At 52.4% G+C, this 58,398-nt stretch overlaps 2 protein-coding genes across 2 annotated transcripts; one reads left to right on the top strand and one right to left on the bottom strand.

Annotated features, from left to right (window-relative positions):
* Positions 1 to 19,339: 19,339 nt before the first annotated feature.
* TMEM38A (transmembrane protein 38A) lies at positions 19,340 to 47,306 on the bottom strand. The gene is made up of 6 exons (XM_075555688.1): positions 47,183 to 47,306; positions 26,714 to 26,870; positions 24,823 to 25,007; positions 21,345 to 21,432; positions 20,194 to 20,311; positions 19,340 to 19,573 (listed from the first exon to the last, which is right to left on the bottom strand). The coding sequence occupies exons 1-6, from the start codon at positions 47,304 to 47,306 to the stop codon at positions 19,340 to 19,342; spliced, it is 906 nt and encodes a 301-aa protein (XP_075411803.1).
* A 1,095-nt stretch (positions 47,307 to 48,401) lies between these two features.
* On the top strand, positions 48,402 to 56,955 carry SMIM7 (small integral membrane protein 7). The gene is made up of 5 exons (XM_075548645.1): positions 48,402 to 48,464; positions 48,547 to 48,588; positions 49,005 to 49,060; positions 53,146 to 53,236; positions 55,717 to 56,955. Exons 1-5 carry the CDS (start codon positions 48,439 to 48,441, stop codon positions 55,730 to 55,732), a joined length of 231 nt encoding a protein of 76 aa, XP_075404760.1. The 5' UTR covers positions 48,402 to 48,438; the 3' UTR covers positions 55,733 to 56,955.
* Positions 56,956 to 58,398: the final 1,443 nt, after the last annotated feature.

The following is a 58,398-nucleotide window of genomic DNA, read 5'->3' as shown; positions in this document are numbered from 1 at the left end:
GATAGATAGATAGATAGATAGATAGATAGATAGATAGATAGATGGATAGATGGATGGATGGATGGATGGATGGATGGATGGATGGATGGATGGATAGATAGATAGATAGATAGATAGATAGATAGATAGATAGATAGACAGATAGTAGAGAGATAGAGATAGAGATAGATAGATGATAGGTAGATAGATAAATAAATAGGTAGATAGATAGATGATAGATAAGTAGATAAATGGTAGAGAGATAAAGATAGATAGATGATAGATGAGAGAAATAGATGATAGATAAATAAATAGATAGATAATAGAGAGATAGATGATAGGTAGGTAGATAGATATTTAGTAGAGAGATAGAGATAGATAGATAGGTAGGTAGGTAGATAGATAGATAAATTATAGATAGATAGATAAATGATAGATAGGTCGATAGATAGATTGATAGATGACAGAGATAAAAAAATAAACAAGCCTGTCATTGAGTCAGTTCCTGCTCATGGCAACCATCTTCAAAGGAACAGATTGTCTCCTCTCTCTCCCTTAGAGCAGCTGGTGGGCTTGAACCACCAACCTTGCAGTGGGCAAGGTTGTCCTACAATGTTTGTCCTACAGCGTCACCAGGGCTCCTTGGTGGTAGGCAGAGAGACAGAGAGATGAAAAAGACGGGTGAGAGCCAGCAGAGAGAGAGGGTCCCTCATGCTGAGGTCCATGGCTCCGCTGGGCATTGTTGCATTTAGAGCCAGGCAGCTCTCTAGGGCGAGGCCGTCCTATGCGCGGTCCTGGATGAGTAGCCTCCTAGGCCTTTATGTGTCCCCTAGGGGTCAAGCTGACCTCCCTCCCGCGTGCCCAGGTGATGGCCCGTGGTGCACACTGTGCCAAGCTCTCCACCCTGCAGTTGCTCACAGCACCCGCCTCTCAGCTTCCATGCCACCGCTCCCTGACCACCCCACCCCCCCCGCACACTGCTCCCTACGTGAACACACGCACCCCAGCTGTCACTGTCCGGCTCTGCCGGAAGATGGTGAATGCCGTGAGCCCGAGGACCTGGTCCCCAGGGCCGGCGAGCCTGGCTCATAGTAGGTGCTGGTGAGTTCTGACTCCTGGCAAACCGAGGTGAATGGCTCCACAGGATTTTAACAGAGGAAGATCGCCAGGCCTTTCTTCCAAGGTACACCCCCCATCTCCCACCAGGAACTAAGTGCTCTGTAAACAGTCGTTCAGTGGCAAGCCCCTCTTCCTCCACTTCTGCACCTCACTTACCACAGGCACCTCCACGAGAAGGCATTGCTCTGAGAACCCCCCGCGGCCACCTTGCAGCAGCTTGCTGGTGAGCCTCTCTCTCTCCCCGCTCCCTGGTGGCAGCTGGGCCAGCTCTCTGGGGAAGTAGGTCAGAGAAGAAAGTTTTCCAGAACTGAGGGTGCCCGGAAGACAAGCCCCCACGATCAGAGTCACTTTTGTCTTCGGGACTCTGTCCGTCTCTCCCTGCCCCATTCTCCAGGCAACGGGGATAATGGAAGAAATTGTTTAGCTCTCTGGTGCAAGCTTAGCCGGGCTCCCGGCCAGACGCCCCGGTGGACTGCTGAGCCTTGGGTAACACGGCTCCTGGCAGGACTGGCCACTCGGGGGCCTGTGAGGTGCCTGCGGGTCAGCTGGCATCACCAGTCATCCACAGGACGACCCTCAGAGGGGATGTAGAGAGGGGGCGCAGAGAGAGGAACCCCTCCCCCAGGAGTCATGTGTTCCTGAGCCTGCGCTTCCACAGAGTCCTGGGTCTGGCTTCTCTGCCCTCCATAAACCAAGCAGAGCTAGATGACGGGAAGATGACAGAGAGCTAGAGGCTCGGTCGAGAGGTAAATGCACAAACAGACATAAGCTGCCATTGGGCGGCTCTGGCTCACAGCGACCCCATACTCAACAGAGGGGAATGTGGCCTGGTCCTGCCTGACCCTCCGGATCTCTAGCAGGTTTGGCCCGTCGTCACAGCCCACGAGGGTCTCCCCAGCCTTGTCAGCACGCTGCATCCTCAGACATGATGTCCTGCTCCACCGACAGCTCCGTGCTGACACACGTGTCCAAAGCAGATGAGCCGGGCGGCTTCTCCTGTGATCTACAGGGCTTGGGTGGGCTGATTTTCCAAAGCCAGTCACCAGACCTTTCTTCCTAGTGTGTTAGCCCGGACATGCCGAGGAAACCCGAGTGACCCTACTGCTCCTTGCAACACCTGAGGCCTAGCTTCCAACATCACGGCAACACCCAAGCCAGGACAACAGAGCACGCTGACGGGAGGGTGTGGGGAGCCAAGGCCTCCCTCAGCCTAACTCACTGCCACGGAGTCCATTCGGACTCACAGAGGAACTGCTCTGGCAGGTGTACAAGACAGTTTAACTCTTTAATGGGAGTAGAAGCCTTGTCCTCAAAACCAAACTCACCTCCATCGAGTCAATGCCAACCCGTAGTGACCCCATAGGACAGGGTGGAGCAGCCCCTGTGGGTGTCCGAGATGGTTCAGGAGCAGCAAGCCCCGTCTTTCTCCTGCAGAGGGGGTGGTGGTTCTGAATTGCCGCCCTTGAGGATTGCAGCCCCCACAATAGCTCCCCCTACCTACCTCTGCGGGAAACAGAAGGATTTCTCCCAAGTTGTCTCCCCCAAATATGTGCCAACTTAGCTGCTTGCGAATGACTATACACTTGGAGGTCATCAGGAGTAGATCAGGGGTCATTCTCCCTAAGGGTTATCAGCCATCCAGAGCAAGCAGACACCACTGTTTATCCCACAAGTAGGGCCTGTGTAGTTGTCTGTTTCCTTGTAGGAGACCCCAGAGAGGTCAAGCCCGCCCAAGGATGACCAAGGTTAGGCCGCCATCATGAATCTAGGGTCGGCCCATCTTGTCACATGTATACCTCTAGTCCCTCCCATTCCTATATGCACACCCCTAGCTCATTCCCTTCCTGTCACGCTTATGCCCATTGTATATCCCCTTCCTATGATGTGCATGCTTATTATACTGCCCCTTCCTGTGACATGTGGGTACCTGTAATCACGTCCCCCTAAGTAGATATAACCTTGGTTAGCAATAAACGGGGTCCTCAAGCATCCTGCCGGGTCCCTGCCCTACCTTGCCTTGGCCCGTGCTGTGTGCGGACCTGGCTGGTAAGATCATGGCCATTCAGGAGGTGAGCATGCGACCACGAAATGTATCTGACTCCATTATTTCAATCTCTCTTCTATCTCTCATAATCTCTATGACTTTAATGTAGTCTTTACATATCTCAAGCGTACAATTGTGCTTACTGAACCCATGATTAGTGGTGGGGGCTGGTCCTTCCCCTGCCTCTCCCCCCGCCTCCCACATACCTCCTTTGGAATTCCGCTCCTTCACCCAACTTCACACCTGTCCACCCTCCAGCATAACGTCAACTTTCCTCCTTTGTCCCCCTTCCCCTCTCTTGGTGACCATCAAGGTCTGTTTCCTTTAGTGGGAAGATGTTCGTCAGGTTTGGGGTTTTTTAATCATTTTACTGGGGGCTCAGACAACTCTTATCACAATCCATCCACCCATCCCTCCATTGTGTCATGCACATTTGTACATTTGTTGCCATCATCATTCTAAAAAATTTTCTTTCTACTTGAGCCCTTGGTATCAGTTCATTTTCCCCCTCCCTCACGAACTCTTGATAATTTATAGATTATTATTTTTTCATGTCTTACATTGTCCAACACCTCCCTTCACCCACTTTTATGTTGTCCGTCCACCAGGGAGGGGGTTATATGTAGATCCTTGTGATCGGTTCCTTCTTTCTACCCCACCTTGCCTCCACCCTCCCAGTATCGCCACTCTCAACACTGGTCCTGGAGGGATCATCTGTCCTGAATTCCCTGTGTTTCCAGTTCCTATCTGTACCAGTGTACATCCTCTCGTCTAGCCAGGTTTGTAGGGTAGAATTGGGATCATGATAGTGGCGGCGGGGTGGGGGGTGGTGCATTAAATAACTAGAGGAAAGTTGTATGTTTTATCGTTGCTACACTGCACCCTGACTGGCTCATCTCCTCCTGGAGACCCTTCTGGAAGGAGACGTCCAGTTGCCTACAGATGGGCTTTGGGTCTCCACTCCACACTCCCCCTCATTCACAATGATATGATTTTTTGCTCTGGGTCTTTGATGCCTGATACCTGATCCTATCGAAACCTCATGATCTCACAGGCTGGTGTGCTACTTCCATGTGGACTTTGTTGCTTCTGAGCTAGATGGCCGCTTGTTTACCTTCAAGCCTTTAAGACCCCAGACGCTATATCTTTTGATAACCGGGCACCATCAGCGTTCTTCACCACATTTGCTTATGCACCCACTTTGTGTTCAGCGATCTTGTTTTAAAGGTGAGCATCATGGAATGCCAGGTTCTTGCATTGAGGGAGTACTTGAGTGGAGGCCCAATGTCCATCTGCTACCTTAAAACTAACCTATAAATATGTGCACATAGATTTCCCCAGGGTTTTTACCTCTACTTTTAACAGTTTTATTGGCACTTCGTCCACATATCATACAATTCAGTAGTTCAATAATGTCACGAAGAATTGTGCAATCATAGCCACAATGTTAGAACCTGTTCTTCCTTGTGCTCATTGCTATTCGTGTAACTACTTTGGTAATTGTGGCAAAAATTCACCCGACAAAACGTTCTCCAATTCAACAACTTCTACATATCTAATTCAGTGTCATTGAGCACACTCTTTGTTGTACCACCACCATGAACATCCGCCCAGTGCTTCCTAAGTAGACACTCTTTCCTCCTTCACCATGGTGACTATGGGTCAAGTTTGGTTTCTTTTTTACGTGGTTTTATAGATGTAATAGTCACATATTTCATGTACCATATACTTCCAGAGTTAACTCGCTTTTAAAAAGAGCTGATCATACATCGTCACCATTCCTTCTAGGACTCCCTCCCCACTGCCTTTTGTAACTGGCTGCTTCCACACAATTTAATGTTCTCCAGGTCTACCCAGGCCATGAGGTGCCTTGCGGCTTCATCGCTGTCTTTTGGTGACGGCGCCTAGTCCATCGTGTGAACATGCCAACATTTCTTTATCCCTCCTTCAGCTGGTGGGCTGGTTTCCATGGTCTTGCTGTGGTGAACGCGGGGGTGCTGAAGTCTGTTCATTCGTGCTATGGCTCTTACGTCTTCCGGGGTGTGCCCAGCAGAGGCATCGCTGGGTCCTATGGAACGGGACCCAAGGATTGCAGCCTTCAGTAGGGATTACAACTAGGTGCCAAGAAAGCAAAAATCCTCACACCTGGACCCATAGGTAACACATCAGGATAACTGGATATGAGGTTGCAGTTTGTCCAGGATTTCATTTTGCCTGGATCCAGCCAATGCTCACAGAAGCAGCAGTCAAGAGATCAAGTGACACATTATATCAGGTGTGTCTGCTGCACAAGCCCTCTTGACAATATTGAAAAGCCCATGCCAGAGGCTTAAGTGGAGAGCAAATGTTTTGAGAATGATGAGGGCAATGAATGTACAGATGTGCTTCACACAATTGATGTATGTATGGATTGTGATAAGAGTTGTATGAGCCCCTAATAAAATGATATTTTTTTAAAAAGAAAATATTGAAAAGCAATGGCTGTTACTTTGAGGGCTGGGGTGCACCTGAACCGAGCCACGGTCATCTCCATCATCTCCTAGACATGTGAACGTTGGACATTGAATAAGGATGACCAATGAAGAATCTGGTGCATTTGAATTATGATACTGGCGAAGAAGATCACAAGTACTGCGCTTCCCATATCCTCTGCCAGCACCGTGAGTGAAAGGAGTCCATTCCTCTGCGGGCTCCCTTATTCAACCTTCAACCTTCACATGCATCAGACGTGATTGAAAATACCATGTCCCCCTTCCCAGGGACGGACAACAGAAAAGTGGGTGAGGGGAGATATCAGTCAGTGTAAGACATGAAAAAGTAATAATAATTTATAAATTATCAAGGGTTCTGAGGGAGGGAGAATGGGGGAGAGAGGAGGGGCAAGGAGGCGCTGATAACAAAGGCTCAAGCAGAAAGAAAAAGTTTTGAAAACACTTGTCAAATTGAAAACAAATATGAGACCTGAAAGTATGCCCCAGTACTTCTACTTGTCCCGCGGAGCAGAGACCCCCTCAGTTGAGAACCGCACCCCTAGACCTAGCAGCAACAATGTGATGATGCGTGAGGAACTGGTATGTTTTGGAGGTTTCCGTGGTGTCTCCAGGGTTCCCAACTGCCTGGGGGTTCCCCTTGCCACACTGGTTTACTGACCATGACAGCAGCCCTCAGAGACGTCGAACCTTTTCCTCGGGGCCATCGGAAGTGAGGCCACCGGAGAGGTGACGGTCATGACCACGATTGCCAGACCCAACCACGATCGACGACATTGGGACCTGTAGCTATTAAAGAATTGTTGGCTGAGTTTTCTCAGTATGGTAATATGATTGTGACTAATTTTGTCAAAGAATTTTTCTCTTTTACAAACACATAGGAAAGTATTTATAGGACGAGAGGATTAGGTTTTCCTTCAGACTAATACTACAATTAGTCATTAAAACTCACTGCCATCGAATCTAGTCTGACTCATCGTGACCCTGTGGGACAGAGTATAACTGTCTGGGGGGGGGGTTTCTGAGACTGTAACTATTTGTGGGAGTAGAAGGCCTTGTCTTTCTCACTGAGTAGTCGTAGTTGTTGTTGTTGTTAGGTGCCATTGAGTCAGCTCCGACCCACAGGGACCCAGTGCACAACAGAATGAAACGGTGCCTGGTCCTGTGGCCTCCCCACAACTGCTCCTGTGCCTGAGCCCATCGATGCCGCCACTGGGTCCGTCCATCTCCCCAAGGGCCTTCCTCTTCCTCGCTGAGCTTCCACTTTACCAAACCCCATGGCCTTCTCCAGGGGTGGGTCTCTCCTAACAGTATGAGTCATTAGGGAATGACAACTCAAAATCACAATGAGATCGCACCGCACACCACTTGAATGGCTCTCAGATAGATGGATGACATTATGATAAACAAGAGGAGCCCAGGTGGTGTAGTGAGTTACAAGTTGGATTGCTAACTGCTAGTTTAAACCCACAGCTACTTTCACAAGAGAAAGATGAGTCTTTCTATTTAGTAAAGATTTTTGTGTGGTTTTTAAATGTTTTTTTAAATCATTTTATTGGGAGTTTGTACAACTCTTATAACAGTCCATACATCCATCCATTGTGTCAAGCACATTTGTACATTTGTTGCCCTCATCATTCTCAAAACATTTTATTTCTTCTTGAGCCCTTGGTATCAGCTCATTTTTCCTCGAGATCCTTGTAGATCCTGTGATCGGTTCCCCCTTTCTACCCCACCTTCCCCTTCCCCTCCTGGTATGGCTACACTCATTATTGGTCCTGAGGAGTTTTTCTGTCCTGGATTCCCTGTGCTTCCAGTTCTTATCTGTATCAGTGTACATCCTCTGGTCTAGCCAGATTTGTAAGGTAGAATTGGGATCATGATAGGGGTGGGGTGGGGTGGTGGTGGGTAGAAGCATTAAAGAACCAGAGGAACGTTGTATGTTTCATCATTGCTACACTGCACCCTGACTGGCTCGTCACCTCCCCAAGACCCTTCTGCAAGAGGATGTCCAGTTGCCTACACATGGGCTTTGAGTCTCCACTCCGCACTCCCCCTCATTCACAATGATATTATTTTTTGTTCTTTGATGCCTGATACCTCATCCCTTCGACACCTTGTGATCACACAGGCTGGTGTGCTTCTTCCATGTGGACTCTTGCTTCTCAGCTAGATGGCCGTTTGTTTATCTTTATGTAGTAAAGGTTTACAGCCTCAGAAACCCATGGGGGGCAGTGTCGACTCCATGGCGGCGAGTTGAGTTTATTACAAGCAAGGATATGGGGAAATCAGAACCCTCATCCATTCCTGGCGGGAACGCAAAATGCTAGTCCCACCACAGCTTCAGGAAAACAGCCTAGCATTTCCTCGAGAAACGAAGCATAGTGACCACATGACCTAGCACTCCCCCCGCCCAGGTAGATGCCCAGAAGGACGGAAAGCAAGGGCCCAGATTAAATCCCGTACAATATGTGCATTGACGCATCTTTCACAAGAGCCCAAAGATGGAAAACATTGGCGTGTCTGTCCGCAAATGGATGATGGGTGCCACGGAACAAAACTCCCCTCTGCATACGCAGAAAGGGAGTATGGACAGACGCTCCCCCATGCATGAACCTTGAGGTGAGTGAGATCAGTCAGATGTAAAGGCATACACACTGACTTCAGAGAACCAGCCCAGGAAAGCCCAGTGGAGTGCAGTCCCACTTGGACGCACATGGTGGGGTCACCAGGAGTCAAGGCCGGCTTGAGGACTTTCTTGCTTTGTTCTTGGTTTAAGATGAAGGGTCAAGCAACCGTTAAGTTAAACATAATAATGTCATAATACCAGATGGACAAAACGATGAGACAACAGTGGTCCTGCCAGGGCTGAGGCCAATCGGTCCCCGTCAGTCCCGGAAATCTGGTCTCTATTGCAGGTGTTTGGGATTCTTGCCACCTGGAACGCGGCTCTTTCCTCTGGCCCATTGGCTCACTCCAAGTTAGAGCAGGAAATAGAACTTTGACTATTAGGTCTACCCAAGCAAAGAGACCGACAGTCAAACCGGCCGCCTTTGTGGGGTCCGGTTTGACATCACATGACATGGGCAGTATCTGCCCTTTACTATGGGGAGTCATTAATTCCAATTAACCTGGGTTTGAGGAAAACAGCATTGACCATGAGCAAGCAAACGGAGCAAGGAAGCTCTGTAAGCCTGAGACCAGCCTCAGGGCATCCTTGCTGCTTTTAATCACGAGTAGTCAGGAGAAGACTCCGGCCCTTCTCCGTGACATCCCCATCCAATCTGCTTGTCTCTGGACAATTCATGTAAATCCCAGAGAGACCGCACTAAGCCAAGTACCTTAGGCTAACTGCATTTAGCCAAGAGGGTGTTTTCTTACTTCGTTAAGTAAATAACTTGGTCCCAGTTTGCCATAGAGCAATGGTTCTCAACCTGTAGGTCGCGACCCCCTTGGGGTTTGAACAACCCTTTCACAGGGGTCACCTGATTCAAAACAGTGGCAAAATGACAGTTATGAAGTAGGAATTTAAATAATTTTAAAATAATCTGAACAACTATTAGTCACTCGCGGGCATTGGGGAGGTTGAGAACCACTGCCCTAGAGAAGAGCCCTGAAGATCACTATTTGTTGAGGAGGTGACTAGCTCAGGGTCAAAGGTTTGCCAAGCCTCTTCTGCCAATCCCTGCAAGGCTAAATCATTCCCACCCGGCAGAAGAGGCATTCAGGCTGAGAGATGTTAAAACGCAAGGAAGTCTCAGCTGGGAAGGCGGTGTCCGCTCTCAGCATTATTGTGTAAACAGCGCCACTGTGAGGCCAGTTCAGGAACTGCTGCGTCAACAGGCATGGACTTCTAACAGGGGTCAAGTCTCCAGGAATCCCATCCATCAAGACAAATATCATTTCGGTTCCCAAAAAGGAGGCTGCAGGGCCACCGGGCTTTTTGCTAAACTCCAAACTCCAGTTCCAACTCTAAGAATGCTTTCCATGCCATGATCGCCCTGCAAAATGTCAGCCTCGGTAGGGAATGTGGGTCCACTCAGTCATGGAGCCATCACATTGCCGGGTTTGGCGAGGCGTAAGAATATTCCACCCCTCTTTCTGAACAATGAGTATCTGTTGTTTTTCTCCATCTGGGAAACATCGTGATGAAACGACTGCATCCCTTGGGCAGTTAACAGTCCGGTTTCTGATTTTCTGCAGGGGAAAATAAAAACCAAAAAAAATGGGCCCATGGAATCCATCTGCCTGCACTCAAGTGGGCAGCATAAATGGAGCCGTGGTAGCCCCACCCGAGGCAGACAGAAAAGAACACTTTCCCTGGAGAGTGTTGCCCCAAGGTTTCACGGAAGCCCCAAAGCTGTTTGGCCAGGTCTTAGAAAGACTCAGAGGAATTTCAACCACCAAGAGACCCAAATGCTGCCATGCATGGATGATTTATTCATCTCGGGGCACAATGAGAGCCAGGTGCTAGAAACTACTGCCGGTTTACGCAATGTCCTGCCTGGAAAAGGGCTCCGCGTCTCCACAACTGCAGCTGCTAGAAAAGAAGGGGAGATTCCCAGGACACCTGATCGGGGAATGGAAACAGAAAATAAACCCAGAGTGAATTGCAATGATTGTGAGCTTCTGCTACCTGAGACCAAGGGAGGTCTCATGAAACTTAGGGCTACTTGGCTACTGTCGATTATGGATTGACTCCGTTGCCCTAAGTTGTTGGGCCTCAAACTCTTAGAAGGGCCTGATCCCCAGTCTGGTCTCCCCCAGAAATCCAGGCAGTAGAAGATTTAAATCCTGCCTGGATGTCAGCTCTGGGTCTGGATGTCCGAGTCCTTCGTGAGACCTTTCCACCTATTTGCTACAGCCAATCAGGGAGTAGCTCTCAGAGTCCTCACCCGCTCCAGGAGAGGAAGAAGAAACCCCGCCACCTTTATGTCCAAACTGTTAGATCCTGTCAAGAGGGTGACCACAACATGGTCCCAGCAGTAGCTGCCACAGCCCTGCTCGTGGGAGAAAGCCGGAAGCTGGCTTTTGGAGGCGCTCTGATTGTGAGAACCCTAACTGCGATGTCAGGTCAGGAGCATCTAAAATCAAAGGGCTGGAAGGTGGGTGATGGACTCTCAAATCCTACTGTGAGAAAACGATGACTTTGTCTTGACCACTGAGGCTTGCTTGAACCCTGCTGGTTTCCTGTGGAATGGTGTGTGTGTGTGTGTGTGTGTGTGTGTGTGTGTGTGTGTGTGTGTTGGGGGGTGGGGTGGGGGTAGGTGTTGCTCAGAAGCTCCAGAGCACAGTTGCTTAGACATTACAGAATACCAGACTAAAGTTAGCTAAGACCTAAGGGAGATTGCTCTGCATGAGGGGTGGGGGTGGGGGAGATGGGACAGGTTGTTTGTAAATGGAGGAAAATGGAGAAAAAAGACCTAATAGGTGTGCAACAGTAGATGGGGTCCGTCATTCCCTCTGGGAGAAGGTGCACTTCCTACTCATTGGTCAGCACAAACCTGTGAGCTCTCTGCTCTCAGGCGGGCTCTAAAGTTTTGTGCCGGACAAGAAGGGACCATTGACACAGATTCAAGATATTCTTGGGGGTGGGGGTAGTGCACACATTTGGGGAAATATGAAAAGAACAAAGGCTCATGAAGAGCAAAGGGAAAAAAATTCATTCGTGGAACTCTGGTTAAGCCTCTTACTTCCTATGGAAACAGCGGTGGCTTTCATGAGAGGACACCAGAAGGGAATTAGAATTAGTATGGAGCTGTCAGTAACTGTGTCAGGCAGGGTTCTCTAGAGAAACAAAACCAGGACACTTATGAATATCTATATATATATGCAGATTTATACAGCGGGAGGGAATTATAACAGCTAATTAGTCCACACAACAGTACAGAGGACTCAGTTTAACTCACTTCCGTGAACAGTTAATCGACTGGAAGTCCTTCAACTCACATGGGCTGCCAGATCCAAGGTCAAGGGAGCAGACAGTAGAGTTCTCTCTCGGACAAGGCAAGCAGAGTCTACCCACAGGGAGCAAACAGCAGGGTGGGTCAGCAACAGTCATTAGCCTGGGAGTTTAGGGAAGCAGGCCTGGATGGGATATCAAACAAAAGCAATGCAAGACGACAGAATCCACCAGCCTCAAGCTCAAGTGATTTACACACCAGCAGCATGGTGTCTCGAAGGAGCCTCAAGCTCTAGCTACTCTATCCACGGGTTGGCTTGCCCCACAGGTAGTGTAGCACGCAGCTGGAGGCAGAGGACGAGCTAAAGCAGCAGCATGTTCCAGCACGCTCCAATCACCAGAGAGCAAGACAGGGGGCGGGTCTTGCAGAGCCATTTATCTCTTTACCCTCCGATCAAAATGTGACCTGATCCCACATGTTCCCGTTGGCCAGGTTGGCACAATAAACCTAACTATCACAGTGACCAGCCTGAAGATGCGGGGATCAGGTGGGCCTCTCTAGAGGAGTAGATCCAATTCCTCAGTCCAATGCCCAGTGTCCCAGAGGTAACAGTAAGGCCCCGAATCACCGCAGAGGAACAGGAAGAGTTCACTAAGACCGGTGCTACCTGCACTGAGGATGTGCAGTGGGTCCTCCCAGATGGGAGGGAAATGTTAAGTCAACCTAGAATGAGAGAACTCTTATCCATACAGCACAGGGGAGGTCCCTGGAGCCTACAAACTACCTGTGAGGCAGTGTTGAGAACATATGGTGGTGTTAGTCTCTACACCATCACCCAGAAGCCATGTGGAGGCCACATAATCTTCCCAGAAAACTAACAGGCAAATCCTCGGGAGACACCCTGCAAGAGGAAGGCCCCCAGGCCTGAGACCACTTCAGACCCACAGATGGATTTCACCGAGTTGCCCAGAGTAGGGAGGAGGAGTGTCCCTCTAGCCTCTGCTACCACTGGGAGTGTTGTCAGCATGCTCCTAGAGCAGATGACACCCACGTTTGGTTTGGTAGAGAATACGGACTCAGACCGTGGGAGTCGCTTCCCTTCCAGCATGTTGAAAGGGGTCATGGAAAACTTAGATCCTGTGTTAGTCCGGGTCGACAAGAGAAACAAATTCAGACACTCATATATGCGTAAGAGAGAGCTTTACATAAAAGACCAATTATATATTGAGAAAACATCCCAGCCCAATCCAGATCCAATCTATAAGTCTATATGTCTGATACCAGTCTCTTCAGGCTCACGCAACATGTGCAATGACTCCAAATTCAGGAAGATCACAGGCCAGTGGGTGGAAAGTCTTGTGGATCCAGTGGTGATGGAAGCATCTTCTCAGCACTGTCTTGGCTCTCCAAGTGGTTCCTCCAACTCCAGGGTTCTGGCTTCATCAGCTTGGATCCATGTGGCTTGTCAACAGGAATGTCTTGCAGAGAGTGTGTCCTGCCTCCAGGGAGGAAGACAGAATTTCCCAGAATCCTCAGGAGATGGCCATGCCCACACAGAGACCTCATTGGCTATGACCTGATTGACAGGCTAGACTCCACCGCTTTGCAAGTTGACAGGAGATGATGTAGCTGCCACAGATCCTAATTGGAATCATCATATGCCCTGGCTCCCTGCCCCCATGTTCCTCCTTACAAAAGGTAGAGAGATTGAACCAGACTCTCAAACAACGGATCACAAAACTAGTCTTGGAAACCATGTTCCCATGGACCAAGTGCCTCCGCACAGCCTTTCTCCATGTCAGAACAGCTCCAGGAGAAGATTCAGGATGATCCCCTTATGGACTATTGTATGGGCTCCCCTATCTGGGTAGGCTACAGACTTGCCCACTCTGAGACCAAGGACCTGTTTCTGAGAGTTCTGTGCTGGCTCTTTATTCCAAGTTATCGACTCTTGGGTCAAAGGACCTAAGACAGGGTTAGACAGGGTTCTCTAGAAAAATAAAACCAGAATGATAATTTATATATATTTATACAGATAGATATATAACACAAGAAATAAACAGTTAATTAAATTATAAAGCAGTACAAATGGCTCAGTGCAACTCACTCCCATGAGACAGTTGTGAGACACTGGCAGTCCTTCAAGTCTTGAAGGTCACCATGTAGTCCTCTGTAGAACAATTCAGGTTATCCGGGCACAGGCAGCAAACAGCAAGGCAGGTCACCAACAGTCAGCCAGATGACAGGGCCTGGCAGTCCCCAGCTCAAGAGATGTAAATTCCAATGGTGTGGTGAAGCAGTTCTTGAAGGAATCTCAAATTACAGCAACAGAGTCCACGGGTTAGGTGTCCCACAGGTAGTGTAGCTTGCAAATTGAGGCAGAGAACCAGTTAAGGCAGCCACACACTGGTCCGATGATCAAAGAGCAAGAGACAAGAAAGGCGAGGCTCACCGAGCCACTTATCTCTCCACCCTTCAATTAATCCCACGCCACCCTCCCATACCGCAGGCCTCACCCAGGAACCCTGGGCCGCCCCCGACACGAGATATTGGTAGACCAGCAACCGCTGAGAAGAGTTTGTCATCCTCCTTATTGCTGTTAGGGGGAACCACCGGGAGTCCCGTTGGGCGACCCTTAGGCCACAAGCGCATGCGCGCTATGGCACGCACCGTGGACCGACCACCGCTCCCTCCTACTCTCAGTCACCCCGATCCTTTTCTCTGAGAATCTAGAGAAGGCCCTCCTGCGTGAAGTTTCTCTCTCTCTATGTCTATCTCTCTCCTTCCATCCATCCATCCATCCATCTATCCATCCATTCATCCATCTAAATAAACTTTAACTGTGTCAGGTGGACATGGAGTCCTGCCAGTTCTTTAAAGGACAGGAATCGTTTTTCTAAAGGAGCTTCTCCTGAGACGTGTCAGACCTTCCAACGTAGGCCCGTCCTTATCTCAATGAATGAATGGCCCAAGAGCTCAAGGCTAGGGGGTGGGTGCTGACATCTCAGGACAGGACCCTGTTAACAAGCTCATCACCCTCCCAATTTCAGAGCCAACTGCAGGCCCTGTCCCCATTGCTTCACCCAAGGAATCCCTTAATAATGGCCTTAAAAAGAGTGGAAGTCATGGAGGCACAGGAGCTACGGTGAAAGTTACACACAGAAATGGGCTATGGACCTGTGAATGCCTGGGCAGAACAGGTTACATTCACGGCTCTGGCTCCCAACAGGTGACTGCTGTGCTTGTGCAGCCGGGAGACCCCAGGCACAGGCCGCTCCCTTTCCCTGTGGTCAGCACTGGAATCCAGTGGGATCGCTCTGCCCGATGACTCTGTCCCAGGATAAGGATGCTTGGGGAAGGGGCACTTGTCCGAGCTTGCAGTTGCTCTTCCCTGCACCGCAGAGGCGGGACCTGATAGGGGTCCCTTCCTTCTCCGTAGGGTGATGAGCCAATCTTCTTGCTTCTCCGGGCAGGGAGAAGCATTCACAATAACCGTAGAAAAATGGACAACCTGCACCCACATCCTAAATGTCACCCAGAAGCCTGGCAGTAGCAACTGTTCAACCCTCAGAATATCCCCGGGCAGATGGCTGGTGGTGTTGTGGCAACGAGAGCTTCTGAGGTTTGCTTCCAACCAATTGGACTGAGAAGTGAGCTGTGGCCCAGGTGACAGTCCCCTTCACCCCAGGGTTCTGTGAAAAACCTGAGCACAGTGAGGGATTACCACAAGGTTGAACACCTTTTCTGTTTTTGCCATTTTAAATTCATCTTCTCAGAGTTGCCTGTTCACGCAACTCACCCATTTTGCTGTTGGCTGTTCTTTGGCTAATTTATCACTTAACTGCAGAGAGTATTTCTACAACTCGTGGATGCCCTATATGCTTCTTAGGGATGACCACCCCCGTCTTTTTGAATAAGCACCTCGCTCTGTTCAACTTTGAGTCCCTCTTCTTTTAATCACTTAAAGCGTAGTGCCTGCCGATTTTGTTTGTGTTCGATAATACTCAGGGACTTTTAAAAAATCATTTTATTAGGGGCTCATACAACTCTTATCACAATCCATATATACATCAATTGTGTAAAGCACATCTGTACATTCATTGCCCTCATCATTCTCAAAACATTTTCTCTTCACTTAAGCCCCTGACATTAGCTCCTCATACCCCTCCCTCCCTCCACGCTCCACCTTCCCTCATGAACCATTGAAAACTTATAAATTATTATTTTGTCATATCTTACACTGTCCGACATCTCCCTTCACCCACTTTTATGTTGTCCATCCCCTAGAGAGGAGGTTATATGTAGATCCTTGTAATTGGTTCCCCCTACTACTCCACCCTCCCTTAACCCTCCTATCCCCAATCTCACCATGGTCCTCAAGGGATCATCCATCCTGGATTCCCTGTGTTTCCAGTTCCTATCTGTACCAATGTACATCCTCTGGTCTAGCCGGATTTGTAAGGTAGTATTGGGATCATGATAGGATGAGTTGGGGTGGGGGGACGACCAGAGGAAGCATTTAGGAACTAGAGGAAAGTTGTATGTTTCATCATTGCTACACTGCACCCTGACTGGCTCGTCTCCTCCCTGCGACGCTTCCGTAAGGGGATGTCCAATTGCCTACTGATGTGTGCGGGAAATGCCAGCCCCCACCACTAATCATGGGTTCAGTGAGTGCAATTGTATGCTTGAGATACATAAAGATTATAATAAAGTCATAGAAGGCATAAGACATAGGAGAGGGTCAAATAATGGAGTCAGACACATTTCATGGTAGTATGCTCACCTTCTGGATAGCCATGATCTTACCAGCCAGGTTCACCCACAGCGTGGGCTGAGGTGAAGTGGGGCGGAGACCCGGCACCTGGCTAGCAACCTGGCAGGAGGCTCGAGGACTCCATTTATTGCTAACCAAGGGTTATATCTACTTAGGGGGATGTGATAACAGGTAGCCACATGTCACAGGAAGGGGCAGTATAATAAGCATGCACATCATAGGAAGGGGATATACAATGGGCATAAGTGTGACAGGAAGGGGATGAGCTAGGGGTGTGCATATAGGAATTGGAGGGACTAGGGGTATACATGTGACAAGATGGGTGGACCCTAGATTCATGATGGTGGCCTAACCTTGGTCACCCTTGGGTGGGCTTTACCTCTCTGGGGTCTCCTACAAGGAAACAGTCAAATACTATCCTTATCAGAAGGGAGTGAGTACTATTTGTTGTGGGATAAACAGTGGTGACTGCTTGCTCTGGATGGCTGATAACCCTTAGGGAGAATAATCCCTGACCTACTTCTGTTGACCTCCAAGTGTATAGTCATTCGCCATGTGCAGCAAGCAGTTAAGTTTGGCATACATTTGGGGGAAACAACTTGGGAAAAATTCTTGTTTCCCACACAGATGGGCTTTGGGTCTTCACTCCGCACTCCCCATTATTCACAATATGATTTTTTTGTTCTTTGATGCCTGATAACTGATCCCTTCAATACCTTGTGATTGCACAAGCTAGTGTGCTTCTTCCATGTGCCAGTCAGGGTGCAGTTACTTCTGAGATAGATGGACACTTGTTTACTTTCAAGCCTTTAAGACCCCAGACACTATATCTTTTGATAGCTGGGCACCATCAGCTTTCTTGACCACATTTGCGTATGCACCCATTTATCTTCAGTGATCGTATGGGGAGGTGAGCACACAATGGCATGATTTTTTGTTCTTTGATGCCTGCTAACTAATCCCTTCAGCACCTCATGATCACTCAGGCTGGTGTGCTTCTTCCATGTGGGCTTTGTTGCTTCTGAGACTAAATGGCCACTTGTTTACCTTCAAGCCTTTAAGACCCCAGACACTATATCTTTTGATAGCCGGGCACCATCAGCTTTCTTCCCCATTTTTGCGTATGCACCTGCTTTGTCTTCAGCGATTGTGTGGAGAAGGTAAGCATCATGGAGTGCCAGCTTAATAGAACAAAGTTGTTTTTTTTAAGAAAAAAGTATTCTTGCATTGAGGAAGTACTCGAGTGGAGGCCCAATGTCCATCTGCTACCTTAATATTAAACCCATACATATATGCACATAGATATATTTCCACATCCTCATCTATAAATATATTTGCATATACATGCCTTTACTTAGACCTCTATAAATGCTCTACTTTTCCTCCTAGCTCTTTCCTCTATTTCCTTTTACTTTTCTCTTGTAGGGGACCTTCTTAAAGAGTTGACCTTACTCTGTCATCCTGGGATTCAAACCCAGGTCCATCCCAACCCTCCCCGCCCTGCCACCATCACTCCAGTGGACGCTGCGAGCCCCAGGGGTCACTGCTCAGTGCACGAGGCCAAGGACACCAGAAGAAATCAGACCAGCAACAGCATTCATTCACATCGGGTTTATTGGCTGACCCCTCATGGCTATGCAGGGGGATGGGTTTAGGGGTGGTGACAGCCTCAAAGCCCACCCAGTTTCTGGGCATCTTTGGGAAAAAGGCACTTTCCCAGCAGCTGGGCCACCCCTGGGACTGCCATCGAGCTTTAGGCAACCACATGCTGCCCCCAGCAGCTGGTAGATGCCCTGAGCACCCATTTATAGTCCTGAGACCACACCTGCCTGAGACAGACTGGGGATGCCCAGCCTGCCCCTCCACCCCCCAGCCTGGACAACTCACGTTCTCAGGCCTCTCCTGGCAGCCTAGGCTCACCCCTCACTCACCCTGAAGCAAGTCCCCCACCCGCCCCGGCCTGCCCAGCAGTTACAGGAGGCTTGGCACAGAGCTGCCATCAGAATGGGTGTTGAATGACTGACTGCAGGTGCCAGGAGGTAGGTGCAGCGGCCTGGGCCCCTGCCAGAGTAGAATCTTAGACCACAAGCCCAGCCTGTAGACTAGGGTGAAAATGAGCCTTCCCCACGCCCTCAGCGCTCAAGGCCAGGCCAAACGCATGCTCTAGAGACCTCTTCTGGCCGAGTTACTGGTGGGCTCCCCGTCCCAAGCAGACAGATCTACTGTGTGAAGCTGCTGTCAATCCCATTGGAGATCCCCTGAGGACGAGGACGATGGCGGGGGTGCCTCCAAGCTGAGGAAGCTTTTCCATGACTGCAGGGGGCCCCAGTTACAGCGGAGAAGCAGTGGAGAAGATGGACAGACCCGGTGGCTGCAGCCATGGCCTCCGTCCTGAGAACAGTGGTGAGGGCGGCTCCGGACCGGGTGGTGTTCCGTTCTTTTGAGTGTGGGTCGCTGTGAGTCGGTACTGGTCCGGTGGCAACTCACATGTACCAGCAGCAGCCCCTCTGTGGCCAGATGGCCCCTCTGCACAGAGGCGAGTGGGAGGCCCCTGCCCACTGGGGGGAGGGGCGGGAGTTCCGAGATGGCAAGTCAGTCCCCCGCGGGCACCCAGTCAGCGCTGGAACTTTCTGGACACATACCCTGGGAAGCCTGGGCGTGAGGAGACTGCCATTGTGCCAGGGCCTCTGTGCTGGGAACAGGGCGTTAGGAACGGGATGGGGAAGGCTCAGAGTCCCTTGAAACTATTTGTAAAGAGGAGAAACAAGAAAACGACGGTGGGGTTTTTGGTGGGACTGCTGCTGCTGGGATTCTTCTGAGTGAGGAACCAACACCCCCCCCCTTAAAAAAAGGGCTAGCACTTTGCAGGGATCCTGCCAGAGAGAGACACCCCCCTATTCCTACATCCTCACATCCTACTGAACCCCATTAGTCCCAGGGGTGGGCACTGGCCCCAGTTTGCAGAGAGGGAGGGGGAAGAGCAGAGCCCAGGCCACCCCTCCCCCACTCGTGGACACCTCCCCACCCCCTAATCCGCCTTCTTCGCCTTCTTCTTTCTGGACCCCTCGCTCAGCTCCTCCTTTAACTTGGAGGGCAGGGGTGAGTGTGCGGCGCCCGGGCTGCCACCGTGGGCCCCGCCGTGGCCTCCATGGTTGTCATGGTGATGGTCAGCCCCCAAGGTGGCCCCAAACAGCACGGGGCAGATGTAGCTCTCCAGGACGTCGAAGGGGGAGCCATGGGAGTGGGTGGCCGTCAGGAACACCTGGGGTGGGGGTGGGGGGAAGAGCAGGTGGGGAACAGGAGGCAGAGGTCAGCAGGGTCAGAGGTGGAGGCAGGCAGCTCTCTGCCCGCAGTATCCACCCTCAGAAGGGGAGCCAACCATCCTGGAGAAGTTGGGTTTGGGCGCTCAAACCAAGACTGGCATCCACTAGGATGAGAAAGTGCGGGCACGACCTGGTGTCGCATAGCTCACACGGGGGCGCAAGGAGACTTGGGGTGCTGTTCCCCATCTCCTCCCCTGAAACCAGGGCTCACACCCGGGGGTCCACAGCCCTGTGCAGGGGACATCTAGCTCAACCTGCAGCACGCAGGGAGGAGGGCGTGGCCCTGAGGCCCCTCCTCCTAGATCCCCAGTCCAAATAGGACCAGCAGGACCTCCGACCTCCAGTCTATTGGGAGGGGGGGGCCTTCCCGCCTGCACTCCCAGGGCCTTTGCTCTCGACAACCCCAAACTCTAATCGCCCCCTCCCACCAACCTACAGGACTCCGCTGTACTCAGATCCCACCCCGCCTAAACCCAGAGACCCTTGCCTCGAAGCCCCTCCCCTTCCTGTGCCCTGTGACCCGCCGGAGGCCCTCCCCCGCCCCGCCCCCTAGGCCCACCTTGCAGGACACCATGAACATGGTGAAGCTGAAGACGAGGCTGGCTTTGGAGACGGGCAGCCAGCGAGTCTGCTGGAGGGTGAAGAGCACGGCTCCGTACAGGCTGGCTTTGGTGGGGCTGGACGGGAGGGGCGCGGCTGAGCGGGGCGCCCAGAGGGCTGGGCACTCTGCTCCCGAGCACCCCACATCCCGCCCACCCCACCCCAGCTCCTCCGCAGTGGGATGGCTTGAGACAGGTGGTGCCGTCCTTTGCAGGAAAGGGTTAAAACCTGTCCCAAATGAGGTCTGACCTTTGCTCTTGAGTTCTGGGAGGTGAAGTCTAAGTCTTTGGAATGTCCTGCCCTATAGGAGTGTCTTTGTGTACCTGGGGCTTGGGCCACCCCAGATGGTTTGTGCCAACAATGGGATTCATGGGGGGGGGGCTGTCCCCAATCTCTGTACTCACAATGGGTTCCACAGTGGGCCTTAGGCCACCCTGATAGTCTATACCAGTGGTTCTCAACCTTCCTAATGCCGCGACCCTTTCAGACAGCTCCTCATGTTGTGCTGACTCCCCAACCATAACATTATTTTCATTGCTACTTCATCACTGTCATTTTGCTACCGTTATGAATCATCATGTAAATATCTGATAGGCAGGATGTATTAGCCGACCCCTGTGAAAAGGGTCATTCGACCCCCAGAGGGGTTGTGACCCACAGGTGGAGAACCACTGGTCTATACCAACAACTGGATTCTGCAGCGGGGCGCTGGAAAGCCGATCCCAGCCATGCCCACATGACTGATCCAGGAAAAACTTGGGCGTTCACAGCCCCACCCCACGGGCACTCACTCTCTCCTGCACACTTCCCTGCTGGTCCTCGCCCCCAACAACCATATGCTCCCCTCCCCAGACCCCAGACATGGCTCCACAGCCTGGCTTCTTGTTCCTGCCTCACAGAGCTGGGAGTCCAGGGCTCCCTCCCTACTGAAAATCCTGCTGACTTCACTCTGCAGCTCCGCCTGTACCCACCCTGGAGAGGGGGGCTGTGGTGCCCCCTCTGAGATCTTTTTAGCATTGCCCTGCCCCTCTGGAAGCTCCTGGAGGAGCTCCTGGAGGTGGGGGGGGCCAGCTTCGGCTGCCAGGGGACGAGAGGGTGGGCGGTACTCACAAGGACATGTGCAGGAGCTCGTTGGTCTCCGGTTTCCAGACGCCTCGGAGCAGCTGCTCCACGTTGGACATGAGGGCGACTCCCGAGCCTGCGGGCAGGGGCGTCTGAAGGAGCCACCCTGCTCGGCTCCCGAGGGACTTCCCCCAAGGGACACGCAGTGGGGTATGCGAGGGGGAACAGGGGAAGGCAGGGAGATGGAGGCTCAGAGGGGCACAGGGCACACTCAGAGCAGAGCCGGCGTGAAGTGCTGCTGTGGGCAGAATTGTGTCCCCATCCCCCACCTAGGTTCCAAGGGGGCTTCCAAAGGTTTGTGGGAAAATAGCATTAAACGATAACGGGGTAGGGGCTGGGGAGAGGGAGGGAGAGAATGACATTTTCCCAAGCTTTCTGAAGCCCTCTCCTATGTGTAGAAGGCCTGGTGGTGCAGTGCTTAAGCACTCCGCTGCTAACCGGAAGTTGAGCTGTTCAAACTCACCAGCCGCTCCACAGGAGAAAGATGAGGCTGCCTGTTTCCAAGATGTGGGAAGTGCTAACCCCTAAAGCTGTGGACAAGAGTCGCTGGGTGCTGCAGGTACGTAAGGGCTCAACTACTAAACAAAAGTTTGGTGATTTAAACCCACCCAGAAGTGCCTGGCAGGAGCCCTGGGGGCCTGGACACTAGGCTGCTGACCACAAGTCGGCCACGCTGAGGCAGAGCTTCCTACGCCTATAAAGAGTCACTGTCAGTCCTACCCTGTCCTCTAGGATCACTGTAGTCAGCCTTCTGAAAGTGAGGGGTTGTTTGTTTGTGTTTGCTGGGTGCCGTGGAAGAAAGGCCTGACGATCCGTTTCTGAAGGGAATTCCAAACCTGTTGCTTCGCCACGAGTCCAGATTGGCTGGACGGCAGCTAACACCCACGATCCGTGTGGGAGCAGTTTCCCTCTGTGAGGGTCCCAAGGCCCTATCTGCATAGGGTGAGACATAAGGAGCAGCTCAGACACAGAGCCAGGCCAGCAAGGCCCACGGAAGACAGATGCCTGGGGAGGACGCGGAGAAGAAGCTGCAGCGGCCGAGAGTGGACAGAGAGCACCTTCCCCTGGAGTGGGCACCCTGTCCCCGTCTACCTGGCCCTCCGAGCTGGGAGAGGGCAGCAGTCTCCCCTTGTGGCATTTCTGTCCCAGCAGCACTCAGTCTCCTCACCGTCTTCGGGGACCCCTGCAAGGCAGGTCTCTGGTGCAGAGGGGTCTGCCTAGGTGCCCCCTGACCAGACTTCCAGAATCCTCCCAGCTTCTCTCCTCCTCCGACAGACCGTAAGCGGTCAATCCTTCCCAAGCTGCCTGCCCTGGGGGGATGCTGTAGGCCTGGGGAAGTGGTCCGGGCTTCCTGCAGAGAGAGACTAGAGAGTCCGGTGGAGAGAGAACTGTTCAATTTCTGGAAGATTCTTCCCACATATCCCAAAGGAACCAGCGAATGGAAAGGCTTAGGGACCCCCAGTTGGAAGAAAATAGGTGAGCCAACAGAGGGGCCTGATCTCTACCGGCAGGGGGCTGAAATGCAGCCTCACAGGATGGTTCTCAGTGGGGACGGGACAATGGCACTGCACAGAGACAGTTGGTTGTCACAGTTGGAGGGAGGGTTACTGCTGGCATCTAGCAGGTGGGGGCTAGGAAAGCTGCTCAGCACCCTGCCATGTACAAGAGGCCCCTCTCCCCACAGAGAAGGACCCAGCCTGCCATGGCTCAAGCTGTGTCCCCCAGAAAAGAAAAGAAAAATGTGGATGTCCTAATCTTTGTACCCCCAGTGTGGCCCTGCTTGGAAACAGGGTCTTTCTCTGTTTTGTGATTGAGGTCACGTGGGGATGTGGGGTGAGCGCGGGGGCTGCACCTAATCCTTTCTGAGCGGGTGTCCCATAACAGACAGACAGACAGGTGTCCCATAAAAGGAACAAAGTAAAGACAGACAGAACGACAGGTGTCCCATAGAAGGAACAAAGTAAAGACTCACCCACACACACACACACACACACACACACACGACTCAGTAAGACAGATGCCAAGGAAAGCAAAGGGGCCCCAGGGGCCAATGACAAGAAAGCACGCTCCCCTAGAGCTGATCCCGAATTTGAATTTCCAGTCTCCAAAATGCCCTGAAAGCCACTGCTGGTGATACAAATACACGATATCGTGTCCTTTGGGTGACAGCTGTCCCAGGAACCTAACCAGCCATGTGAGGTCAACCGGGACTCATGGTGAGCCCCGTGTGTGCTCCCCAGCATCTGCCAACAATTTCTTCCGGGGCCCTGGGTAGTTCTGTTAAGCAGCAAGTGCTACATTAGGACTGACCCAGTTGCCGACAAGGAGGTTCTGACCCAGTGAGACCCCTGGGTGTCAGAATAGAACTGGAAACTAACTGCCAGGTCCTTTCTTCTGCATGCTGTGATGAGGGGGTTCCATCAGGCCCCAAATTGCGGGGGCTGAGAAACCCTGCCCTAGAAACATCTATTATTCTTGTCTGGTCACCGTCTTCCCCAGGGACCTTTCATGGTTACGTTTCTGGAATAATCTTCGCATGTATCCCAGCCCCCCAAACCACAGTGGTCGAGGTGACTACAACTCAGAGAGGCCTTCTGTGGGAAACTAACAGGGGGGAAGATAGGACCAGGACTCTATTCCCTAACTTCTAACAGAGGAAATCTGGAAAGCCAGAGGTGAAGTCCAAGTACATTATCCTGCTTTAAATGTCATTCCCACAGACTCCCCCCTAACAGCTTTGCTGCCTTAAAGTGAATACATGGTTGATTCTGTCTCCCTGTAGAAGTGGACATTCTTGTTATCTCCTCCCTCCTCCCCCTCTCCCCCTGTGGCACCCATCCCCCCTCATGCCTTCCCCCAATGCAGGCATTAGGTTTCCTCACCTGTGAGCTCAAGGACCTTACTGTGGTTACCACCCACCTTATGATGTATGTAACTACTGAATATGCATGTCTTATGGCTACCTATAAATATCCCAAGACAGTAAAGATTCTCTCTCTCTCTCTCTCTCTCTCTCTCTCTCTCTCTCTGTCTGCAGACCTGGCTGCTGAGATCATGGCCGTCCCAGAGGTGAGTATGCTACCATGAAATGTGTTTGACTCCTTTATTTTACCCTCTCTCCTACCTCTCCTATCTCATATGACATTACTATGATCTTTATATGTTATTTGTACCTACGGACCCCACAGTTGTCAGAGGCTGGTTTACTCTAACAGCCTTATACGGGGTTTCTGTACATCTGTACATCTTTATGAGGGCAGACGGCCTCGTCTTTGGCCTGCAGAGCAGCTGGTGGTTTTGAACCGCAGACTCTGTGGTTAGCAGTCCAACGATTACCCGACAGCGCCACCAGGGCTCACGCACCTCAGAGGTGTTGCCTGATGAGATCTGGACAGCAGCTGTGCTAATGGGGGTCTGATCAGTACCACTCAGGTGGGGCCATGGTCACTCTTTCTTCCCTGCTTACCTTTGACCCAGCCGGTGGCAATCATGACGAACCAGCCATGGTGATAGTGGTGGTGGGCGTGGTGGATGCCCACGGCGATCTTGCGGACCCTCACCACCTCCTTCATGGCCACGAAGATGAGCTTGATGGGCAGGAAGCAGACGCACTTGTAGAAGAGGTCCAGGGGGCAGAAGAAGATCAGGTACCTTTGGGGAGACGATGCCAGGTGTCAGGCGGGACTGGCCAGGGCCCCAGGAAGGGCGGCAGGGGCCGCAGGGTCGCTCTCTCTCTCAGAGCTGTGCTGCAGGGACACCCTGGCCAGAGGTGGGCCTGCTCCCTTTCAGCTTTTTGTTTCTTCAGGAACACAGAACTTGTCATAGAGACAGAAAGGTAGAACCTCTCCATAGGCATTGCCTGGCTGTAGCCTGGGCAGGCGCCTAAGCCACCAACCAAAAGGTTGAGGGTTTGAACCCACTCAGAGGCACCCTGGAAAACAGGCATGGCGATCCACTTCCCAAGGGTGGCAGCCTTGAAAACCTGGCAGAGCCGATCTGTTCTGCACACCTGAGGTCACCAGGAGTCGGTGTCAACTTGAATGCAATAAACAAGTCAACTGCCAGGTCTTTCTTCAGCAGGTTAGCTCTTGGTTAATAGCCAAGAGTGATCCCTTGGCACCACCTGGGGACTCTTGCTTCCCTTCCAGAGCAGCTGAGAAGCCTTCCCCTTAGCAGGTTCTCATATCCTGGGCCACACACATCAGCCCTTGCAAACTGGTACCTGGCCCCAAGGGCCAGCCCTCCATCCTGGACCCTGCAGAATTCCTACCCACCTAGCTTCTCCCACTCTGCTTGCCAGTTAGAAGGGCCTCCTCTCATTCCAGCTTGCTGTCACCTTATCTCCGAGCACAGCCTCTGGTGTGGTCCTGCCTTATAGAAAGCTGTACTTCCCTGGCTCTGGGACCTGAGAGTTTTAACACCTGCTGTTGGCAGTTGCCACGGCAACCCCCTTGGTTGCAGGGTAGAACTGTCCATGGGGTTTCCTTGATTGTCATCTGTATGGCAGGGGGTCACCAGGCCTTGGGAGGGTTCAAACAGCCAGCCTTCAGATCAGCGGTCAAGCACACCCCGTTTGCACCAGAGAGGGACCCGTCTTTAGACACTGGGGGGGCTCAGCTTTAGGATGCAGAGATGCATGCCCCACGACAGGTGGGAGGGATGCAGGACCACCCATGTGCTTCCATGGCTGTGAGGTGCTGCTGCACCGATGCCCGCTCATTCCGACCACAAGTGACAATGGAATAGCATGGTCCCCGAGAGTTTTTTCTTGGCTGTCATCTGTCTGGAAGTAGGTGGCCAGATTTTCTTCCAAGGTGCTGTTGGTGGGTCCGAACTGCCCACTTTTCAATTCCCAGCCGAGCACTCAACTGTGCCACCAAAAAAGAAAGACTCACTGCCATCAAGTCATTTCTGACTCAGCGACCCTTCGGGACGGGGGAGAACTGCCCTGTGGGCTTCCAAGACAGTCACTCTTTATGGGAGTAGAAAGTCAGGTCTTTCTCCTGAGGAGCAGCTGGCGGTTTTGAACTGCTGACCTTGCTGTTGGCAACCCAATTCGTATTTGTACCACCGGGGCACCTAAATGCATCTATACCCTGAGAACAAGCAGGTCAGCAAAACCCAGTTCTCGGGGGCCCCCCTGACTCCACCTGCCCACTTCGCCCCATAATGACCATCTCACACATTTGTTGGAGCTTGCCCTGAACCACCTCCACCTGCTGGGAGGCCAGGGGGCACGAGGGATGAGGTGATTGGGGTGACCTGTCATTGGTCTGCAGGGTCCCAGGCTCTCCCACAGCCTGGACAGCCAGCTCAAGTGACACACCCGGCCCCCAGCCTGGCTCCCGGAGACTCACCAGACGGCGGAGGCCAGCAGGACGCTGGAGTTGTTGCTGAAGTAGTCAATGAGCGGCTCCCCGAGCAGGAGGTCGGCCAGGATGTAGCTCCCAAAGCAGTGCAGCATGGCACAGAGCCAGGATGCGATGGGGTGGCGCCGGGAGAGCTCGACCGCACCTGGGGACGGACATGGCGGGGGTCTGGGTGGGGGTCCCTCACCATCAGCCTTCAGGGAGCCCGGCACAAGCTCTGCCCTCACACACACACAGGTCAGCTGCCACCAGATCGCCTGCCCATGCTGAGCACGCTCACTGGCCCCAGGGAGAGCCAAGATCAGAGAGGTTGTGTGCGGCCCAAGGTCACACCGCAAGTCAAGGCAGTACTAGGTCCATCCCTTTCCCCCTGGCTCAGTGTCGGGGCTTCAATTGTGCCAAAGCACCCCAGTCCTCACCCCACTGCCCCGCACCCACCACATAATCTAATCTGGTACCTGTGAGCCTCACCTTGTTTAGGGGTGTCTGTGCATTTGGGTACTGATCCGATATAACTGGTGCCTTATGAAGGAGGGAGGACACCCCCCCCCCGCAGCTCAGTGGGCTGAGTTGGACAGCTAACCGCAAGGTCAGCAGTTCAAATCCATCAGCCACTCCTCTGGAGAAAGAGGAAACTTTCTATTCCCGTGAAGACTTACAGTCTCGGAAACCCACAGGGGCAGTTGTACATTGCCTTATAGGGTCGCAATGGATGGGAGCAGAGGCACAGATCAGAGTGGCCAGAGCAGGGCTCCATGGTTCTGGTTCAGTCACTTCTATCATCAACACAGGCTGAGTATACGGCCGCATACATTACGTAGTAACCAGGAGTACGATACAAACAACTGGGCCCCCCTCAAAGATGATGGCTGCCTGCACCTCTTTGGATGTACGTAGCTCCCCGGAGACCTGCTAGTCGCCCAGTCTCCCCATCATCAGTCTCCTCCTGAAACGCAGCAGGAAGGACCGTGGCAGGATGCTGGAGAGCAACACCCATCTCGAAGAAGCGTGGTCGGCCACCATCTCCGACGGGGCCCTGCTGCTGGATCCCTACTCAGATCAGGATGCCACAGAGCAAGGCAGGTGAGGGCCGAGTTTATGGCAGTCATCGAGCCGGAACCATTCTGAAACAGAAGCCTCTGGGACAAGTCGGGGGACGCCTGGAGCCACTAGACTCGGGAAGAGGCCAGGAGGCGTGCTCCCCTCACACCTTCAGAGCACGCAGCCCTGGTGACCTGTGAGGTCCTGCCCTCAGCCCCCAGAACCCCGGGAGAAGACGCTCTTAACCCCAAAAGCGCTGTGCTGCAGCAGCACTGGGTCCGGTTACAAATGTTTACAATAACAACATGCAAGAGGATCACATTTAAAAGGGAAAGAAAGGTAACTTCACGGTTTCTGCAGCTCAGGACACAGAAGGAACACCTGGTGCCCTCCAGGCAATTCGGAGCTGTTCCTTCACAGTCCCGAGCCGAGGTTGTCAATCTTGATAGGAGCAGACAGCCTCATCTTTCTCCCCGTGGAGTTGAACTGCTGCCCTTGGGGTTAGCAGCCCAACTGGTCACCCGTGAGGCCACCAGGGCTCCTGCCACTAAGGATAGCCACTAATAAAGAAGGGTCTGATGGATGACAAACAGCGACGAAGGAGCTTGCTGAGTGAGGAACGTGGAGCCTGCCCTGAGCAGCGGCTCACAGGCGCGGAGCACGAGACCCTCTGCAAAGCCGCCCTCTGTCCCCATCACTGGGCTTCAGGTAAGTGGACTCGTGCCATCTATTAACTCGGGAGACTGGCCACTCCCACATGGGACAAGGCCCTGCAGATCCACCCAGGGGCTGCCATATGTGACTGGCTGTGAGCTGCCATCGACTCTAGCCGCAGCCACCACAGGATGACTGCTGACACCTGTCCCACTCCTGTGATGGCTTATGGTTCGGATTGTGGAGATCCAGAGTTGGCATCGGTTGATCTTCAGAATTAGATCACCAGGCCTTTATTCATAGTCTGTGGACTCCACTGAAACCTGTTCAGCCTCTGAGCAATCCAGAAGCCTCCGCCGGCAGGCGAGTGGTGGCTGTGTGTGAGCTGCATTCTCCAGGAACTAAACCCGGGTCTCCCCCGTGGGAGGCGAGGAGTCTACCACTGCCCTCGTGCTGGGCTGGACACACTGCTAGGGGAGGTCTGCAGTGTCACTGCACCCTGGAACTGCCCTAAGCAGTCCTAGTGCTGTGGCGGGTATACTTTGGCTGTTAGCAGTTCAGAATGAGCTGTGGCTCCTCAGGAGAAAGATGAGGCTTTCTATCCCATATGGAGCTAGAATCTCGGAAACCCCGAGAAGCGGTTCTACCCTGTCCTACCTATGCAGCTGCTATGAGCTTGGGGGTTGTTTCTAGTTGTCCTGGATTGAATATGGAGCTGTGGTTTTACATGACGCTCGTCACTGGGGGGAGCTGAGTGATGGGAACGTGGAGCTAATTTTGAACTAATTTTGTCTTAACCTCTCAAGATCAAAGAAGAATTTTTTTTAATTCCCCAATTAATAGGGTGGAAGGTGAAGGTGAGCAGTCAGTACGGCCGTAAAGGAAGTTTTGAACCTTGAAAATGTGACGCTAAGTGAGCAAGAGCAGACACAAAATGGGGAATGCCGTCGGAGCAACTCGCGCCACTGAAACAGGCAGACAGGGAGAGGCTGGAGCTTACGGGTGGTCCCCAGGAATTGGGGGTGGGGTGGGAGGGAGGCGTCACTGCTTAGGGGGCACTGGGCTTGTTGGGAAAGGGGCCGTGATGTTAGTTGCACAAGATAAACGGAATTAATATCACAAACTTAGCCGAGAGAACTCAGAGCCAAGCTCACCGCCATGGAGTGGGTTCGACTCAGTGACCCTACAGCAGGGGAGCTCACGCTTTTTCAGCACGCGAGCTACTAATAAAATGATCTACCAGCTACAAAAATGCAAAACATATATTTATTTATTACATTCATTCATAAATGCATTGAGAATTCTTTATAGGTACAAAGTATGCTTATGTAGCTTGCATAATCGCACGATTCCATATTGCACAACAACACAATTAACGATGGTCATTCTTTGTCATGACCTGAGTTGGCTCTGATGACTTGCACTTAATGGAGTGAGTCAGGGATGCGTAGTCTGGACAATAGCGCTGACAGCCAGCCTCAAGCACACTTCCAAATGACCATCAGTGATGGTGGAACGGTACTTGGACTTAATGATCTTTATGTGGGGAAAGGCTGACTCACATCAATCAGTAGAGCCGAGTAACGCAATCAAGGAGGTAGCACGTTTTCTCATGTTTGGGCACTTTCCCTCTGCGAGTAATTTCCAGAACTGTTCATCCGCTCTGGACTTCTGAATGTCGGCTTGTGGTGTCAAAATCTCCCATTCCGTGTAAAAGTGCTACGTTTTTGTCTTACTTGGTCCAGCTCCCCCCCACTCATTTTAATGCCCTTTCTTACGTTTAAGAGGGAAAAACCTAGGTCTACAAATTGGCGATAACTTAGCGTGTCGGTTTTGCTGCACTTAGTGCAGTTGTTTGCGCATGCGTTTGACACCACACCTACGATTGCATCTGATTGGCTGCGCTATCAATTAAGTGACGGGATTGATGACAAGCTTACGTCTATTTTTTTTAATGCCATGCGATCTATACATTTGCGATTGACCTACAGTAGATCGCGATCGACGTATTGCGCCCCCCTGCCCTACAGGACCGAGTAGAAGCGCCGCGGGGTTCCCGGACTGTGACGCTTTACTGGAGTCCGAGCATCACCCTCTCCCTCGGGGCTGCAGGTGGTTTCAAATCACACACCTCGCGCTCAGCAACAAACACGGCGGGCCGCGTTCTGGCTTTTTATAAATACGCTTACGACCCAAACAGAACACTGGGGTCCAATTTAAGGTCAAACTCAAACACTGTCATCACATAGCGGCCAACTCGTAGGGACGCTGTAGGATGGGAGAACTGCCCCCTGTGGTTTCAGAGACTGGTAACTTTAAAAAAAATCATTTTATTGGGAGCTCGTACAACTCTTATCACAATCCATACATCCATCCATCATGTCCAGCATTTTGTACATTTATTACCCTCATCATTCTCAAAACATTTGCTTTCTACTGGAGCCCTTGGTATCAGCTCCTCATTTTCCCTTCCCTTCCCCCTCCCCCATGAACCCTTGATAATTTATAAATTATTATTATTTGTCATATCTTATACTGTCCCATGTCTCCCTTTACCCACTTTTCTGTTGTCCGTCTCCCAGAGAGGAGGTTATATGTAGATCTTGTAATCAGTTCCCCCTTTCCACCCCATCCTCCCTCTACCCTCCAGGTATCGCCACTGTCACCACTGGTCCTGAGGGGGTTCATCTGTCCTGGATTCCCTGTGTTTCCAGTTCCTATCTGTACCAGTGTACATCCTCTGGTCTAGCTGGATTTGTAAGGCAGAGTTGGGATCATAATAGTGGGGGGGGTGTACATTTAAGAACTAGAGGAAAGTTGTATGCTTCATCATTGCTGTACTGCACCCTGGCTGGCTCATTTCCTCCCCACGACCCTTCTGTAAGGGGATATCCAGTTGCCTACAGATGGGCTTTGGGTCTCCACTCCACACTCCCCCTCATGATCCCTCTCAATGACCCCATTTTTTTTCCCTTTGATGCCTGATCCCTTCGACACCTTGTGATCATACAGGCTGGTGTGCTTCTTCCTTGTGGGCTTTGTTGCTTCTCAGCTAGATGACTGCTTGTTTACCTTCAAGCCTTTAAGATCCCAGATATATAGCCAGGCACCATCAGCTTTCTTCACATTCGCTTATGCACCTCCTTTGTATTCAGCCATTGTGTCAGGGAGGTGAGCATCATGGAATGCCGGTTTAATAGAACAAAGTATTCTTGCATTGAGGGAGTACTTGAGTGGAGGTCCAATGTCCATCTGCTACCTTAAAACTAAACCTATACATATCTGCATATAGATCTATTTGCCCATCATCATAGATATTTACATATGTACATGCCTGCATTTAAACCTCTATAAATGTCCTTTGCCTCCTAGTTCTTTCCTCTATTTCCTTTTACTTTCCTCTTGTCCCACTCTCATGCTCAGCCTTCATTTGGGTTTCAGTAATTCCTCTCAGTTCCATTGCCCTTGATCAATCCCTACCAGGCCTCTTACACCCTCCTTGCCACTGGTTTTGGATCACTTATTGTTCCATTGTCCCTGGGTTGGTTAACACCACTTCCTTCCCCCCACCTCCCCAGATGGTAGCTCTTTGTGGGTGTTGAAAGTCTCGTCTTCCTCCCAAGGAGTGGCTGGTGGTTAGAAACTACAGACCACTGCAGACCGCCTCAGGGGTCCAAGAATCAGGTTCTTCTGCTTTTATGCCCACAGAATGTCTTTAGAACCCGTGTAAATGGGGAGGTTATCTCCCAACAATATTGCAAGAGTCTCCTGAAGCCGCACCCTGTGACTTATCATATTAACCCCTTCCCTCTCCCACCAGTCTCCCGACTCGAGAGGGACCTCAGAATTGAGCTATAGCCCAGCTCAGACCCGATGTGTCATGGTGGTGGCGGCTGCCAGCTGCTGTCCACTTGGCTCCAGACTCGGGGTGACCCCACGTCCCATGGGATGGAACCGTGGCGATCCGTGGGACTTTCACTGGCTGGCTGCTTTTGGAAGCAGATGACCAGGCCTTCCCTTGAAGGGGCCTCTGGTGCACTCCAACCAAAGCTGAACCGTGTGCAATACCCAGGTGTCCTCCCCAAATCCACATCTACCTGGAACCTCAGAACCGGACTTGATTGGCTCCATGGGAAGTGCTTAGTGGCTGAAATGCCGGTGGACCACAGCCCCAGTGGCTCCCTGGGAGAAAGCTGGTTCCCACGTAGAGATTTAAACAAGACCAACTACACAAACACAGCTCACTGGCATTGCGTCGGTTCCGATTCATCGTGACCCTGCAGGGCAAAGTCGACATGCCCCTGTGGGTTCCCGAGACAAGAAATCTTGATAGGAGGAGTGATGAGTGGGTTTGAACTGCTAGGCTGTCAACCCAAGATGCCATGAGGGTGCCTCACATATAGATCACAGCCTTGGGAACCCGTGGGACAGCGCTGCCCTGTCCGACGCGGCTGCTGAGTCTAAATCAACTTGATGGCAATGCGTGTGGTTTTGTTTTAAGGGGACATAGCATGTGGTACATGGGTCTGCCTAGGAACCTGACCTAGTGAAGGCAGTCAGGGAAGGCTTCCTGTAGGAAGGGGTGCAAGTTCCAGGGGTTCCCATGAGCCAGCACAGACCCCACAGCAGCTAACAACTCTCTCACCCTGGAGTCAGAGCTCAAGTACGTCTGCTCCCCACCCTCAAGGTTGTCTGAAGGCCCCCTGTAACCAGTCCCTCCCCCCCCCCAGCATAATGTCTTTCTGATGGACTTCTATTTAAAACACAGCCTACTGAGAGGTAATCCTCTGGACAGGTGGTTGGCCCTAGGAACCTGTGTTTCTGCAGAAATGGATACTTCTCCATCTAAAAATAACCCGGGGGGTTGAATTCTTTCCAGGGCTTTTGCTTGTGCCCTCTGGGCCTGCCTGTCCCAGGAGCCCAGGGCTAGGACGTGGGGTGGGGCTGCATGAGCAGGCCCCGGGCATACTCTGTGCCCGAGCCCTGATAGAATAGAAAAGTCCACATTCAGGTTTGCTCTGCCCTGCCCTTGAATAAACAATCCCCACCCTGGCAGGGTTTTCTCCTGGGAGTCCTGTGTCCTGGGTTTTGCACTGAGCTAACTGCAAGGTCAACTTTGCAAATCCTCCAGAGAAAGGTGAGGCTCCTGGCTCTGGAGAGACTAACAGTCTTAGGGACAGTTCTACCCTGTCGGATAGGGTTGTTATGGGTTGGAATCGACTCGCTGGCCCTGAGATTGGTGTTGCTTTGTTTTGTTTGGGGCTATACTTTCCTCCAAGGAGGCCGGGTGCCACGAGTAAGCGCTTGCCTGCCAAGCCAAAGGTTGGTAGTTTGAATCCACCAACGTCGCCACAGATGAATGGTCTGGCGATGGGCTTTTGTGAAGGTTTCAGCTGGGCAGTTCTGGTCCCTCCCACACAGGGTGGCTGTGGGTCACAGTCTCTTCCACTGCCGCAAGAAGAGAGTCACAGAGCTCCCTGCTGCATGACAGCAATGGGAAGAGGCAGTGCTGTGTGAGGTATCATCTCCCCTCCTGGCATAACTGAGCTCCACCCAGCACACCTAGGAGGGAGGAGGCTCCCCATGGCCACAGATGAGAAGACTGAGGCTGCAGAGCCCGCCAGTGGCCCAGAAACCAGTCCCTGAGCTCCAGAGCCCTTCCCCGCACCACATGCCCTCTCACTTCCAAACATAGGCCTTCGCCAAGTCATTGGGTGGACACGGGTGAGGCCCCCTCCACGTCTGGACCTCAGTTTGATTGTATGCGTATTGGGGATGCTATCGATCTGCACATGGAAGTGGGACATTGAATAGGAAGAGTGACGGAATATGGATGGATGGATGTATTGGAGTTAGGGTGCAGGCGAAGAAGATGGAAAGTCCCACGGACCACCAGCAGAACAAACGGAGCTGTGGGGGAAGGATGGTGAGGTCTCCTGTCACGTACTTTGGGCATGGTCCCTGGAGAAGGATGGCATGCTTGGCAAAGTGGAGGGGCAGTGAAAACGAGGAAGATCCTCAACCAGACGGGTTGACACGGTGGCTGCACCATGGGCACAAACATGAGCAATTGTGGGGATGGCGCAGAGCTGGGTGGTGTCATGTGCTGTGAATCGGAACTTCTCGACAGTGCCAGACACCGCCATCAACACCCAGGGTGCCCTGGCTCTCAGGTGGCACTCTTGGTTTCCACTCATCTCCTCATTTAAGAGGTTGGTGGTCTGAACCCGCCAACCAAGAAAGCAGGTCGCTGCCCATCAGAATGGACTCGGTGGCCATGCATCCTCTAGCTGAGGTCCCCACACTTTTTTAGACTGCCACCCCTGTTTCACAAACAAAATCACTTGGTGTCCACCTGGCAAACACAGGTTGCCCATCGCCCAGGATAAAGTGTAGGTGTCTGCTTTCACAGCCCCCCTGGATCATTCCAGCACCTTCCAGGGGCAATGGCACCCACTTTGGAAAACCAATGCCCCAGTTTGCCTGAGACCAAGGTTTTCTTGGATTTGGGACTTCCGGTGCTAAACTCGAGGAGGTGTTGCCAGACCTGGAAAAGGCGGTCACCCAGTGCTAGCTTTCATCTCAAAGGGCTCTTGAGAGCGAGCAAACAGAGAAAGTCTTGGTCCTTAGCAATTGGGCAAGATGTGTTCCTGGAACCAAAGTGAAATGGAAGCTGCTTGTGGACAGAAATTTCCGTGAATAGATTTTTTTATTTCAATCGTGTCTTAGGTAACAAGGAGCCCTGCTGCAGAGTGGTTACATGTCGGGCTGTGAACTGAAAGGGCAGCAGTTCGAAACCACCAGCTGCTCTGAGGGAGAAAGGCAGGGCTTTCCATTCCCATAAAAAGCTGGTCTCAGAAACCCACAGGGTCGCTATGAGTTGGCATTGTCTTTTTTTTTTTTTAAATCATTTTATTGGGGGTTCATACAGCGCTTATCACAAACCATACATATATCCATTGTGTCTAGCACATTTGTACCTATGTTGCCATCATCCTTTTCAAAACATTTGCTTTCAACTTGAACCCTTGATATCAGTTCCTCATTTTTTCCCTCCCTCCCTCCATGAACTCTTGATAATTTATAAATTTTTATTTCATGTCTTACACCAATTGCTGTCTCCATTCACCCACTTTTCTGTTGTCTGTCTCCCTGGGAGGGGGTCCTATGTTGATCATTGTGATTGGTTCCCCTTTACTCACCCGTCCCCCCCCGCCCCCCCCCCCCCCGTCAGACACGCACACACTTCTCTTCTCATCCTAATCTCGCTACTCCCATTATTGGTCCTGAGGGTTTATCTGTCCTGGGTTCCCTGGGTTCCTTGCTCTTATCTGTATCAGTGTACATGCTCTGGGTTAGCCGGATTTGTAAGGTAGAATTGGGGTCATGACAGTGACGGGGGGTAGGAAGCATTAAAGGCCTAGAGGAAAGTTGTGTGTTTTATTGGGTGTACGGCACCCTGACTGGCTCGTCTCTTCCTTGTGGCCCTTCTGACAGGGATGTCCAATGCACTATTAATGGGCTTTGGGTCTCCCCTCTGCCCCCTCCTCATTCCCATCGATAGGATAGGACTTGTTGTTGTTTTGGGTGAGTTGGCATTGGGTTGAAGGCAGTGAGTTTGGTCTTAAGAAACATAGGGGAGGGGGAGGGAGCCTTGGAATTGATTGTGATGATGTCTATACAACTCTTTTAAAAAGTTATTTAACTTTGGAAGTGTATGATATGTGACTGTTAAATCAGGAAAACTACTTTAAAAAGAAAGAAATCAAATGACCAATGGCGACCATGGTGAAGAAGGCAGTGTTTGCTTTAGCGGCACTGCGTTGATGTTAATGGTGGCAGAGCCGTTCGGAACAGGATATTAATAATAGTAGGACCATGCGAAGAGCATAATCCATGGCTCTGAATGAAGCATGCAGACATCGTTCGATGCGAGACTGTTCCGTTGTGTCTATTTTTGCCTCAAAAAACCACAACAACCTCATGATTAACAAGGAGCATAGGAAGAAAATGTTGTAGGATGGAAGGTGGTGATGACTGTACAACTCTTCTTGACATGACTGAATTACTGAATTGTAATCATGTGGATGAAGTGCCAATCAAACTGGTTAAAAAAAAAGAACAGAACTCTGGGGGAGTCGCCCCACCTGTGGACCTGTGGTATAACGGGATGCGACTGAATGCCCAGGTCCATGGGTGACACAGAGTCGGTGCTTTGTACTGCTAACCTAAAGGCTAGAGGTCGGCACTTACCAGCGGTGCTATGTTGGAGAAAAATCCTGTCCCTCTGCTTCCCTGTGGATGAGAGGCAAGACCTTGGGCCCTGCCTGTGGCCTGGGAGGGCTCTGTAGCGCTCCATGCCAGGGTCAGTGTCCCATTTGCACATGGCAGGGACATTGCTGGGATGTTCTCAAACGCCCAGTCGGCACCACCGTTGTTTCTCATACTTTATCTATAGCAGCATGCTCAATCTGTGGGCTGCAACCCCTACGGGGGTCGAATGACCCTTTCACAAGGGTCGCCTAAGACCATCTGAAAACACATATTTCTGATTGTCTTAAGAACCGAGATAGAGATACCACTCCTCTCTCCGTCTCCAGGAGGGTCTGCCCACATGCAGACACACCCACATGAGTACCCGGCGTGAAGGCTGTTACCCATGCTACACAAGGCTTCCAGAAAATTTCATTGATTTGTCATTAGAAATAAATATTTCACAATATAGAATGACATATTGTCTTTGTGATTCATCACAATGCTTTCATGATATTCAATTTGTAACAATGAAAATACATCCTGCCTATCAGATATTTATAAGACTGTTCATAGCAGTAGCACAATGACAGTGATGAAGTAGCAATGAAAATAACATTCTGGTTGGGGGTCACCACAACATGAGGAACTGTGTGAAAGGGTCGCGGCACGGGGAAGGTGGAGCACCACTGATCTAAAGCATGTGGTCTCCTGGCGGATCTCCTGGCAACTCTAAGACAAGTGTGGGTCTCTGAACCACGCCGTGCCCCCCAGCTCAGCCCATGCCCCCGTTTTCTCCTCAGTTTGGAGGAGCAGCGGTTCCTCTACCACTGTCCTAAAGCAGAGAGCTAGGGGATGTCCCCTCCACGTCATCTGAAGAGTGTGAGAACGGTTGACAACCGCCACGGAGTCTGCCCCTGACTCACGGAGCCGCACACACAACAGAACGGGACACTGCCTGGCCCTCCACGGTCCCCACGATCCTTAGTATGCTTGTGTCTTTGTGTCGTTGTTGCAGCCACTGAATATTTTTAGTACCTGTTGACATGGGGGGCTCGCTCCCCAGCACTGTGTTGAGAAGTGTTCTGGTGTGATCCACAGCTTTTTCACCATGCCAGGCCTTTCTTCCTGGTGTGTCTGAGCCTGTAAGCCTCCCAGACAACACATAGGGTGAAGGGTGGTGGCTCTGTAGGAGGTGCACTGGCTGGGAATTGAGCCCAGGTCTCCCACATGGGAGGCGAGAATGCTGCCACAGGTCCCCCACTGCCCTTGAAGATTCAAGTACACGGAGCTAGCTGCAAGCCCAGATTTCCAGATTCTCAGGAGAAATCAGCGCTGTGCCCCCCCCACCTGGCTCATTTCACTCGTATCTGAGCATGAGACCTGCAGTTGAGAAAATACTGTGGAGGAAACTGGTCTCAAACTGGGTTGCATGAGGATGAAGGGATGGGAGAGAACTGCTTCCTGTCCCAGGAGACCAGAAGAACTAGATGGTGCCCAGCTACAATGACCAAACTTTAAAAAATCTCAAATGCTCTCTAAGAATCCTGATCCGAAAGTGCGGGGAAGAGAAGAGCCACACATTCCCATGGGCTCCGACCCTCTGGGGGCACGGAGGCTGGAAGGACACCAGGAACTCTTGCCCTGCGATCATCGTAAAGCTTACGGCTCTGAAACTTTCCCCGGGAGTCAGCCTCGAACCAGACAACCCAAACCAAACTCGCTGCCATCGAGTCGCTGCGGACTCGCAGCGGCCGACAGGACAGGATAGCATTGCCCCGCTGTGAGCTTCCAGCACTATCAACTCTGCGGTGGTAGAAAGCCGCCTCTTCCTCCCACGGAACGGCCGTGGTTGCGAACTACGGACCTTGAGGGTAGCAGCCCCGGCCTTTAACCACGGTGCCAGCAGAGCTACTTGAGCCGGACAACAGTTGCACTTATTTAGGAAGGTCCAGGCAGATCTTGTTTTCTCGAGCCCCACACAGACGGAGGGGTTTTGTTTTTATAAATCGGTGGCGAGTGGCCACCTTGCATCAAGCAAGTCTGCGGGCACCATTTTCCCAACGGACGCTTTGTGTCTCCGTCACACTTTGGTCGTGCAGACGCGGTTTCCAGCCTCTTCATCATGCGACTGCACACTCAACGAGCCAAACTCGCTGCCATGGAGTCAGAGGCAGCCCCTGCGGGTTTCCGAGACTGTAACTGTTTACAGGAGTAGAAAAGCCCAGTCTTTCTTCCTCGGAGCTGCTGGTGGTTTTGAACTGCCGATTGTGCGGATCGAAGCCGCCCCAGATGTAGCCACTACACCACCAGGGCTCCTCTTCGTAGGTGGCAGTCTGGCATAAACGCACCATTCAATACATCAGGAAACCAAAACTCCATGGAGCTCGCTGTATGGCGGCCTTGGCTTTCTTGCTGTGGCCTGAGACCCGGCCACAGTGTCTCCGGGTCAGCCGGGAGCAGTGTGCTTTCTCAAGGACTGATCTCTGAGGGGGTCAAGTTGACAGCTGCGTCTCAAAGGGTAAGATGAGACGCTTACAAACAAAGACTGGACACTAGCAGTGGTGGGACGATTTAGACAAGGTTGCCGACAAGGGTCATACTCGAAGGAGGCAAACCCTGTCACCAAAAAAGCATATATATTCTCTCTCTCTCTCTCTCTCTCTCTCTCACACACACACACACACACACACACACACACACACACACACACACACACACACACACACACACCCCTGCACCAAATCCTGCTTGGTGTAGTAGGGGGTACCTCCAGGACACAGCAGGTTTCTAAGGCCCACCCACCCAGCCTCCCAGCCCCGCCCCTCCTCAGGTGATTCTGACAGGTAGCCAAGTCTGAGAAAGAGCAGTCTGGAGAGTTCTGTGGCTGGGTCAGCATTTCCATTCACTCACTCATGCGTTGCTTCATTCATTCATACCTGTAGCCCACCGCCACCGCTTCCCCTTCCCAGGGCTCGAGGGTCCCCAGGTGAGCTAGGCCCCGACTTGCCTGTCCCTGAGGAGTTCCCAGTTTCCCTCTTCCTTTCCAATGTGGAGGCATTTTCTTTCTTTCTCTGTCTCCTTTCGATCTTTTTCCTTCCTTCCTTCCTTCCTTCCTAACTCCCTTCTTCCTTCCCTCCCTCCCTCTCTCCCTTGGGTCCATCTTTCCCTATCACTCTAGCCCAGGGGTGGGAACACCTGGCCCAGGAAATCCCTGACACCAGCTAACACCGCAGCCTCACCTGCAGTCCCAGCCACCCCGTTAGGGGGCAAGTTAATGACATGCTTGACCATGAGACCCTGGAACGATGTTCTAAAGATCCCAAAGGCCCTTGGTAGGAGCAAGGCTACCCCATGGCTGCTCAAGCTGAAACATCTGGAATAACACTGCACGATGCTGTTTTGAGTTGCTGTCTAGGGGATTCTGGCTCAGCAGGCAGCTGGTGGATTCAAACCATCAACCTTGTGGCACTTAACCATTCAAATCTCCCAGGGACTCCTCAAGAGCTGTGGGTTTAAAAAGCTGTGCCCGTCTCCTCAGCTCCAAAGTGCACGGAGAAACCTGGGCTCAGGTTCAGAGGCAGATTCTGAGCCCCACCCCACCCGCACCCAGCAGGATGGGTGGAGCCTGGGAGTCTGCCTTTCAGCCACTGTGAGCCAGAGGACCACGCTCTGAGCTCCGCCCCCCTGCTCAGGGGTCTCTCCAAAGCCTGCCCCAGAAAACGTGTCGCCCAGGTAACACATCCCATCCCAGCCTTACAAAACGAGAGGCTTGTCAAGGTGCCCTGGTGCTACCAGTGACTATTTCTAAAAGGTCCTCACAGGAACCAGGAAAGGGAAGGCTGGTATATATTTTACAAACCACCCATTCACAGAGGAGCAAACAGAGCCAGAGGAGAGCGGTGAGGTCACTGACCTGCACGGTGGGCAGAACAAACGATTCACGTCTGACTCCTAACTAAAGGTTGGGAGGGTCAAGCCCACAGCTCGTCCCATCCACCAGCCACGGGGCCTCAAGAGTCACGGCTATTTAATCTTGCTGAGCCTCTGTGTCGCCAGTGAAGAAAGGAGAGTGTGGGACTGGGCTGGGAGTTCTCAAGCTAGGCAGGCTACTGAAGTCACTGGGGGTGGGGTGCTTGAAAGACGCTCATGCATTGGGCCCCGGCCCAGATATCCAGATTTTGGGGTCTGGAGTGGAGCCCAAGCCTGGGGGAAAAGAGGTAGTTTAAAGCCCCCAGGTGGAGACTGGAGATACCAGGAGGGGAAGGGGAGGGTGGGGGAGATGGACAACAGAAAAGTGGGTAAAGGGAGACATTGGAGAGTGTAAGACATGACAAAATAATAATAATTTATATATTATCAAGGGTTCATGAGGAAGGGAGGGAGGGTGGGAGAGGGAGGGGAGAAAATGAGGCGCTGATACCAAGGGCTCAAGTCGAAAGCAAATGTTTTGAGAACGATGATGGCAACACATGTACAAATGTGCTTGACACAATGGAAGGATGTCTGGATTGTAATAGAAGTTATATGAGCCTCCAATAAAATGATTTTTTAAAAAGATGGGTTCCCCCCCCCACAAATGATTTGAAGCCTTCTGATCCACGTAAGTTCTGAAGAATAATGCTAAAGAAATTAATTTAAAATTATCATAAAATATAATATCACCCCCAAAAAGCCCCCAGGTGACATCAGGAACAGGTACTTGCAAAGCCATTTTCTCAGCAGTGTTTTGTTCAATAACGAAAAGGTGGAAACACTCAAATGTCTCTTGGCAGACTAAAGAATGAACACAGCGGGGTCCATCCGCACAAAGGAATTCAGCCAGAAGGAAAGACGAAGTCCTGATAGATGCTGCCCTGGGTGGACGTCCAGAATATTAGGATCCCACTTAAACACAATTTCCAGAATTTCTAGATAAATGCATACGGACAGCTAGGAGCTCTGGGGCTGGTAGGGGGAGGAGAGCTAAGGACAAAACACAACAGAACTCACTGCCACTGAGTCCATTCTGACGGACAGCGACCTAATGGGTCAGACTAGAACTACCCCTGTGGGCTCCCGAGCTACAACTCTATGTGAGTCACAAGCCTCACCATTCTCCTGGGGGGAGGCTATTGGCTTTGAACTGCTGACTTGGCAGTTAGTAGCCCACTAGCTAACCAGCACACCACCAGGCTCCTTGAGGAGAGGAGGGAAGTAGAGCATTGAGTATTGCTTAAGGACTTGAGTTTCTCTTTGGGGTGATGGAAACTCTTTTAGAAATCGATCGTGCTCATGTTTGCACCACACAGGGACTATAATCCACGCCACTACGTTGTACACTTTTAAATGGTCAACATAGCAAAATTTGTCATCTCCCTTTTTACCAGATGGGGGGGGGCGTGGGGAGGAGACTCTCACAAGCTTTAAGTATACAACCAAGGATGGTTACCACTAAATTGTTTCACCTTTGGGGGAACCTTCAGGCTCCCCTACTTTTCAAACCCAAGCCAAACTCACTGCCATCACATGGATTCTGACTCATCGCGGCCCTCCAGGCCAAGACAGAACAGTCCCGGTGCGTTTCCAAGACAGCGATCTTTTTTTTTTTCTTTCACTTTCACCAATTATATTCAAACAAACAAAACCCTGCACATGTTATTTTCATGTTTTCAGTGTTTCTTGCAGGTGGGGAGGCTGAAGGTCCATGCTAGTCCTGACAGATGAACCCTGAATCCTGAGGGTTTGCTCAGCATCACATGATCCAGAGACCTTGGAAAGAAGTGTCGAAGGTCTTGATACCCCAAGTGGCCATGGTTCTGTCAATGATGGCAGTGCAGAATGAATTCACGACCGTCTTGTTCATCCACCTCATGAACAATGCCTCCAGGACCGTGTTGCAATCCTCAACGGGAGAGGCTGGCGATCTTGATGGAGCTGAAAGCCTCCTCTTTCTCCCAAGAAGTGGCTGGTGGGCTCCAACTGCTAGCCTCGCGGTTAGCAGCTCAGTGCCGCCCACTATTCCACTAGAGCTTCCAGCTCCGATGATTTACTCTCACAGTAATCTCCTGATCCTCCGGCAGGCACCCAAAGGCCGTGTCCTGGCTTTTAGGGCCTCTGAGAAGCGGGCCTCCTGCCTTCCTCTGCATGTGGGTTCTGTGGGTCTCTTGATGGCAGATGGTTTTCTCCTGGCTACTTGCCTAAAGGTTATCCGTTGAAACCCACCCCAGGGCCCCTAAAAACACAGGCCTGACCATCGATTTGCATAAAAATTACAGCCTGGAAACTCTATGAAGTTCTACCCTGTAACATAGGGGGTCGCCAAACGTCAGGATCCCTTCGAAGGCAGGGGGCTTGGCTTAGTTTTCATGGGTTCTGCACTCACCCGGGAGCCTGGCCAGGGCCACCAGGAGACCTTATCCAGGCAGGAAATACAGCCTACCTTTCAGTCACACACAGAACATAGCTTATTTTGTTTTGCAAAGTGGCTGCTCTCCAGAATAGCTTTTAAAGACGTAGGCTCTGGCAAGTAGGTAGGGGTGGGGGGGAAAAAAAAGCACACAGTGAACAACAGCGAAAAAAAAAAAAGCAAAAGAGAAGATAACTTTATTTGCATTAGACCAGATGCAGCCAGCACAGTGAATCACTTAATACAGCTCTTAGGCATGGTCTTTGGGACTCCCACAAGAGTGGGGTGGGGGGAGGTAGGACTACGCCACTGGACCAAGAAGGAGGAACAAGATACATGGAGGAAAGACTGAAGTTGTCAAGGATTTCCTTTTTTCTGGATTCACAAACAATGCCCATGGAAGCAGCAGTCAGGAATTGAAAGGACATAGCGCATGACAGCTTTAAAGTGTCCAGAGAGCAGAGGTGTCCCCTTTGAGGGCTCAGGGGCGCCTGACCCAAGCCACATATGCCCGTGAAAGCTGGACAATGAGTCAGGAAGATTAACGAAACCTTTGAAGGATGACACTGGTGAAGGATACGGAAAATGGAACGGACTGCCGGAGGACCAACCCTGCTGGGAGCAGCACATGCAGAGTCCTTAGAATGGAGGACAGTAAGACTGTGTCGTAGGTATTTGGGCGTGTTGTCAGGAGGAACCTAGTAAGTCCCTGGAGAAGGACAGCATGTTTAGTAAATAGGGGGTTCATGAAAAAGAGGAAGACCCTCTAGGAGATAGATGGACACAGTGGCTGCAATGATGGATGGACACCGAACAGTTTAGGATGAGACAGCAGCAAAGCTTCATTCTATTGCATGTGGGAACCCTGGGAGTCGGGGCTGACTCAATGGCACCCAAGTACAACATGCCTGTGCTTATGGCACCAATCGGGAACGGACTGTCTGTAAGTCGGGAAGGCAGGATCAGGGTGGGATGTATGTTGAGTCGCTACTTTACTAGAAGATGTGACTCCCCAATTCTACCTTACAAATCTGGCTAGACCAGAGCATGTACACTGGTACAGAAAAGGGCTGGAAACACAGGGAATCCAGGACAGTTAAACCCCTCAGGACCAATCATGAGAGTAGTGATACCAGGAGGGGAAGGGGAAGGTGGGAGAGAAAGTGGGAACTGATCACAAGGATCCACATATAACCCCTCCCTGGGGAACAGACAACAGAAAAGTGGGTGAAGGGAGACATCGGACAGTGTAAGACATGAAAAAAAATAACATTTATAAATTATCAAGAGTTCATGAGGGTAGGGACAGGGAGGGAGGGGCAACAATGAGGAGCTGATACCATGGGCTCCAGCAGAAAGCAAATGTTTTGAGAATGATGATGGCAACAAATGTACAAATGTGCTTGACACAATGGATGGATGTATAGATTGTGATAAGCGTTGTACGGGCCCACAATAAGATGACTTAAGAAAAAAAAATTAATCAGGAAAAAAAATGATGTGACTCGAGTCACTAGCCCACCACCATTATTCAAGTCACTCTTGCACTGCCTTGATGGTAGGTGTGGTCTGAGGCAAACACACTGACAAGTAATCCGGCGAAGGTCTCGCTCTTGCATTGGATCCTGCATTCAGTTCTTCATCATCATCATACACACACACACACACACACACACACACACACACACTGCCTGAGCCAGCAGTCTGTTGTCTGATCTGATTCGCCAGCTTCTGCACCCTGCCAAGCCTGCTGTGGGGTCTGCCATTTGGGGCTCATTAGTCCCTCCTGTCGGACACCTGATGCACAGATTTGGGATTCCTCGCCGTCATGAGCCATTTCCTGGAGGGATCCAGAGTTCTGTGAGAGGCTGCTCTTTTTGTGATCCTGAGTTTTGTGAATTATGGAACCCAAAGGCATGAGAGGGAGAGAAAAGAGCTGATGAGGGGCAGCTGTTCCTAGAGATGATGGAGTGGTACAGCAGTTTGGAAAAGTTGGATATTTGGAACCATTTTAACCTGCCCCATAGGAACCAGCTTTGTGCTGAACCCTTACGAAAGAGAGTACTCATTTACCATGCACTATATCTTCATAAAGGTACCCTGGCGGTGAAGTGGGTTATAGGCTCAGCTGCTAACCACAAAGTCAGCAGTTCGAATCCACTGGCCTCTCCTTAGGAGACAGATGAGGCTGTCTATTCCCAGAAAATTTTATAGCTTCAGAAACCCACAAAGGCAGTTCTACTCTGCCCTGTAGGCTTGCTATGAGTTGGAATTGACTCGATGGCAGTGAGGTTTTAGGTATGTCTATAACAAAGTACCCTGGTGGCACAGTGGGTTAAGTGTTAGGCTGTTAACCACAGGTTAGCAGTTCAAAGACGCCAACTGCTCCTTGGGAGAAAGATGAGGTGTTCTTCTAATCCCATGAAGATTTACAGCCTCAGAACCCCTATGCAGCAGTTTACAGCCTCAGAACCCCTATGCAGCAGTTTACAGCCTCAGGACCCCTATGGAGCAATTTACAGCCTCAGAACCCCTATGGAGCAGTTTACAGCCTCAGAACCCCTATGGAACAGTTTACAGCCTCAGAACTCCTATGGAGCAGTTTACAGCCTCAGAACCCCTATGCAGCAGTTTACAGCCTTAGGACCCCTGTGGAGCAGTTTACAGCCCCAGGACCCCTGTGGAGCAGTTTATAGCCTCAGAATCCCTATGGAGCAGTTGGAGCCTGTCCTATTGGTTGCTATGAGCTGTAGGGTTTAGGTACAGCTGCAGCGGGAGGGGTGGAGAAGGGCAGTCACTTTAGAAGTTAACTATACTGGAATTCTCTTTTTTTTTCCTTTAGTGTTTTTCAGTTTTGTTTGTGTGTTTAAAGAAACACGGGCATTTACTTTTATCATCTGGGGTGGGAGGACACGCTATTTTTGTAGGGAGACAAGAATTGAGAGGTGACTTACCATTAAGAGGGAGAAAGGGTCCCAAAGTTGTTGGGGTGACTGGTCGCTTTGCTAAGGCTAAATGCTGCCGTTCATTTGGCTGGCTGGTGTGCTAGAATTAGTAAACTGCTAGGATATGAAGAGAAACGTTTGCTCTGGGGAACCTTGCATAAAAATAGAACATAAACTAAGGAGGCCATTAATCTTCATCTTGGCATTGTTGCCCAAAACTGCAGAAGCAGGGTCCCCCCCTGCTGGGAGTCCCAGTGGAGGTTGAGGTGCTTGGTGGTGGTGGTGTGTGGGTGGGGGGGTGTGACCCAAGTCCCTCAGCCCTGGGACAAGTAGAAAGGATAGGTCAAGGCTATTTGAGCTCATGCTGGGGTGCGGGGCTCCAGAGGCCCCAGTAAGGTAAGGAAGGGAAAAGAGGTCCCCAGGGTGGGGGTGGGGGAGGCCACCGGTGTCACTTTCCCTGGACTGGATGGCGGTCCCCAGCATAGCCATTCCTTATATAGGCACCCAGCTGTCGGTCACACTCGGCACCAAGGACGAGGAGAGAGGTCATCCCTGGGGACTGGCTGGGCAGATGGCTCAACCGCAGCACCGACCTCCCAGCAGCCACCATCTGTACCCCTCATGCTGTGTGCATGCCAGTCGACCCCCCCCCGCCCCCTGCCCACGCCATGCCTGTCTCCCCCATCCCCAACACCTGTTCCCTGGGTCTTCTGAACAAGCTGGCTCCTCCCCTTCCCGCCCACCCTTAACTGCTCTCCGAACCCCAGCTCCTCCGGTCCTAGGGGCTACTCTCCTTGGCCCCCTCCTCAAATCCTTTTTCACCCTCTAGCCCACACCCGATGGAGCTCTCCACGATGCCAGCGCCACCTACTCCCCCCAAACAGTTCCTGGGTCTCCCAGACTCCACCATCCTTCGGGGCTGAGTTTGCTCCCCCACCCCCCAGTTTCCTCCCACTCCATTCACCAGTTTACCCCCCTCCCCCGCCCCTCCCAGGTCTTTCCCACCCCCAGCTCTTGACAGATGGAGAGCACCCCACGATGCCAACGCTGTCTCCTCCCCCAAACCTCCAGCCACCTCCAGCAGACCTGGCTCCGGCTCCCCTGCAGGGCCCGGGGCTGTCCCTGCTCCCTACTCCTCCAGGCAGCCCCCTGCACGCCCCAGCGCAGCTAGCTCACCTGGCTCATACTTGAGGTAGAGGATGGACACGATGAAGTAGCTGAGGTCAAAGACCGGGAAGAGAGGCACCCGCGAGAAGCTGAGTGCCAGCTCGCCCAGGCTCAGCGCCGACAGCAAATCCATGGCCCTCGCCCGCCCGCCCGCCGGGTCCGACCCCGGCCCCCCGCCCGGCTGTGCGTCCCGCCGCCGCAACAGCGCCCCCGCGCAGAGCCCGACCCGCCACCGCCGGGCACCGCCCCGGCCCGGCCCCCGGGAGGAGGGGCGACGGGCGACCGCACCCCCTGGCCCTCGGCAATAGGGACACCCCAGTCAGTCCCGCGAGGCTGGCTGGGGGCGCAGGGGTCGGGAGAGTCGGACGGGAAGGTTGTCCATCCTGTGGGCCTGTCCATCGTGGCACCCACTCAGCCAGGACTCCCGTCCCCGTCGGCTCGGTTAGGACCCCAGTCCCCGGTAGGACCCAATCCAGCTGTACTCCGTCCCCACGGGGCTCGGTGAGGCCCTCTGCGGGACCGCCTTCGTAGAGAATGCCTTCTTCGGTGAAGCCCGATCAGTCCAGAGCCCTGTCCTCACGCGGTTAGGTCAGGACCCCCGTCCTCCGGGGTGCTGCACAGGGCACCCCCGAGAGATCCACTTGGTCGGGACACCTTTCCTCCCCCCCGCCCGTGGGACCCACTCAGTTCGGACCCCAGTCTCCCGTGGGACCCGCTCGGTTAGGACCCCTGCCCCATAGGGACCCTCCTGGTGGGGGGGCGGTCGCTCAATGAGGATCCTCTCCCCCCGAAAGGCCTGCACGATCGGGGACTCTTTTTCCTTTTGGACAGTCCGTCGGGGGGCCCTGCCGTGGGGTACACACGTGGGGGACCCTCAGCTTCGGTGCGGTGCCACGGAGACGCGCTCCCGAGCCCCAAAAGGCCAATGGGGGCGTGGCTCCAGCCCAGAACGAGCCTCCGCCTACTTCGTTCTGGACCCTAACGCATGCGCGGCTCGCTTCGAACGCCAGGGCCAACTCCGCCCACAGGTGGTACCGCCCTGAGCTGACCTTACGAGTTCGCCCCGCCCTTCTCCCTGACGCAACGGTCTCAGGTGGGAGGAGTCTAAGGGGGCCTAGCCTGCAGGGGGCGGATCCCGCCTGCCTTGGCTCTCGATTGGTCCATCCCTCGCCGGCCGTGCTTCGTAGCGAATCAGCTTCTGCCTCTTTTTCCCTCCCTCTCCCGGGTTTCCGCTTCCGGCTCTGACGGACGCTTCGGCCGTCAGGATGATCGGGGACATCCTGCTGTTCGGGTAATTGCGGGGCCCAGGGGATCAGGAGAGACAGGCAGAAGGGCTAGGGGGCGGCTCCGGTAACGGCATTCTTCCTCCGCAGGACGCTGCTGGCGAACGCCGGGGCAGTGCTCAACTTCAAACTGTGAGTAGGCCTCTCGGGGCCGCGGCCCGCCCCGGAGCCCCGCCCCCGCCGCGTGAGCCCGCCCGGCGGCCCCGCCCCCGGCACGCCTTCTGGCCACGCCTTCGTCCCAGTTCTGTTCTGTCTGGATTCCGAACGCCGCTTTTCCGAACCAGCGCTTTTTCCGTGACCGGAACTCAGATCTTATCCTCAAGAGATCCTCTCTCAGTTTTTCCTAGGAATCTCTTAGCCCTATCCTGGATCCTCTGCACACCACCCCGTCAGCTGATGGGTGGGTTAAGTAGTCACCCGAGAGGGTCCCCGGGTCCCGGGGGGTCGGTCATACAGCAGGCCAGAGTCGTCGGGGAGCCGCATGGCAGGGCCGGGGGACTGCTCGGCCCATATAGCCCTTCAAAAGTGGACGCTGTTTATCTTTGTAGGAAAAAGAGGGACGCCACACAGGGATTTGGAGAGGAGTCAGGGGAGCCCAGCACAGGTAAGGCCTCCTTTCTCCCAGCCCTGGTGGCTGCTTGCACGCACACACATTTGGGTTCCCAGGGACAGCACTACCAAATTTTTGTAGGGCAGTTCTTCCTTGGCAAGTATAACCCCAGTTTGATTTTTAATAATGACAGAGAGTGTATGTGTGTGGTCCCTGGATAGCACAGAGGGTGTGCCCTTGACTATCAATCTAAAGATTGGCACTTCAAACCTGTGGGAGAAAGAAAAGCTTCTATAGGTTATAGTCCGGAAACCCTGTTCTGAAACACCTGGGTCACCATGAGTCACAGCCGACAGTGACAACAGGAAATAGGGCAGAGGACAGAGCCAGCACCAGTTGGAGTTTGAAGGGGGGAGAAGGACAGAAGGGTCATTCTGGAGGAGGACACTGCTGCCGGGTGCCGTTTGAGAGAGAGATGACACCCAGAGAGGCAATGTTGGTTCATTGGTCTCAGGTCTGGGTTTGATTCCTGGCTGCCCCTCATGCACAGGCAGCACCGCTTGTCAGTGGAGCCCGGTACGTTGCTGTGGTGCTGAACAGGTTTCAGTGGGGCTCCCAGAATAAGACAGACTAGAAAGAAAGGTCTGGGGGGGCTACTTTGGAAAAATCGGCCAATGAAAACCTTATGGATCCCAGGGGTCCAGTCCACAAGCAGTCATGGGGATGGGGCAGGGCCTGGGCTGTCTGGAGTCACTCTGAGCCAGGGTCTGACTTGCTGGCAGTGCTTTTGGCTTTCAGCTTTTGGTTCTGTGTCTTAGGCCGGAGAACGTACTGTTCCCCTGCCCACCTCCATCCCCTGCTTCCTCCCGCCAGCCCTCTGCAGTTAAGTTGGCAGTTGCTTCACACCCACGGTTGTAGTTTTCTCTTTGGATGCTGATATCTGGCCAGTGCCACCTTCGCACTTGGCAGTGAACTTACAGGAGAGGCCTGAGCCTATTTTCAGCCTTCAGTGCCCGCCCTCCAACACGTAGAAATCAATGAGTGAGGGAATGAGCAACTGTTTTTGATGTGATCGACAGCCAGATAGACGCATGCAGACCTGGACTGAGGCCTTCAGTGTGTCATTTGACGTTTTTTAGTTTCAGAATACTCATTGCCACACAGTTGATTCTGATTCCCAGAGTCCCCACTTGCACAGAGGAGACCTGCCTCATCCAGGTTTCCCACCTGTGAGCTCTATGGAAGCAGATTCCCAGGCCTTTCCTTCTGCAGTGCCACTGGGAGGGTTCAAAGCACCAGCCATTTGTGGGCGGGAGACAAGTGTATACCGTTTACGCCGCCTGTTAGATGTCACTCTTACTAGACTTTGAACAAATGGTGACCCCACTCTGATTCCAAATCAGATGTCTGGCTTTTTTCTGAAAGATCCACAGCATCTTGCAGCTTTGGGGTTTAAGTGACTGCTGACCCCTCTTCCAGTTGGGTCAAAGGCCTCTGCCTCATCCCAGCCCCCACCTGCTGGCATTCAGGCATCTCGGTGGCCCTTGAAGCCCTGAACTTGCACTACCTGATGAACTGTGTCTGCTGACCTTAAGAGTCTGATGAGGCCTGCCTGTGGCTGCTGTGTGCATTCATGCGTTTGCCAAATGTTTTTTGAGGACCTATTGCTTGTCAGCCACTGGAGTGCTGGGGACATAGCAGAAGGCAAGAGATAGGTCCCTGCCTTGTGGGACCCTCCATGGAGAGTCAGACAGTTCCTAGAACAAGGGCCGAGAAAGAGGTGGTGCCAGGTGTGTTGCATGCTAGTGAGGGGCACAGGATGGTGAAGGGTGTAACTCTAGTTGGGTTGGACCAAGGGCAGGTGGCATCTCAGCCCAGGCATTTGTGCTGAGAGGGAGCATTGCCCAAGGGTGGGTGGACCCTGAGGCGACCCTCCAACAATGGTCATCTGCCTGGTCCGGCTGCTGAAGCAGATGTCACCTGCAAGTGGCCTGGTCTTCCCACTTGACAGATGAGGAAACTGAGGCTGACCTATGTGGCTTGACCTATGTGCCACACAGCAAACCAGCCTTCATCAGGGTTCCAGCCTGGGTCTTCCTAGCCCAAGAGGTGGTATCCTCTCCGTCTGACAAAGGCCAACCATTCACTCATTCATTCACTGTGAGTCATCGTTAGCTAGGCACTGGGATGAGATGCCGCCCGCTCCTGTACCAGCAGACCGTTGTGACTGAGTGTTTTCATTGATTGTGGTTTGACCCCACAGTACATTGCCACCCACCACACTGTGGGGACGGCTCTGTCCTGGGCCCCAAGAAGCAGCCTCTGAGTCAGCATTAGCACCGTGGGGTGTGGCAGATTGGGCACAAAGGCTCAGAGGTGGTAGGAGCTTATGCAGGGACAGGTGTGGCCTGGATGGAGGCTGGGCCTTGACCCAGGGCTCCCTGGGCCCCTCTGGGTCAGCCTTTTGTCAGGGCGCCCGCCATGATCTCCCACAGGGGTACCTTGTGGTCTGGTCGGGAATGCCTCTTTCTCAGTCTGGCCGACCCCTCCCACCACAGTGCCTATGTCTGTCAAGCACCACCCCCCCAACCTACTCAGGAGACACTGAGGCAGGCAGAGGCCAATGGCTGGCCCAAAGCCCCCCCACCCCCCACCCCCCTAAGAGGGCAGAGCTGGGCTCTCTCTTTTTTTTTTTTTTAACTTTTCACAGCTTAGAATTTGTATGAAAACAATCGTGCAAATTACAATTTCCCAGAGAAGTAAAGAGCCTTCCGCAGTCAGCCCTGATAGGAGGGGGGCGGGCACACCGTCCCCAGGAATCCCAAGCTTCTCCAACAGCCCAGGGGAGCTGGTGGTGGCCTCCCCAGCAGTAGGGGGAGTCATCTCCTGCCACAGCTGTCCTCAGCTCTGTGGGGCACCTTGCTGGCAGCCGCTGAACTTGCTACTTGGATCTTTTTAAAAAATTTTTTTTAAATAAATCATTTTATTGGAACTCATGCAACTTTTATCACAATCCATATATACATCAATTGAGTAAAGCACCCTTATACATTTGTTGCCCTTGGATCTTTTTTTTTTAAAAGAAGCCTGTCCTTGAAATTCCAAAACTCAGTTGCTCAAGAAGTGGTGTGCCCCTGGGTGGTGGCTAGCAGGGTCTGGTGGGCATGCGCGTGAGCAAGGGGAGGCCACAGGTCAGATGGCTTTGTGGCTGGATGGGAACTGTTTCCTTACCGTGGTGCTCACTGGAAAGGCGTTCTGGCTGTCAGGCCACTGCTCTTAAAGGACTGCCGAGGCTTTCTTACATGACCGGCAGAGCTGGGCTCTGAGCCCACAGAGTAGCCGGTGCAGTCCTCGGAGAGCCTGCCAGTCCTCGGAGAGCCTGCCCCCACCCTGGATGGGGCTCCCAGCCTGTTCTCTCAGGACTCCCCAAACTTCTCCATCAGAGCAGGTGTCATGACTAGTAGACAGGTATGAGATTGGAGGCTAGGCCTTGCCGTCCCTGGGACCTCCCTGGGCCCCCAGCACCTGGTGGTTGCCTGGACCAGGGACCTCCAACGCCATCTCTTGGTGGCAGAGGAGGCCGATCTCTAACCCCCGGGGCAATGCATGCATGCACTGGTTGGTGGTTCCAGTCTACCCAGAGGCACTGTGGAAGAAAGGCCTGGCAAGTCACTTGTGAAAAGCTACCAGTGAAAAATGCAGGGGAGCAAAGTTTTGCTCCAGTGCCAGGGCTTGCCCTGAGAATCAGCTCAGTGGCAGCTGATGTATTTCAGCCTCATAAAATAGTCTTTTGACTATCTTCAATCATTTGAACATAGAGAAAACATTCTAAAATCAGGGGCAGGCCCCATTTGAGCAAGGGGGTTTGTCATGTTCCACTGAGAGGACTGGGCTTCCTAGCTCAGAAAGCCCAGAGGAAGAAAGTAAATGTCTCGTTCCTGCTTGTTGGCATAAAGTCCCGGCTGGCTTGGTGCTCTGGGGAGAAGGTGGCAGTGGCACCCCGGCCTGTGTACTGAGTGTAGGGCACGGTAGAGGCCCAGAGAGAGAGCCAGGCTGTCTTTAGAAGCCGGGTAGTGGGTACCAGTTAAGCAGAAACCAAAATGCCAGCCAGGTTGTAAAGGTGTCTTTTCACTTGCCAGGTGACAACGTACGGGAATTCTTACTGAGCCTCAGATACTTCCGGATCTTCATTGCCCTGTGGAACATTTTCATGATGTTCTGTATGATCGTGTAAGTCTGGTCGTCCCTTCCTCAGTGGCCTGAGCCGATCGATGGTCGTGTCCTGCCCCCTCGCAGTGTGGACTCTGGTGTCACCCTTCAAAGTAGCAGCTCTCAGTGAGGGAAGAGACCAGAGGCCCACAGAGTTAAACTGTTCTTCCTCAGTCGGTCCTGGGGTCCGGGCCAGAGCTCTGGCTGGGACAGGGCGTTCTTCGAAGTCTGCCCATGTCAGGTGACCTGTCAGGCACTAGCCAGAGACACCGTCCCCCTAGCACATGACCTGGCCACCTCACCCCACCATGGGACACATGATGTCTTGCCTCAGCCCTGCTGAGAACCAGCAGAAAAGGATTCAGGCTTTTTCTTCATTCCCATGACTGATGTCATTTGTGTAATAGGCTGGGGGACGGGGTGCCGAGGCGGGAGGGGGTGCTCCCCTTGATTGATTTGGGGACCTTTGGGCGGTCAAATAGGTGCTTTCCACACTCAAGAGACCTAATTTCAATGCACCACAGTGCAACATGCCGGTGGAGGGGGTTACATTGCTAAGATGCAGAAGAGGCTTCAGCGGAGCTTCCAGGATAAAGTACCCTAGGAAGAAAGACCTGGTTTTCAGCTTCCAAAAATCCACCAGTGGAAACCGTGTGGTTCACTGGGTGTAATCCGCAACCCATCATGGGGCTGACACAGACCCGGGCTCTGCTGTGTGGGGGGTCATGACTCAGAGTGACGGCAGCAGCGAGTGTTTGAACTTGTGGGAGGGGAAGCGTCCCCAGGAAAGGCCTCTTGGAAACCCCCCGCTAACTCGAAGGACACCTGTTTGACAAATTGACTGATGAGCCTCCGAAGCATGTGTCTTCAGGGCGAAATGTTTCCGAGGTCGAAAAGGCTGGATTGGCACCTGTGTGTACAGCCTAAGTCCCAAGGAGACACGCTGGTGGCCGACATGGAATACATGGGGAAGGGTGACCAGTGAGGGAAGCACCGTTCAGCCAAGGTGTTGGTTGGAAGGATCCACCCCAGATGGCCCATGCCGGTGACCATGCTGTGATGTCAAGCAAGCTGGTGGGACCCAGAAGATGGTTCATTTTCCCTGCACCATGCCTCCTGGACCATTTGGGAATTTGCTGTTGTCCTTAGCTGCCATGTCAAGTCGACCCCTGGGCCCCTGGCAACCCTGCGCCCAGTGGAAGAAAGTGCCGCCCAGCCCAGAGCCATCCCCATGTCTGCAGCTGAGGCCACTGCCGCCCGTAACCGTTTCAGTGGCTGACTTTGTTACTTCCTCTTTGCTTAGTCTGGAGCTCCGCTGAGACCCGTTCAGCCTCACAGCCACATGGTCAGGTGAGGGGGTGGCTGCACATGAGGTGCCCTGGCTGTGACTCAAACCAGGTCTCTCGCTTGGAGGGGTTGGGGCAAGAGAACCCTACCACTCACCACCAATCACCCATGCTGCCTTGAGAAGTCCAAGTCTCGAGAGACAAGGAAAGACGGGTCAGCATCAGTACACTGATGTCTGACACACAGGAGAGATCAGTGGAGGCTGAATGCAGAGTGCGGAAAGGCCAAGTGTTGGTTGAGAACCTAGGAGGTGGTCCCCGAACTCTCCTTCTGACCCTTCTACATGTTGAACTTCACATTAAAAAAAAAAAAAAGCCAAGTGGAAAGAAAGGTAGAAAATGAGGGCGCCCAACCACTGAGAAGCTAGACAAGTAAATTGTGGAAGTCTGTCTCTTGACAGTGGATAAGCTGAAACGGTCTCTGCTCCCCACCCGAAAACCTTGTCTGTTAGCAGTTGTCCCTCCCCTCCCCACAGCTGGCGAGTCACTAATCTGCCTTCTGCCTCTGACCATTTGCCCATCCTGGGTGCTTCCTGGGGCCCTGGTGATGTCATGGTTACATGTTAGGCTGCTAACTGCCAGGTCAGCAGTTTGAACCCACCACTTGCTCCTCGGGAGAAAGAGGAGGCTTTGCCACTCCTGTTGATCTAAGTGTGGCAGTCTCGGAAGCCCACGGGGGCAGTTCTACCCTGTCCTTTGGGGTCACTGTGAGCCGGGATCGAGTCTGTGGCCGTGAGTTTGGTTTGGGTTTGAAGTCTGGTGTCTGGCTCACTGTGCTCAGCATGATGTCCGTCCAGGTGGCAGGGGATGGCAGGACTTCATTCCTCTTTATGTTGGCGCCTGAGTCCTAGTCCACCGGCTGGATGGTCCCTGTTTGTGACCTGTCATCTGTTGATGGACAGTGGGGGGGCATTGTGAAGACTGTTGCCAGGAACTCGTCTTGCAGGTGGAAGAGCGTTGCTAGTATTTGTGTATACTCTTGTTGGACCTGAGGTCAATGAAAAGGGACTCACGTGGTAGGTGGCCGCTCATATGAGCCGGACGCTGCTTTTTTCAGCATCAGGTAAGTGGTCTGAGGAACAGTAGCATCACAGTCACTTGGAGAAGTGTTTTTAACTCCCCACCTTCACAGAACTTTCTCCCCTCTGACCTCAGGCTGTTCGGCTCTTGAGTTCCCCCCCACCCAAGCACGGACCCAAGATCACACCTTCCTGGCTGTCACCGCTGAGCTGCTCCAGTCCTGATGACTTCAAGGATGTTTCTGGAACATTCCAGCGACCTGTCTGTCCAGAACATTTAAAATCGTGGGCAGGTGGAAAACCGGTCTCCCAAGATGCCTCGCGCCTTCCCCCTGCCCCCTTTTTTTCAAAGATGTTCTTGCTTTGGACTCTGGACTTGAATGGTGCCCACAGAGGACTCCCAGGAGGGTTAGTACTTGCAGCAATGGGAATATCCTGTCTTGATCCTTCCATTGCCCTGGAATCTCTCTTCCATCAGGCCTTCTCCCGGTCCCTGCTTTCTGGGGAATTTTCTGATTTCTTTGGAAGAACCGTCATTTTGATTAGAGTCGTCCAGCTGTCTCTGGCCACTTTTCCCTGGAGAGCTGGGCAGGAAGCTTGGCCTTTCTTTTGGCCAGAACAAGTAAGTTCAGGGCTGCCGAGTTGGCTCAGAGAGCTAGAACCAGTGATGAGCCCACTGCCCTCATTCCTGTCCCATCCCAGCAGGCTTCTGCTCTGGCTCAGGGTGCTGCTGAGCCCGCCTTCAGGAGTTTTTAAAAAAAGAGCAGGTCACCTGTTAGAGGGACAGTGGCCTTGCCGTCTAAACACTAAGCTATTCGCTAGCAGGGCGAGATGAATTTGATGCCGTTATTACCAGTTTCCCAAGGAACAGCGGGCCGGGAAGGGGGGGAAAAGGGGGATTCTGTGCAAAGTCAACATCTCACTTTGCCTTGAAACCCGTAGTGAAGTGAAATGACCCCGGATGGTTCCTTATTGTACCATTGCTGGAATGAGTGGCGGGCGGAGTTTCTGGGTCTCCTTCCGGGCATTGGTCCTCAGGAACTTGGTGACTTCGAAGTCAGTGCCTGTGAGAAGGGATCCCTGGTGCGCCCACCAGAGTAAAATGCCAGCTGTCAGCTGCCCACATCCCAGAGGTTTTTGATTAGTGGGCGTTTTTGAAATTTTGACTGTTTAGTAAGCCCAGAATGGGGGGCAATGAGGTTCCCGAACCTAAGTAGCATTATAGAAGATAAAAGTTTCTTTCTAACAAGGGACTTTGGCTTACATGTTTTCCTACAACGCCAACCTGAACTTGAGTCGTTCTGAAGGCCATTTTTTTTCCTTTGTATAACCTGTGGGGTTTCTTTGATCATCAATATACTGGTATGCCCTCACAGTATGTGATCTGGTGTCTATATTGTCGTCCAGGTTTCTCCTGAGTCGCCTCCGAGGCCACACCAGATGCCTCAAGAGGTTGTTGGCACTTTGTGAGCAAGAGGCGCCGCTTGAGGGGCCAGAGCTCCCCGGGACCTCGCCTTCCTCTTCCTGGGGATGTTCCGGTAACAGCAGACCTGCACTGCGGGCTGCTGCGGGCTCGTTGCTTTGTTTGGAATGCTGTTCAGGAACCGACTGTCTCTTTTCCATCATCTTCTGCATCTTGGCCTTTTCCATAATCCCAGATGGTGCGTAGGGGCGAGCGTGGTTTGTTTTTGTATTGTGCCCCTTTGTTCCTCATCTAGGACAGCCTCTCGGTGGCGTCTCGGTCACTTGTGCCTTCTCAGTCACTGTGTCTGTCCTCTGTATTGTGTCAACAGCTTGTGCCTCCATCAGGTTAGCAGAAACCCAGTGAATTCTGTCAGCGAATGTTCCTAGGGTAATGCTCTGAAGATGCTGTGCTGCCGGGCTCTGTTGGAAAACTCATCCTTCCCCATGTTTCCCTGCTCCGTAGGATGACAACCTTCCCTAGTTGGCTAGGAGCGTGGAAGAAGGGATGGAAGAGAACCAGCAATTGGGCGAGAAGGGAGGGAGGTGGGGTTCTGCAAGGTGAAGGCCAGACCTGCAGATGGACAGTTCCAAAGATATTGGGGAGGAAAACTGGGTAACCGAGCCCTAAAGCATCTTGATGGGACGGAGTAGAACTGCCCCGCAGGGGGCTCAAGGTTGTAAATCAGTGAAAAGCAAATTGCCATGTGATGAGTGGCTGCATCCCAATTACACATTGGAAGTTGTCAAAATGTCAGGCGAGAGGGAGAAAGAAGAGAGAGGGCGAGTGAGTGAGTGTGTGTGTGTGTGTGTGTGTGTGTGTGTGTGTGTAAGTTGTCAAAATGTCAGGCGAGAGGGAGAAAGAGAGAGTGTGTGTGTGTGTAAGTTGTCAAAATGTCAGGCGAGAGGGAGAAAGAAAAAAGTGGTGTGTGTGTGTGTTTCTCTCTCTCTCTCTCTCTCTTGGATTTTGCTAAAAGTATGTGCCGGATGAGATCTGTGCACACAGGGTGGAGACCTGTGGTGGCTGGGATTTGCCAAGCCCACTTCCACTTTTGCCCAGCGAACATAATGGAGTGTTGGGAGGTGCCAGAAGTTAAATGCACAGCTACTCACTGAGAAGGCTGGAGGTTCGAGTCCACCCAGCGCCACCCTGGAAGAAAAGCCTGGCAGTCTGCTTCTGAAAAGCCAGCCTATTGGGAACTGGAGCACAGCACACACCACACAGACACACTTACTATTTGCTCAGCATCGCCAGCTTCGCGCCAGCTCGTTGAAGGAAACACTGCTTCCGTTTAAGCCTGGGCCAGGCCTCCTGTCAGAGCCTATGAATGGCAAGGATCATGGCAGCTGATTCGAG

This window comes from Tenrec ecaudatus, chromosome 1 (assembly GCF_050624435.1).
Source record: "Tenrec ecaudatus isolate mTenEca1 chromosome 1, mTenEca1.hap1, whole genome shotgun sequence".
NCBI lineage: Eukaryota > Metazoa > Chordata > Mammalia > Afrosoricida > Tenrecidae > Tenrec > Tenrec ecaudatus.
This window is presented reverse-complemented; position numbering and strand designations above follow the sequence as displayed.

Bases quoted from the DNA above. Each gene is read 5' to 3' on its own strand.
- TMEM38A (XM_075555688.1), bottom strand. From the start codon at position 47,306: ATGGATTTGCTGTCGGCGCTGAGCCTGGGCGAGCTGGCACTCAGCTTC. The intron at 21,433-24,822 runs GTAAGCAGGGAA...CCCTGCCCGCAG, and splicing joins TGCCACCGGCTGGGTCAAAG to GCTCGGGAGTCGCCCTCATG. The intron at 20,312-21,344 runs GTGAGTACCGCC...CCTCCCGTCCAG, and splicing joins GAGCTCCTGCACATGTCCTT to CCCCACCAAAGCCAGCCTGT.
- SMIM7 (XM_075548645.1), top strand. From the start codon at position 48,439: ATGATCGGGGACATCCTGCTGTTCGG. The intron at 48,465-48,546 runs GTAATTGCGGGG...CTTCCTCCGCAG, and splicing joins GGGGACATCCTGCTGTTCGG to GACGCTGCTGGCGAACGCCG. The intron at 49,061-53,145 runs GTAAGGCCTCCT...TTCACTTGCCAG, and splicing joins GTCAGGGGAGCCCAGCACAG to GTGACAACGTACGGGAATTC.